Source organism: Haemaphysalis longicornis, unplaced genomic scaffold (genome assembly GCF_048455015.1).
Source record: "Haemaphysalis longicornis isolate Haplotype H1 unplaced genomic scaffold, Haemaphysalis longicornis Haplotype H1 scaffold_5, whole genome shotgun sequence".
Lineage (NCBI taxonomy): Eukaryota > Metazoa > Arthropoda > Arachnida > Ixodida > Ixodidae > Haemaphysalis > Haemaphysalis longicornis.
The window spans coordinates 41,149,104-41,220,107 of record NW_027526385.1 but is presented as its reverse complement, the minus strand read 5'-3'; the positions used below and the strand labels follow the sequence as shown (position 1 = coordinate 41,220,107).

The 71,004-nt window shown below is 46.4% G+C and overlaps 3 protein-coding genes across 4 annotated transcripts; 2 read left to right on the top strand and 1 right to left on the bottom strand.

Moving 5' to 3' along the window:
* Window positions 1-4,899: 4,899 nt before the first annotated feature.
* On the bottom strand, window positions 4,900-13,289 carry LOC144139186 (uncharacterized). The gene is made up of 3 exons (XM_077671616.1): window positions 12,949-13,289; window positions 12,206-12,444; window positions 4,900-5,281 (listed from the first exon to the last, which is right to left on the bottom strand). The coding sequence occupies exons 1-3, from the start codon at window positions 12,967-12,969 to the stop codon at window positions 5,002-5,004; spliced, it is 540 nt and encodes a 179-aa protein (XP_077527742.1). The 5' UTR covers window positions 12,970-13,289; the 3' UTR covers window positions 4,900-5,001.
* A 10,253-nt stretch (window positions 13,290-23,542) lies between these two features.
* LOC144139185 (lactosylceramide 4-alpha-galactosyltransferase-like) lies at window positions 23,543-26,744 on the top strand. The gene is made up of 2 exons (XM_077671615.1): window positions 23,543-23,840; window positions 25,440-26,744. Exons 1-2 carry the CDS (start codon window positions 23,726-23,728, stop codon window positions 26,333-26,335), a joined length of 1,011 nt encoding a protein of 336 aa, XP_077527741.1. The 5' UTR covers window positions 23,543-23,725; the 3' UTR covers window positions 26,336-26,744.
* Window positions 26,745-33,738: 6,994 nt separating this feature from the next.
* On the top strand, window positions 33,739-63,447 carry LOC144138094 (uncharacterized). Of its 2 annotated transcripts, XM_077670185.1 has the most exons (5): window positions 33,739-33,886; window positions 48,867-49,072; window positions 54,977-55,174; window positions 58,909-59,144; window positions 63,156-63,441. In XM_077670185.1, exons 1-5 carry the CDS (start codon window positions 33,790-33,792, stop codon window positions 63,373-63,375), a joined length of 957 nt encoding a protein of 318 aa, XP_077526311.1. In that variant the 5' UTR covers window positions 33,739-33,789; the 3' UTR covers window positions 63,376-63,441. The 2 variants fall into 2 exon arrangements, with proteins under 2 accessions (XP_077526311.1, XP_077526312.1); XM_077670186.1 differs by lacking the exon at window positions 48,867-49,072 and having other exon boundaries at window positions 33,743-33,886; window positions 63,156-63,447.
* Window positions 63,448-71,004: the final 7,557 nt, after the last annotated feature.

Here is a 71,004-nt window from a genome sequence, read left to right as displayed (position 1 = left end):
CCGCCTTGTGGCTCTATCGCGAGGCCTTAGCGTTTCGTCATGACAGTACTGACTGCCATCCCGATAACTCCGAATCGGATACACCCAGGTACCGCCCAGGTGTCGTGGTCCAATTTGCGCGTTCAAACAGTCGGTGTCGATTCCCAGTTTTCGTGCCAAAATCCTGCGCACTTCTTCCAATTGACTAAGCTGCGGGTGACATCACAAAATTCTTGTGCGGAGTATGGCCACATCATCAGCGTATGTGAGCGGCTTGACTACTTCGCATGCATGCAACAGGAAACGTCGTATATAGCTGCCATTTATAACTTTCTAGCAAAAGGGTCCTAGGAAAATAGAAAATAACGGTAAAGCAGGCACCATTTCCTCATGGTAGGCAACACTGGAATTTCTCTGTGACACTTTTGTTAATTATTACCTGCGGGAAGCAATCATGGTACGCCATCTCAAAGCCCTTTAAGATAACATCAACATTTATATGCTTCAAAACTGAAAAAAGAATCCCATTGCCGATATGAGCAAAGAAGGTCTACGAATCTACAGGTAGCATGGCTAGTTTACGAAAAATACATAATCACAGGACTGCAAGGCACATCGTGCTACGTGAATGTTTGTTACAATACTTCGACGTTTAATGCCACACGTTTGATGAGACCCGACGACCGTACTGGTTATGCCCTAAATCTCTCGGCAATAATCTACATTAATATATTACAATCTGCATTGGTCAACGTCATCGGTCGATATCCTGTTTCTGACTGCCCTTTGAAAGGCTCTTCAGATTTTGGAATAAAGATGGTGGGCGTGAGGGTGAACGATAGCTTCCACGAATAAAAGAATCAATAAAAATGGCCGCCATGGCGCCATTCCTCCATGCCGCCATGCTCGTTCACTGTTGATACAGGCGAGACAAAAGCGAGCGATTTCGGTCGATCTAATCAGCCGGCGCCGCCCAAGTAGCTCTGTAACGGTGATAAGAGCGCAGAAATTAGGGCTAGTGTAAACTTCCGAATGGGTAAAAGCAAGAAAAAAAAAATTGGCCTCGTATCCGCTCCTCTTGTTGCAAATGTCGGCGAAAGACAATAGTCGAGTGGCGCCCCGGCCAAGTAAATGCCTTCCTTCTCTTTCCCGCTCACCTCTCACACTGTTCGTCTCCCATCTCGCTCCCCACGATATAACACGCTAGAGGTTTGCTGAAGTCAATTTAAATTTACCGCGTTATACTGCTCGATGCCAGCGATGCCAGTGATGCCTCCATGCCAGCGTTGCCGTACGGCGGAGACACGGGTGAATCGGGGCAGTCTGCTTTTAACGTTTATTGAACCACGTTGCCCTACTCCACGAGCGTTCCAAGCGGAACGTGGAACCTATCCAGTGGAACCTTTCGTTATTGTTGCCATTTGATTTCTTAGAATGCCGCCAGCAGCTATAGTAGCGCGGGCAAGAGCAGGCGACGGAGGGAATTTATTTGTTGCAGTCGATGTAGTATTTTAGTTGCTATCGCAGAAAGCAAGCATTCACGAAATTTTAAATAAAGAAACACTGCAAAAATCCCTTATGAATTCATTTTCTGCCTGCGATTTGCTTAATGAATTGTTCTTTTTAAACAATATTGACAGGAACATTGCCACCGGACTTCGACGTTGCGCAGCTTTTGTTTCATTTGGCCGGGTGGCTGAATCGAGTCACAGACAGTGGGTGCTTTCCGCCAGACTTTGTAGCTATGCTCGAGCTGTTGTACTCGGACGTGAGCGTTCGAATCCCTGTCAAGGGGCTTTGAAGTAGTCCGTTCGCAGTCGTTCGTGGTATAGGCAGCGCTGTCCCCTGTCGCCTTTGCTTTTTGTCATTTGTCTCGACTCACTGCTCTGCCGTATTGATGCAAGCACTACCATCCGCGGCTTTCCGTTTCCAGGCATAGGCCCAGTTAAAGTATCCACGTATGCCGACGACGTGTCCCTATTCATTCGGGACGAGGACAGCTATCAAGCGTTTATGCGGCTATTTCATGAGTATACGGTCTGGAGCCCGACTGAACAGGTAAAAAAATTTTCCAGCATTTCCCCGAGGGGAAGAATGTGAAAATGCGAATGCACGAGTTGAATTTGCGCGGTTCGGTAATGTTCGCGAAAGAGAGATCACACACACACACACAACTACAAAGAAAGAAAGATGCATTTATTCACAGACACCTATTTGTGTTGTCGTTGTACTTGATTGCTAGAGCGGATCTCAGCTTTGAAATTTCGTGTCAGTACTCCTTTAAGCGGGTGCATTAGCCCTTCTCACGCCCGATTCTTGGCCAATCCCCCACGTGGGTATGTGCCATGTCAGCGGCCAGGCAGCGCGCGCCCATCTCCCCCCGTTGCCAAGGAAGACGAGGAGATTCCTGGCCAATCCCCACGTGGGTATGTGCCATGTCAGCGGCCAGGCAGCGCGCGCCCATCTCCCCCCGTTGCCAAGGAAGACGAGGAGCGCGCGCACCCGCAGCTGTTGCTATGCGGACGGCGGCGGACGCTTCAGGCTCGCTTAAGAAGTGCATTCGCACTTAAAAAGTATGGCGGCGCATTTAGCACATTTGCGTCTGGCTTCGCGGGTTACGTAGAATGGGTGATGGGTGTTCGAGTACTTGGTGTGGTCCATCCCTCGGGTGAAGTGGCGTCGTAGTACATGGAAGCGCCTCCTCGAGACTGCGGAGCAGCGCCTTGCAGTTGCATCAAAGTTCAGACTTCCCTTTGCAGAGCGAAGCTAGATAATTAAGCCATCCGTCTCCGCCGCGCTTTTTTATGTAGCACGTGTAGTGAAACCGCTGCGCCATTTCACCAGTCAGCTTGCCACGAAGTTTGGGTCGTTCTTTTGGGCGGGCAAGACAGAAAGGGTCGCGAGCGCTGCTGAGGCTGCTCAAGTCAATGGGGGCTTTCGGCCCCTCTTGCTTGCAAACCATGCGTAGCGCGCGGGCCGTACGCGCAGTGTTGGCCCTTGTACACTAAACCGAGTACACAGGGAGGGCGCTGCTGCAGTACTTTCTGGGAACTTCCCGCTCAATATGTTATGACGTACACATCGCCGGTCCTTCTGCTGAGCAGCCGCTACCATTTTATGCGTACGTTATAAAAAATTGCGAAGTCTAGTCTTCCTTGCCAAGCCTAACTTTCAGGGAAAGTACCGCAAGCGAAGTGTGCGCAGAATTGCAATGACCCAATTCGAGAATCAACAGATAGCAAGATCACGCGTCGTCCGTTGGCATCAGCTGACTTCTGCTGCACTTCCGGCTGATGTTCGGGATGTCGGCTGCTTACGTGGCTGGAAAGTTCTCCCGACCTGTGACCATCTGGCAAGATTCGGCGTTGTACGTTCCGCACGGTGTCCGCACTGCGGCCACACTGAAACATTAGAACATATGTATTGTTTAACTGACGTGTAGCGGCAATGTTTTGGACTGTATTAAGCAGGCTATTCGGACTCGCATTTCGAATGAACAGATGTTCGAATGATGTGTTCGTGAACTTTCCGATGTGTGCTGGTGCTTTTGTATGGTGGAGAAATCGTGGTGCCGCACGTCTTTGAGCCAGGCCGCAATGGGCGGTGTTCCCACTGCTGTAGGGTGTCCGGTTGATTCTCATAGTGATTTGGAGATGAGTTGGCCCCGCTAGAAGAAGCAGCCTTGCTTTTGCGCTGGTCTACGCGCTTTATAGTGGTCAGGAGCAACATCCCGAGCGTTTCTCTAATGCCGTATTGAGTGCAGTGTAGTTTATGAACGCTTTCTTTGAACGCTGGAGAACTTTGTTTGAATTGATTTGTAGTAGCTTGTTGCCAACTCCAAACAATTTTTGTGCAGTGTGTAGAATGATCATGTTACATTAAAATCGATTGGATAATTTTCGGTTCTTAGGGCAGCGCTGTTACCACTAGTCGCTGCGCCCTGATATGTGGGTTATAATAAATTCCCTTTACCCCCCCCCCCCTACACACACACACACACACACACATTGCCCCGCCTTTGTTGTTCGGTGCCAGCGAGGTGTAGCCGCCTTGCAAGCACGACCGCAGCGTATCATGCACCCCCTGTTGTGGCGCATTCGTAAAATGACCATAGAGCACCTGTAGCATGAGCTGGTGGCGCTGGGCGTAGAATCTTTCCTCCTGGCGTTGGTCGACTCGGTTCATCAAGTGAGGCAGGCAGGCAGGCAGGCAGGCAGGCAGGCAGGCAGGCAGGCGTTTACGTAGCCCAAGAAAGACTATAGTCGACAGACAGACAGACCAATATTTCGGCGTTTAAGTAGCCCAAGAAAGACTGTAGTCTTTAAAAATGGAGCAAAAGAAGAACACTTCTGGGACCCAGAATGTCGGCGTAGACGCCCAATTAAGGGCGCCAGCGCCCGTCCTGTGTAACTGTCTTTTCCTGTGTCTTGGGCTTGTCCTCCAGCAGCACGCTGGCCATGGTTACCTGCCACATTTCTTGAGAATGTGTGTCCTGTGTTTGACAAATGACGAAACAATTCCATATAGTGTGGAAAAGGTTGTCTTTCTCTTTGCATTCGTACAAATCTTCACGGTGTCAGGGAAAGTCAATAGAGAACGGTTTTAATACTTCAGCAAACATTTCTTTTAACATCTGCTGACACGTCCTACGGTTTGTCTTTTGTTATAAAGTAAGCTACCCGGTCAATCAAGGGTTATTTTTTATTGGTTAAATACATTAAGCGTTTCAAGAGCCCCAACGGTGCTGTATTCGTTCGTGCTATGTCGATAAACCCACAGATACGATTTTTTTTGTGTGTGTAGGTGTGCTGCACCTAAAGACTAACGGCACCGTGTAATGGCGCCAACTGAGCAGTTCACGAACAAGAAGGACGTCAAATAGATTTAATTGATCACAAACACCTCAGAGGAAGCCCTCGCGTAAAACTGCTTCGCCTCTAACGCTTAGATTTCGCATCGAGTCACGGAATAAATTAGTATAATTACGAATCACTTCCCGCGAAATACCAATTGCGTCGCTCTTCACGGCGGGCAGTCGTCGAGCCTGAAGCGGACGTCCCGCTCAGATTCGTCGTCCGGCTGCAACAAGGATGGAGACGGAGCGCAGGGCTGAGGTGGCGGTGGTGGCGGCCCGTGCGCGATCCAGGCGAAGTCGAGGTCCTTCATCATCTCGGGCGTCAGCGTGTCCGCTTTCATGGGCGGCACGTAGCGACGAGATAGTCGCCGTCTCAGGGCTTCGACCAGTGGCTTGGGCAGGGAGATCTGCTCCGCGTAGGTGAGGAGGTCATGTCTGCTCAGGTACCTGCGTATTCACGTGCGTGACCACGCCGTATGGACGATGGTCAAGTCACGTTTCTTCGAGGATAATAGCAGTGAAATGGTCGCGCGTGTTCGAAGGGTATCTTCAATCATCCAGTGTGAATGTAAATAATTGGTCGAACGAATTTTCGAAACATCAAAAAATAAAATAAATAGGAAATTGCAAAAATGAACCTATCAAACCAAAAATATGCGTCTTAATCATTTTGTTGAGGAAACGTGGCGTGAAAGAAAAAAATCCTAGAGGAAAAAAAAAACTACTTTGGAAACACGAATAAAAATAGCAAAAACGGGTCAACCATGTAACGCCCTGCCGCACAGGCCAGGAGACACAAAGCAGAATTGCAAAACAACAAAACAACCCAACGTATTTGGCTACTTATACAGAAATCCAGATATGAAAAAATCTAAATAAAGAGGAGCGGTTAAAATATGATGTGCATTAGTAGGGAATTCTCTGAATTTCTGCACTTTTTTGGCAAAACACTGTGTGTGGCTGCGATCAAAATCCGTCTGCTGTAAGCGCTCCGGCCTCCGCATCAGCATCAGAGCCGTCTTCAGATGCGCGTGGTAGCGCCGCGTTTCGCTGTGTTATTTCCACAGAAGAACTTCCACCAACGTTTGCCCATGATAATGGAGTCAGGTGCAATTCCGGCATCCCGTTGCTATCAGTCGAGATAAAGTAGACGACCCGACAGTAATTTTTTTCCCATCATTATAACTGCCGGAGTAGCACTTTTTGGCATTGGAAGTAAAAAAGCGGCCCGCGATTTACACAGCTACTTGCCCGTACCATTTCGAAAAGCAGCTTTCGTTATAGCCAACGCCTCGGCTATCACATCGCTCTCTTTGAAGGGAAAAAATATGGCCAATATTGGACGCGGACGTGCAGATGGTCAAGAATTTATAAAATATCTTTTCTATGTGTTTAATGCAATAGGAATGACAAATGTAAGGCAAGTGCTCGTTTCGCGCTATTTTTTTTCTTTGAGTAAAAATAATATTTTCATGTAAAAATAGTTTTACTAACTCCAAGACGCACGTGAATAGTCCAACTCCAGGACGCAAGCGCGTGAATAGTTTGTAGGCTTCTGATATTTTTTTTAATTAAAAAAATGGCGGATATTACTGCCTATGCGTTTAGTTTAAACATATTGTAACGTGGCGGCAGGACAGACGACATGAACGGCATAAACTGAAAAAGGCATAAACGTTCCCGGTTTCAACTGGGCCATCGGCTACAAAGGCCATACGCCAGTGAAACAACTACAGTTGAAGTCACTGCGCACTCTGAGCTACGCAAAACGTCGTGCCTGTGTCATCATGGAGAAACCCACACCGAAAGTCAGGAGAAAGGCGAAGTCTCGAAGGAAGAGAAGGCCGAAAATCAGAAAAAAGTATAAATTCACAGACCGGCTAGATACAAGCGACATACTGACCAAATATATTCGCCCCAGGACTCGGTTACTCAACATTAACGTTTGTTGACAGTAGCTGCAAGACTTTGCTTCATGTCGCTTACAGGGGCGGGAGAGTGTTGGAACTTTCGATGACGACGAGGACGTTCGCAAGCAGTGAGCGCAACAGACCCATAGCGATGACGAAGAAGACGACTAGGTGAGGCATCAAGATGGCTGCTCACAGTACCGTTCTATGTAAATACTGTAAATATATCTGCTTTTTATCGACGACGGCCTCCTCCCTCGCCTCCCTGGACGTCTTCCACATGGTCCCATCTGTGTCCTGCCGCCACGTAACAATATGATGGCGACTGCGGTACACCGCGCTGGTGTAGCATACAAACCCTGGGAGGACGCATCCTTGCGCCCAACGGAGCGCCCTTCAAGTCGCCGGAGAAGCGCGAGCTTCACGGGACAGGTACCCCAACCTCCGTCACAGGCCGCTCGGAACTTGTTTCGGCGACTCTCCGCCAGGCGCAAGCGTCGTCTGCTCGGAGGTACTTTGAACAGCGGTACCTAGCGCTCTCTGTGATTACGAAGCTAAGGATTTCGCCATGCTGATTTTAAGAGCATAGACTACTTATTTGGACAAAAAAAAATTGAGTGCAGTTGGCCTTTAAGCATCAGATCTTGGAGTGTTGTCATCTTACAACGTTTCTTAAAAGTATTCATAACCACGGACCATATCCCTCTCTCAACTGTGATAATGCGCCTGCAATGTTGAAACTGAATAATGTTTGCTGTTGTGCCGCTTCCGAATTCTGTCGACCATGTCCAGATCGACGTGCATCTTCGGTGAAAATATGAAGAACCGACGAGCCAAGTAATTGCCAGAAGTCAATCAAAGGGCTGTCTCACGACCAGCAATTTCGTTTTGTTTCACCAGTTGTCGCGCTAAATGCCTGAGTAGCTACGACTAGAATTATCTGCTTCGGTGCCTAGAAGACTGGATGGACGAATCAACTGGACGTCCTGCACTAATGAAGTTGCTCCGGGCTGATAAGGGTACGCGGATCAGTCTGCCGCACTTCCTGCGCCCGAATGGGCGCGGTGGAATTGGGTTTCCTGGGAAGAAGCCGCTTTTGTAGGGTAATGTGCGAGACAGTGATTTTCTAACACTTCACAGACAACAAATGCATCAGGTGGAATTTCTTTTCTGCTTCCAAAAAAATTACTGCACTATTGGGGCTAAAAGTTTGTACCACGTGTTTTTGAGCTATGGAAGTAGCTTTCTACATTGCCTATTTGCTATGTGCTCTAAGGCGAGGTAATGGTTTGAGATGTGAGGCATAAGGTTCGGACACAAACCAGTAATTCTGCCTGCGTTATATTGTCACGTACAACAGCCCGGTAGTACATGATATAGGCAAAACATTATGCTCTTATTTCGCCCATTACAGAGGTCTGGTGCAACGCACACAAAAATAATCTTCTTCTTAGCTAGTTCTGACTGACTGCCGTTGAGGAGGCGCAGTATTTAAAAACGCTGTGACCACTTAATGGCACGAAATTATTGGTGGACAATATCACCCACCTCGCCAATATGTTTTAGACATTCAGTGGCTATAACAAGGTTCCAAATGGTAATTTTCTGAAGCGGATTGCGTCAAGTCTTTTCGGTTTAAGTGCGAGTTAAACAACTGTGCGAAATGGCACAGGACGAGTCTACGCTGAAAAAAAGCGCTGTTACGAGCACCCGTTTATTCATTTTTTCGGCAAATGCAAAAGCACCAGTGTTGAAGAACCGAATTGAAAGTTTAAAAATATATATAAACAGTGAGGGTTGATACTAAGCATTTCTCGATTTCACTCCGTTTTTATTATTAAATAAATTAGTAAATGAATATCGATGTGACAATACCATAGGTGTAACATTAAGGACAAGAAGAGAGCGGAGTGGGTCAGGGAACAAAGGCGTGTTAAGGACATCTTAGTAGAAATTAAGAAGAAGAAATGGACGTGGGCAGGGCATGTAATGCGAAGGCAAGATAACCGTTGGTCATTAAGGGTAACAGAGTGGATCCCTAGAGAAGGCAAGCGTTGCAGGGGGCGGCAGAAAGTTAGATGGTCAGATGAGATCAAGAAGTTTGCGGGGATAAATTGGTCCCAGTTGGCACAGGACCGGGGTAATTGGCGATTAATGGAAGAGGCCTTTGCCCTGCAGTGGGCGTAGATAGGCTGATGATGACGATGATCGATGTAACATAAACACAAGCCAGTATAACAAACCAAATAGACAGTGCATTGTTTCGTACGCCGATGAATATTACACAAATATATGAAGTAAGACAGCCCATTTTTTGTGAACAACCACCACGAAATTAAGTGATCAAAGCGTATGATAAAGCATTTCTGAACTAAACTTCTGATGAGCACAAGCCGTTTGATAAATTTTCCGCGATGAAGACAAACTAGAGACTACCGCTAACGAAAGCACTTCTACTGCTGCGCGCCCCGCGAACGACAATAACGGGTACATACAAAAGAGCCCGATGAAACAGCTCCGGACAAGCTCTCAAAATTGTCGTAGCATTCAACATAGTCCAAGGATAGTTTCATAATGTGCTTCTAACCATAAGGAGGACTCATTACTACCACAAGCCTATGTTAAGTGCTGCGCGCATTCTGTGCTACTGAACCTTTCCTTACACTACAAATGATTTGGGCTGCTTTTACAGCGAGAGCTTTCTTAATGGGACCGATAACGTCCTGTCAAAAAACTAATGCGGACCCGCCGCGGTGGCTCAGTGTTTAAGGCATTGCGCTGCTGAGCACAAGGTCGCCGGTTCGATTCCCAGCCGCGGCGGCCGCTTTTCTGATGGAGGCGAAAAGCAAAAACGCCCATGTGTACGAGATTTAGGCGCACGTTAAAGATCCCCAGGTGGTCAAGATTAATCCGGAGCCCTCCACTACGGCGCGCCTCATCGCCTGCGCTGCGTCAGGCGTTAAACCCTACAATCAATCCTCATAGACCGGTTGGTCGGCACACGGAGCGTGCGTGACACAAGGCTTCCTTTGTGTCAGAAGGGTTACTTGAAAACTTCGAGAAAGGAACGGTTCTAGATAAGACAATACACGCATCGATCATGAAGGAGGAGTACAATAGCATACCTTCATCTCATAAACCATGCATCGGAATACATTGAGATCGTTCGTAGACGCGTTTACGTAGTGCGTGAAAAATCGTCGCATGGGTTCGTTAGTCGTTTGCGATTTGGGTCTGTGGAGGTTGGACGATCGATTGTACCCACTTTCACCGAAGGCTGGACGCACTTTCGACGCGGTTTTGATGTGACAAATGTTTCACACTTCTCTCAACTTTCTTCTCAATTTTTTTCTCGTGTGACCTCACAGCATCAAAACTGATAAAGCAGGCCACAAAACCACTATAAGCTGAGGCTCAATAAAAAAAAAAGTCGTTCCACTCAATGTGAAAGCTGTCGGAAGGGCAGAGCAGTGATTTGCAATAATGGGCTGCAGCACCGTTATCCACTCACTGCTACCACCCAATGCAATTCAAATTTCCCGCCTTCACAGTGCGAGCGCGCCACCTGCGTGAAACTGCGCCAGCGTGAGCTCCGTTCTTTTTGTGCTTAATTTTTCTCCTGGACGTGACGGTGTTGCAATGCCACATTTTTTCGCCTACTATCGTGCAAACCAGCCCAATGAGCGTTCCTAGCTAAATGAACCCGGGCGCTGCCGGTTAATTACGTATACTTTGGCTGAAATGTACCTGCAGTTTTCTTTGCGAAGCAACGGTGAGATGTATGATAAGCGCGAGCTGTTTACGAGTTCCGAAAGCTTATGACTGTATAAACCGCTTTGCTTTCGAAGCCTCTGGGTTACGCCTCGACGGCGGAACAACGTATGGCTCTACTTGCGTCCAGCGAGAGAGCTACAACGACAAGGCGAGCCCCTAAAGTGCTCTGCACTGAATATACGCAAGCGAACAAGTGCCACCGAAGACCGATGCGAGACCTCAACGAACAGTCGCTAGCGTTCCCTAAACGTGGGGCGAATCTTTTAACAGCGCTCAGCCAGAAACCTTGCACCGTTGCGGTGCCATCTGTAGCAAGTGACGGGCAATGGAAGTGTTGCACATCTGCGGTGTTCTACGCGACAGGGTGCAGCGTCGAAACAGCTTGCCCTGCGTAACAGCTGCCGGAGAGCTGCGTCGTCCACATGCAGGTGTTCCATGACCCGCCCTTTCGATTGCTTGCGCTTGTATACTTCGTATACTCTTGTTCGGTGTGCTATCTTGCAGAAGCGCTCGTCAGCATCAACTGTGCACAAAGCACCGTTAGGGAACTTCGTAAATTGTAGCACGCCGCGAGCTTGGTATTGAACCTGACGCGCTTTTTATCGAGCACCCGCACCATTTGCTCTGATGTTGGGGATTAAGAATTAACTTTAGTTCTAGGAATTTTGTTCTGATTGATGTTAAACATACTTGCCATGACAAGAACGCGGTAAGAATTTTGGGTCCCCAAGCAGCAGACGAAATAAGCTGTCCTAAACGGTATTTTGAAGAAATGAAATTCGATGCTAGATTTTGCATTAGGGAATCATGACCTAGCACTGAACAATGGGTGTGAGCAGGGATGGATAAAGCATGAAACGCGATTCTGTAAGCATTGGCATGGCGCAATGTTGCGTCCACAGTATTCGCTTTTTTCAGCCGTGTGATTGAGGGCTTTAAAAAATGGGCCGGAAATCTGCCTAGTTTAACAAGAAATGGTGTTGAGAGACTCTAGTCTTGAGCAGTCTCCCCCAGGTAACGTCCTTGCTCTCGTCACTTCCCACACTTCATACTCTTCCTCTCTTCCTTCCGCCTCCAATGACGACTTCAATGAATGGTCGTCGTCATCATCATCATCATCATCCTGTCTACACCCACTGCAGGTCAAAAGCCTCTCCTATCGATCTACAATGGATGGTAGCTCCATTAAATTCATTTTTCCCGTATTCCCATTGCTCGCGCGTGAACTAATGGGACAGCGTGCATATCTCGCCTCTTTTCTACTGCGCGCTTAGCGCGTTTTTTATACTCCCCATCGCAAAACCAACGCAACGTTCATTTTTTATGACAAAAACGCTGAAACTCTTGGTTAGGTACTCCACATTAGCATCAAATATGCTTGACATTCACTTTGCGCCAAATACTGTGAGCATGTATGCCCCATGGCAGCAGTTAATTGTTTGGTTGGGCTCCACGTAGTCCAGGCGTTATGACCTTGCAGGGCAAGGAAAGACATGACACGACAAGGCAGACCACGGCAGGGAAGGGCAGTGAGACAGACAGACCGACCAACAGATTAAGACGTCTCCGCGGCCCCCTTCCCTACCGGCCTTCTATCTGTGGCGATTACCGCTAACCCAGTGTAGTACCTACAGCAACACTTCCCACACTTCTTCTTACTAGGCTGTGAATCTGGAGGAGGGCCGACCTGTAGTGAAGCGAGTAGATGGCTTCGAAGGCGCAGAAGCGCCGCGCCATGCTGTCTCGCGTCAGGTCCCGCACCGTGAGGGCCACCAGGCGGTCGAGAACAGATAGCAGGATGTCCTGCGACGTGAGGACGTACGCGATCAGCTGCATGTATATCTCCACTGCCTGGCGGGGTTCGCAGTGGGCCATAATCTTCGAGAGCGCCGCTGACGTCAGTTCTGGCTCCGCTCGTACCATGTCCTGCGTAGAGGACCGAGACAAGTTGGAGAATGTGCCTGATTTTACACAAGATGTCCTCAGTCGACAACATCTTGGTTCGTTTTTCAACCATTAAACCATCAAGCAGCAGCACTCAAACGTGCTGCATAACAAAAGCACAGAAATCTAGCTGACAAACATTTAGCTAAAGATAGCACACAGTGGTGCTCCAATACCTATAGCTTTTGAAGCTGAATTTATAGCTTCTGAAAAAAAAACGAAGTATTATCCTCCGTTTTTGAAGGTCAATTTTAATATTGTTAGCTGTGCAAATGTATTATTATTGGCGGTAATATTCTTGGAAGTTTATTATCGATGCGACACATGTTCTTCTGCACTCGCCTGAACTGAATCGTAAGCACCTGCTACGATGTACCCTATACTAGCCTTCGTCTATGGGACCAGTACAAATGAATGTATTGTACGTCATTTATGAATAAACTTTTCAGACGTAATGAATGAACGAATGGTGGGGGAGACGTTCACCTGCACCGTGGTGCGCGCCATGAAGAAGACGGTGGGGGACGAGGCGGCCACCAGGGTGCGCAGGATGGAGGCGAGCAGGTGCTCCAGGTTGCAGGGCTTGAGGCGGCGGCAGCGGCGGGCCACGGCCGAGCGCACCACGTCGAGCGCCACGCGCACCACGTGCTCGTTGCTGCTGAACAGGTAGTTGTGCAGCACCAGCGCCAGCTCGTCCAGGAAGTCCTCCAGCTGGGCGAGCTTGGGCGCGTCGCACTTGAGCGACGCCAGCGCCACCACGCCGTCCACCTCGGTGAACCGGCGTAGGCTCTGCAGCACCTGCCAGGGGTGCGTGAGGGTGAAGAGCCTGTTGTATTAGGGCGAAAGCCTCATAAGTCTCGTTCGAAGGCAACATTGCATGAACCTGGCGCCGGCGCGAACGTACAAAAACCCCGAGGAAGGCCAGCAGCGAACCGAAGCATGCCAGCCGTGTGTAAGAGTAGATGCAAGATCACCAAAGTTAATTAATGATTGATAAGTGGATGATAGTAATCATTAGCAAAGTGGGAACAAGTGAATTAGATAGCGTTACGAACTAGGATAGATAAAGGTGGAACAGGGTGATTTGATAGGAATTAAGGTGAACGAATAACGTGGTTTCACATGAGTGACGGTGTATTGAGATATATTATAGGTAGATTAAGATGGATAAAAGACGGTAAAATAGCGTGTCTCTTGTGTCGATCGCTGCACGTATTTATAAAAGGTTCCTGGCACCGTAGTATGCCACACGTTTGCTTTCAAAGCAGCTAAGCAGACTTGACTGCCCCGAGAGATTTTTTTTTCACTGCATGTAAAACAGTCCTACATGAACAGGGTTCCGTAAAAAGTTGCTGTCGGCTTACAAAACTGAGCAAAGCAGACTTGATTGCACAGCCTTAAATGCCTACAAAATTCAATACCTGCGAGAGGACCTCTCTACCCCGTCTCCCGTAATGTTCAAGAAAGTATGCACCCCTTCCTTCATCGTTGGCCACTGAGCTGTGGTAACGTACCTTTCAACTCGCTTTATATCCAATCACGCCAAAAGCTACCTAAAAAAGTAGGCCCCACGACTGTGGAAAATGCTTATGGCAGTGCCTATTCTCACAGCAACCGTGAGAATAACGTTGCCGAAATTGTCGCGGCAGTGTCGCTTGCAATTGGATAAGCACTCCACCCAAAGCAACATTAGGTCAAATATTTCAAGAAAACACTCCCTGCGGACTGCTTCCGTAGCGTAGCGGTATAGTACCCTCTTTGAGAGGGGAAGACTTGAGTTCGAATCCAAAATATAGCAACTTTTGTCACGGTTTCCAAAATTTGACAACTGTTTGTAAATCAAGGTTATGTTATCGAATGTTTCGCGGTGGGGTTATTCTTACAATTATCGCGTTGCCACAGCAGAGGGCTTCTAGTGGGTTGGGTTGAAGATGTGTGGTTTTCGGTGTAGTTGGCCTGGGTTAAAGTAGGTTACGTTGAGTTTGGTTAGCTTAGTTTAGGTTAGGTTAAGCTAGGCTAGGTTAGGCTAAGTCATGCCAGATTAGCCTAGGTTCCCACAAAAACCTGCCATGTTTTGTGGAAACAGCTATGAGTATTGGCGTCGGTAATACTCTTCGCTGCAATGAGAATATACGCTACTTTATTTTAAGGCAGCGTCTACACTGCTGGCGCCTGCCGAAAAATGTTTCCCAAATTTTACCGGTGGTATCCCTGCATTCGCTGTTTCACTTTCCGGTGGGTTTGGCAACTGTTCTGTGCCTGAACACAAAGTTAGCTGAACTTGAGATTCGTTGGATTAGGTTAAGTAAAAAAAAAAAGCATTGCGTGCGCTTTATCACCACTGACGCCGTTGTGACCTCGCGGGAAATGCGTGCAGTTGTCTTTGTCGTAACCAGTTTGGTTGCCCGTGGCGCGTCCGTGAGACGTGTCATAATGCTCTAAAATAATGTCCGCGCTGTGTTCAGTACTTCTGTCCACTCTGTGCCCATTTGTTCTAAAGGGCGCAGTGAAAATGTTAGGTCAGATACGATATGGACCTATAAACAGTTCGAAAAATCGAAGGAAAGCAAGAATGTGGAAAAAATCAGTCGCCTGGAGCTGGTGGAATAACAATTTCCTTATTTTACCCTCAGGTGTCAGGTCACTTTGGGCATCCAATGGGAAATGACCGCCGGTAGAATTGTGGGCAAAATTATTAGACACTGCATCTAGTTTGGATCCAGCGTAGCGCACCTTGGAAGCTTGCCTGACCTGTGCTGCTCGTCGGCGCCGTCTCAGACGACGGAGGACCACAGAGTCCAAAAGGCGCTCGTAGCGGCGGCTGTATTGTTCCATCTACCCGCGTTTGGCCGGGTCTTGTCGCTTGTCAGACGACGGGACGAGAAACCGCCGAGCCCGCTGCTTTCGAAAGAAGCGGCTGCGGGCGCCGATTTTGAGAGAGGATCAGCTTCTTCTTTGTCCTTTTTGTGGTTATCATGTTTTGCGTCCTCTTCTTCTCCTCGTTCATTTCGTTTCCTTATTTCCCTTCTTACAACAACTGTATTTTTATGCATCCGGTGGTATTTTTCTATTTACACTAGTTACCGATGACTAATTCTAAATGTACAGTCATCAAAAGTATTAACAACAACAAAAAACGAGGTGTCAGCGTATGCCTAGAGTGGCAGCTTGCTACAGCGCCCAGGATAATCAGCGATGTTGTGCCGCATGCGCAGGAGCTGCCAAGAACAGAAAGCCAGCATCGGAAGCACCCATTATCAGGCACCGAAGATGCGCCGGTGGGTATCGTAATCTGCCGCTCCGTGCATAGGCTGGCACCCGCTTCTTCGTTATTGTTAACACTTTTGAGGACTGTACACCAGCATAAAACACAGCTGGATACAGTAAACAACTACAACGTCCAAATTTTGTCGCAGTCTGAATGTTCAGATAGTGCACATTGTCCTCGAATAAAGTTTAAAATGGAGCTGTCTCGGACGAACCGGCTCTTTGCACTTTGTATTACAAAAATTTGAAACTGCCGTTTGCATACCCTCCTACCATGAGAAGGAAAACGACGAGGAGGTTCACGCGCTCTGGGAAGCCTAAGTAAAGGGATCGAGAAGTGGAGAAAAAATGGACGTTTTTCGAAGAGCTTAATGCTGGAATTAATCAGAAACGGTGGCTGGGATAGAGATGTTAAAAGGCCTGAAGTCGTTGGAGACCTTGAAGATCCCTCTGTCATAGGGATCGGAAAAGCACGAAAGAGAAATGTTCAGCAAAATCTTCAGCGAAAGGACCATATTTACGGGATGGCGGCTGTCTTGTCGGTGTGCTTGGCGGGCGACGTCCTGCTAGCGGGTCGCTTCAGGAAAAGTGGACCACTTTGGTCCTGCCCCGTGGCGTGTACGGCAGACGATTGTGTTGCGACGAGGTCACCTTGTGGAACACGAGAGGTAGAATTGGTAGCTTGAACCGCGAACGGGCGAACGTGTTTCGCTTCCCGCTGGCGCCTCTCTTCGCATCAGATCAGTCGGCATTCGCGCCATTTGACCGTCAGCGTCGCTACGACGCAGCTTACGCTAACTGTCGGCGCTGGTTGCGTCATGATGATGATGCACTACTTCGCTTCACCTCTCCTAGACGGCAGCACCAACGGCGTTTCTCCTGTGTTCGTTGTCCTGGCGTCATTTCCGGGACGGATATGACGTCATCGAAATCTTGATGTATCCGGGAATACAACACTTTCTTGTTAAAAGGCCGCGTCTTTTGTGCCACCCGACAGTACCATGAGCTCTCCGCTAAAGCGACGAGTGACGTCAAGCGACGCTTCGCAAAAAAAAAAGCCTCAGTTGGAACTTCCTTTCTCTGCCCAACGTAGCGTAGCGTAATCAAACACCTAACATGAAGGAACCTTTAAAAACAAAGCAAACTAACCAAGGCATTGGACTGGGTTAGTTGGTACATGTTAAAATGGAGAAAAACCACCGGAAAACACAGGACAGTTACAAGAAAACAACAGGACAAGCTGGCACTAACAACTGAACGTCCAAGGCACTTGAGCGCCTGGAAATACCTTCCGGCAACAGCATTGCGCATGCGTGAATAGTCATGCGTCGCATGAACGAAACCTTATGAAGCAACCACAGCGTCTAGAAAGCTCATCTCTTTGCCAGACAGGAGCAATGACGTATCACGGACGCAATTGTTTCCCCCTTTCATTATAAAGGAAGCCTCAAAAATTTACCTTTGGGTTTTTTATTTCGCCGACCTAATATGCAGCGTATAGGCGTTTTCTAGGTAGCACAGCCAAGCGACGCAAGGCGCCATCTAGGGGCATGTTTGAAGCTATGTCCGCTTGCATATGGCCCTGATTTAACTGCTCAGAACCGCTTCGTCTACGCACCAGCACTGCCTACAATGCCTCGACATTGTGAGCAGTGTCCCGTCGTTTCCTTCTAACTGTGTCCTGTGTTTACCGATGGTTTTTCATCCATTTAAACAGCGAAATAACCTTACCATAGATATTACAATTGAAACTCGACACGTAAAAAATATAAAGATTAATAAGGCAAGAGCCGGACTCGAACCACCGTGATCGGCATCAGGAAGCTAGACGCCCCCCTCTAACCGACAACGTCAGACCTTCTGGAGTGTGTCAGTCTAGTCTTAAAAATTCGAATGTCATCGGAGGAAACTCCAGCCAAGGCTGCCCCGTTGAGCTGGAGCGTCGTTGAAGAGAAATGTGTTTTTTTTTTATTTATTGCGGAAGTTTGCTAATCAGCATAAGGGGAAACTAAATGTATAGATACACGCCGGATTCCCGAAGGAATCGGAGCAGGGGGCCATGATGTGGTCCTTGTATCCACGCCATGAAGTCTGGCGGACGTCCGGGGCGCGGGCCGCAGGTGGCGATGTGCACAGCGCGTAGGCTTCGCAGAGCAGGGCAACTCCACACCAGGTACTCTGCTGTAGCCTGGTCAACTGGAGCGGGGCAAAAGGGGCAGGTGCAGTTGAACGGGGCATGGTATTGAGGAGGCCAGGACCTCGTCACAGCTGGCGTGAGGGCGACTCCCAGGCGAAGACGTCTGAGCAGGACCTCATCTTGGCGAGACAACCCGCCAGGGAGATCTGTACCGCACGGGGGTATGAGAGCGCGCGCGGTGCGCTGTAGACGTTCTTTTGCACTGGCAAGGCGAACACCGTTTGACGAAGGTGCAAGAGGAGCTGGATAGTGCACACGCACGGGGTGTGTTCCGGCATCTGCAGCCTGCATTGCGGGGTGGCTATTCCGTTGGCGCCATGACACGCGCACACGACATGGATAAGTGTCCATTATGTCCTGGATTTCTAGAAGAAGTTCGTTTAACGTGAGATTTTTACGAAGCTCTCGAACAGCTGCCGACGAATCAGTGTAAATTGTACACTGTGGTGAAGCGTGGTTGATTAGCAACGATGTGTGTAGCAGAGCATCCCGCACTGCAAGGAGTTCTGCCTGCGTTGACGGCCACTTCTTCGTTGTTATGTAAGTGCAGGTCATTGGATCGGGAGCCACAGTCGGGCAGAGTAGAGCCGTATGAAGTAAGGTATCGGAAGCACTGGCGTCGACAAACATCAGCGTAGACGAGGGGCTACCAATCTCCATAGAAGGCGGAATCGGAGCACCAACTGTCCGGGGATGAATACGGGCAACAGGTCGTGTATCCGTTAATTGGTGGAACTTCCATGGGGGCCGTATATTGGTGTTCGATAGTGGTGGGGCTGGTGAACCGGTCATGTACGCTGCAAGAGCGGCGGAATCAGGGTCAAGGGCTTGTTTTTGGAGGCGGGCTTGTCGACGCTGATGCACTAGCTCATCAAACGTGTTGAGCTGCGCTTCCTGTTGCAGAATAGGGACGGGGGTGAGGGCTGGAAGAGCAGTTATAGCTCGCATAGCCGAATTGTTTATTGATTCGAGTAGTGCCCAGTCTGACTTTGTAAGAAAGTGGAATTGTGCTTGATAAACTATGCGAGGCTGAAGAATGGCTCGGACAAGCATGCGGGCCATCTTGGAGGCCGCACCGCCGGCTTTTTGAGACATGCGACGAAATAGATGCAGCGATTGTGAAGCTTGATGCTTTGCAGAACGAATCCAAGGTTTTGCAGAACCGGTGGCCGTAATATCCAAGCCCAACACCCGCAGGGTAGATGCTGTTGGTATAGGCGTGCCTTGAACCGAAAGACGGATCGGGGAGGTCGCCAACCGCCGACGGCCCCATGCGTTGGCCACGGTGAGAAGGGCTGTTTTGTTAGGCGAAAGCGTGAGGCCAAGATACCTGCACCAAGAATTGGTTTCATCTAGAGCTTGTTGCAGGCGGACACTTTGGACGTGAAGGTCCTGGTGAACAGACCATACCGTGATGTCGTCTGCATAGATGATACTTAGATGTGTGGAACAGCACCAAGTCGCCAGGCAAGAGGTATCATGGCCATGTTAAAAAGCAAGGGGGCCAAGACAGATCCCTGAGGCACACCACGGCGGGGCTGGAAGGAACCTATGGGAGATCCGTTGAGACGTATGGAGAAGGTGCGGTTTCGTAGGTAGTAGGAAATGAAATCACATAGGCGGGATGGCAGGTGAAGGAGATGAAGTACCGCAATGACGGCAGCGTGGCCAAGGTGGTCGTACGCTTTGTGAACGTCCATGCCCAGCACAGAGCGAACACGGTGGGAGAGAAATCTGTTGCTTCGTGTTAAGGCGCAATCACGCCGCCAACCAGACTGGAACACGCCACAACTTCCCTGGAATCATACTTACGCGTGACTGGAGCGCATCTGTTCACGTGCCATCACGTTCAGGTGTCATGCGGCGCTCACTATTTAACAAAATTTGAGTTTGAAACTCATAGATCGGTAATTTCGTGAAGTGAGCACATTAGCCTCCCGTAGCTCCCAACTTCAGGCCAATCCTCTAGGTGGGTATGTTCCACAAAGAAATAATTGGCCGTGTATCAGCTCGCTTCGATGCAGATGTCGTCGAAAGACGATAGTCTTCAGCCGCTCCTGCCGCGTAAATGCCTGTATTTTCTCCCCGCCCATTTGTCACGCCCTTTCCCTCTCGCTTCGTTCCCCCCACGATAAGCACGGAGTAGATGTGCTAAAGACAATTCAATGTTTGCGCGTACCACTGCCTGCACACCATCTTTCGGAAACTTTCGCTTCTGCTGAACTTGGGACGCCACCACGTGGTGCAGACTCGTCGCGCTCTTTATTTGTATTTTGGGTCAAAATATTGTTTTCAACGCGTACTTCTTTATTTTATACCGCGAAACAGAAGTAGCCATGTATATTTAATTAGGGGAGCACTGTAAATACAACCTATGTACTGGTGTCTTGCCTCAAATATGCCTCATGTTTTCCTTTTCTTTTCCGTCGGTTCTTCTGTCCCTTGGTTCAGCCCACCCGGACAAAGTTAAAGAAATGGTGAACAAGACGTTTATTTACCCACAACAATTTCTAGACATCTAATGGTGGTGTCAGTATCCATAGTTGTCAACTTTGTTAAGTATAAACAAAACATTGCAAATATCTGAGGCAAAACATCAATACATAGGTGATACTTGCAGCGTTCCTTTACGAAAAATGACATCGATGCTTAATTTTTGCCATAGCAAATAAAATACAAGTTGTGCACCGAGAGAAGTGTCCTACTGCTAGTTGGTTTTAAAAAATCCCGGTCTATCTCCGCTAACGTGAAACCTGGGGAGGGGCGAAGCCTGCAGTGTATAAGTGCATTCCAATATTGTAAGTCTCTCTCTTGCCGCATGGCGCGCGCTGATTGGGCGCCGGGAAAGCCCCGGAGGGTAGAGCAATTTCGCGCTTCCTGAGGCAGTGGCGCCCTCTCTTGCGTTGAACCTGATTTAAGCAATTTAATGAGACAAACTGGCGGTAAGTTGTCGTCGTGTAATACGCCGCAGCATGCTAAGAATTATGCTTTACTGGAAATATTGTGGCTTTTTAAACCAATTTTGAGATAAAATTTAACAAATTTCTGTTATTAATGCAACTGAATCCTAACTCTTCCTTATTTTAAATGAGTTTAAATCATCTTTGTTTATTTTGAATGTTATTTATTAATAGACACTTGTTTCTTGACCATCGTTTGACAACTTTATTTACCTAGGCGGCCGGAGACGACGACGGCTGGAGACGCCGACAGCCCAAGCCCCTAACGTGCTTCGCCCTTAAAAACATAAAGTGCGGTGACAGCGCAGTGGTAGTGCTCTGGTCTGCTGCTGGGGAGGCTTGGGTTCAAATGCAATGGCATCACACATCTATTTTCTGTCTACTCTCTACAGCGGTGACCATTTTCCTCTCCGTACAAAACCGACGACGACGATGGCTTTTCGAAGAAGGGGGTAAGGCTTTCGCCTTAAATATATATAGGCCTTATATATATATAAATTATATATTAATTATATTATATATATATTTATATTATATTATATATATATATTATATTTTATATATATAAATTATATATATATATAAATATATATATGCGGATCCCCACCTGCCTGCAATCTCTTCAACTTTGAAACATTTGATGTTTTACGGCTGCCTCGGGGACAAAAAGGAGGCTGACAGTTTTTAACATAGTTGATAACAAATCCACTTGGCGCAATAAAAACGTATAACAATGGAGCTGGCGGTGTAGCGGGAGTTGAAGGAGGATGACGGAATCGCTGCGGACCAGACACCACATTGCCAGCTTTGCTTTCGGCGGTCAAATGAAGCGGTTTAATGTTTGGTAAATTTTAAGACACTATGAAGGCATTTTTTGAGCTAGTACAGCTGGCGACATGTTGCTCGAATAGACACAATTTTTAGTATAGCGTGTGAGCTCAGCGAATGCGTCCGTAATGCTCCTCCGAGAATTTGAAAGTAGAAATAGCCACTTCACTGGGAATTTCTGTCACTGAATGTCGTTTCTGTTGTAACCATTGCACGTCTAAGGCCTCCCGAAATACAACCACTGCATGTATATATGTCCGCTTTACTAACTACCTTTTTATTGAAAATTTCTATCAATAAGAGTAAGAGGAGCTTGAACCGGCTTATTCGCACTTGCGAACACCATGTGACGTTAATGCGCATACATGGTCAAGGCCCCAGCTACTGAGTGATTTTGCTACCATGCATGCACCTCCTTTAACCTTTGATCTCATACTGTTGTCTGTATAAATAGTCAACTTTGATATTTATTTCGACCGAAACATTATATGGATGACATATTTTTATTTACCCGCCGCGGTGGTCGAGTGGCTAAGGCGTTGTGCTGCTGAGCCCGAGGACGCGTGCTCGATTCCCGGCAACTGCCGCCGCTTTCCTGATGGAGGCGAAAAGTGAAAACGGCCGTGTGTTCGAAATGTCGGCGCACGTGAAAAACACCCAGGGGGCCAAAATTAATGCGGATCCGGATCCGTCGTAGTGGAGGATCCGGATCCTCCACTACTGCTTGCCTCGTCGCCTGTGTAGCGTCGGCGCGTTCAACGCCACAATCAAACACCTATTTATTTCTCAGCTAGTACGGTCCCTACGATGCAAAATGCAACGCGATTAGATACAATGTTCTTGTCTTTTGGGAATCCAGCAACCAAAACAACAAAAACCTTTCAACTTCCAATATCGATCAATACATGCAGTACGCCTTCAAGAACTACTGCTACTTTCCAACAACCCTGTAGCAAAACCGAAAGTTTTCATTCAGCCATATTTATTAAGCGAGATATTTCTTAGGGGTACCGATGGCGTCCTGTCTAAAGACAAATACATTTCCCCATAGGCCGATAGGTCGACCGAAAAGATCTAATAAGATCTCCGGACACACGACGCCTGTGTGAAAACGGGCTTGCATTGTGTCAGAACAGTTACCTAAATATCGTAAAAAAGGAGCCCTTCTAGACAAGAAAATATACACTCATAGATCATGAACCAAGAGTTCAATAGTATGCCCCATTCTTCACAACCCGCGTATCGGTATACATTTAGATCAGATGAGTTTGCTTTGTACGTGAAGCATCGTCGCATGGGTTTGAAAGTTCTGTGTTTGGAGGTTTAACGATTGATTGGACGCACTTTCAGCGAAGGTTTTGACGCAATTTTGACGCAGTTTTGATATCAGAAAAATTTCGGACTTCTCTCAACTTTTTTACGAAGGAATGGTAAAGTTTTTTTTTCCCTGCATAGCTGTAGCCCACCACCCGTGGTTAGTTCCGAGAATCAAACTTTCATGGTCAAATAACAACAGTCGGATACAGGTAGCTTTTTCGTTCTGCAGTTTTTGAACAGTTCGCTTTGTTGTACTCTCACCGCTATGCCCCAAGTGCGTGCAAAACAACTGCGCCGCGGAAAAGCTGTGTCGCGCGCTTCCGACAGTGCTCGTTAATTATGCAACGACAAGAATCCGTTCATCTTTGCTCGGTTATGCGGGTCGGACTCGCGTGACTGATTCCAGCCACGGTTGAATGCCTCTGACTGTGAGAGTGAGGGCGAAGCTTCAGGCACAATGAACACTACATGCGAGGAGGAAATTTTGCGTGCTTTAGTTTTGTGTTCAGGTAGTGTGGGCTGCGATGACGTCGACGCCGAGCCCGCAGGACAGAGCTTGAGCCGCAGACATCCCGCCCGAGTAAGTAGGCCGAAAAATAGGGATGTCAGTAAGCGAGCCACTCGAGTGGCGTTCAGAATCCCGGTCCAGAAAACCGGCTGGTTGAATCAAACGGGGCGGGTTTCCGCTTCTACAATGCGGCGTTGCGAGAACAATGCGACGGTGTATAGGGCCATCGCAATTGCCTGCTGTGTGATCCTGCTGGTGGGTTTGGCCTGGCTCTACGAAAGTTGTCTGCAGTACTCTAATGGTAAGCCCATATACGTTTTTTTTCCTTCTTGCCCAATTACATTTTGGCTAATTATGGAACAAAAATGCTCACCCATGCCAATTTTTTGCTGAATTAGTGTGCTTATGCAAGGACACCTTACTTTATCCTTCTGGTGCTTCATTCGTTAAAAACCCCTTTAACGACCGCGATATCAGCGGCACGTAAGACGTCACCCTTGTACTTGACGTCTTTGTTTCGAGCACTGAAGTGGATACCTGGGTCGCTGCGATAAGCCGTGGCGTTACTCCAAGAGTGCTTACAAGAGCAAAAAATGAACCCCTATAGACACGCGGTCTTCTCCCTCCTGTAGGCGTTGCCCTAGCCTTTTCTGATTGTTAGCCCTACCGCAATTGTTTATTCTAGCGGTATGCAAACACACTAGGCATTCAAATATAGCTCTTCCCCATAAATATCTTGGGAATTAGGGGCTTCGTAAGAAGGGACAAGAAAAGCAATTCGAAAACCACAAATGTTTGTGAACATAATACATCAAGCGACTATCAACTTATCAAACGACTATTAACTTCGTGCCTTTCCACTAAATCTTTATCAAGCATCACGGGATTCCAGAGTGTAGGTAGGATGAAAACAATCAATGTAGAAACTTAAGAGAAACCCAAGACGGAACGGAACTGATGATTTCTAAATACTGTCGCAATATTTCAAAAAAGAGTTGCAGTCTCTTTTCAAGGTCTTACGGCCGAGAACATGGAACAGCACAGGAAATTCTCAATTCTCAAAGCTACAGCCAATGGTAACGGCCTCTGTTTAAAGACAAAAGTGTTTTAATCTGGCATACACAAAAGTTTTAGTGACGTCATATCCGTCACGGAAGTGGCACCAGTAGAACGAAACATCGGCCTAAAAAGGTTGTACCCCTGCACACAGGGTCTTCTTGCGGGAAAGCAACCTTTAGAACCAAAGACAACGTTATACTTCGGGTTGTTCGTTTTCGAGTTTGATATTTTAACACGAAAGTGTTTTATGTCGAAAGTGTTTCACTGACGTCATGTTCGTCACGGACATGACGCCAGTACACCTTTGCCGAAGCGACCCGCCAGCAGGACGTCGCTCGCCAAACAAACCCACAAGACAGTCGCCGACCCGCAAATCATGCTCAGCTATAGATTTCGCTGCACATTTCACTTTCGTGTTTTACCTATTCGTATGAGCGAGGAATCAACCACAATTTTATAGTTCCATAACCGGGTCGTTTAGAAGTAACACTGTACAGTTTACAGAAACGTGTTACAAAAAACAACAGCCGTGTTCTTGTTTGGTTTTACTGTTCTTGCGAAAATAGAACAAGTGAGATGACGAGAGAAGAAAGGCTAAAATGTTAGCATCTCAGCGTTTCTTTCGCAGGCAAAAGTGCGCGTGTAGCAAAAAGAAGTCTGTTTTTACTTCTTGAGCGGCTGAAAGCCACTTTAACATAGAGGCTATTTTCCGTCAGTTTTTATGCAAAGTAGAGTCGGCCCATTAAACTCACGCGCAAATTCCACGGGTTTCATTATCTACACGCTATAATAATCCTCTTGTCCCGAAGCTCAGATCTGAATATCTCTATTTTATTTTCAGGAAGGCACACATTTGGCCAGCTGATCTCGAGGCAGCGATTTTTTCTAAGAAGATGGCGAGCTTTCGACAACACGTTGCCTGACGAAAGCAACGCCATATGGTTCATCGAAAGCTCCAACGAGACGTATCTCAAAGGACGTCAGGCCTGCGCCGTCGAGTCGGCTTCTCTGCACAACCCTTCTTTACCTGTGGTTCTTCTAACGACCGGTCAACTTTCACCGGACGGTGGTTACTACGAAGCGCTCCAATCGCTACAGAACTTTCGCGCCTTGACGGTGAACCTCACAGATGTGTTCAATGACACCCCGCTAGATCTGTGGTACCAGTCCCGTAACTGGACAAGCGGGCCGTACAGAATCGAAGACTTGAGCGATGGCGTAAGGTTAGCTGTCTTGTGGAAACGTGGTGGAACCTACCTGGACCTCGACATCATCGTTATGAAGTCCTTGGGCGGTTTGAGCAACAGCGTCATGTTCGAGGTGACTGGCCAACTCACCAACAGCGTACTTTTCTTCGACAGGGAGCACCCATTCATCGAAAAAGCTCTGAGGAGGTGCGCTCTGGAGTACAACTCGACCCGTTGGGGAAGTTGCGGGCCGTCACTGCTAGGACGCTTATATTACTCTTGGAACAATATGCCGTCTGGAGGCCTGGTGAAGTTCCGGGATCGTGACAGTTTTTTTGCGGTTGGTTACACCGCGTGGATGTCGTTCTTCGAGCCCAGCAAGACCGGATGGGTGTTTGAGACGGTGGCCCCTAGCTACGGCGTCCACTTGTGGAACAAGCTTAGCCACGGTGTGCGGGCGGTGGTAGGTTCGGGGTCTGCGCTCGATGTGCTTGCTCGGTTCAACTGCCCGAGGGTCTATGAAGTAATGGTGTCACAGACGTTCTTTTGACGGTCGTTGAAACCTGAAGCTGGACCTGAACAGAGGCGGTAAAAGCTTGATTAACACTGCGCCTTGTCGTAGAGAGTAGTCTTGCGCTACAGTCTTTTGTGCAATTCCGTCGTTTTGAGGAAACACAGGAGCGCTTTTGTCTCCTTGTCCGCAGACGACGGAAAAGGCCAGGGGCCCAGGATTGTCTCCTCAGAGAACGGGCGCCGAGAGTCTAACTTTCGTAGAGTCGCAGAGAGCTGGCTGCGTTCGGATGCTCTACGAACTGTCTGAACTTTTTGTCTATAGTGTCCTACCGCTGGGCACACCACTCCACGCTCTGTCCGTACCTTTCCCCTTCTTTTTCTATTTTCCTCTTTTTCCTCATTGTTCCCCTTTCCCCGTGCAGGATAGCATACTAGGCCGTAGCCTGGTTAACATTCCTGCCTTTCCTTTATTTCTCTCTCTCTCTCTCTCTGCGCCTTGTCTGGAGGTGTGACGAACAAGTTTTATTTGCTTTAATCTACTTGTTTTGACTGAGTAGGTTTAAGTTTATATTAATAAAGCTTTAATAATGACACTTTACACTGTGGAAGAAAGTGTGTGTATGGCAGACAAAAAAAGATTATTCTGGTGACCGCCTGTTCGGGGAATGAGATCGCCATGTGTGGTGCGGATGTGCAGAGGACCGCTTACAGCCCGATGGCTGGGCTGTTACTAGTTTTGTATCTCAAAGACACTTGAACCCTCCCTATATATAGACACTTTTACTCTTTCGTTCGCGCCTAGAAGGATTATGAAACATTGTTTTCTTCAGCACACAGCAAAATTTCGCGATTTACTCGTTGCGGCAGATAGTTCTCCTAGCTTCTGCTTTGCTTTTGTTAAGATATCTGCTAAAGTGCGTACGAAATGCGTTCAATGCTGCAACTGAAAGAAAGCCGGCCAATACCCACTACATAGTATGAATGGCGTCATTCAAGCGCGCGTTCCGTGCCGACACCGTGAAAGAGAGCACCAACCTTTGAGCAATTAAGTTATAAAGTTATAAAACGTGCGTAGAGCAGTGGCTAGGGAAATTTGCATACCCCTTGTATCAAGTACTGGACGTGCGTATTGACTACGCTCTGAAAGAACTCCAGCTTATTAAAAAAAAACATCGTGATTAAAGTGCAGAGGTGCGCTGCCTGACACGAAAACGTGCGACGAACAGGAAGAAAAGATGAACAGACCAGGTGAGGCTGAAAAAAGTTGAATAAAGCGTTGTGGGGCCCTTTTAAAGCATGCTAACGCCATCCAGGAACTCATTGTGCTCCTTGATCAATGCCGTGTGTTCCAAAGTAAACTGCGGATGCTTCAGTCAGCAGGGCATTTCCAAAGGCGCTGTTGGGACGCCATTGTTCTGACCGAAATGTGGGCAGGTGATACGCATCGCTAGTTTATTATAGGGCACTTTTCTTTAAGCTCTGTATGTTGAGCGTCAATACGCAGCCGTGTGTCTTTCACCGGGTGTGCATAGTTCGGTGTGAATTGATGCTATCATTGACCACGGGCAACCAAGGACTGACCTTGAGAATAAAGCCCTGCGGCCAGCTTTGAAGCTTTGCAATTCGAACTCACAATACACCTCGCCTTCCAAAAAGGAATCATAACCACCAGGACATGAACATTTTCGTACGCGAGTACATAGTGTTGGGTTTATATAGCACGTTATGCAGAAGGGTGTTTAAAGTAATAAAGTGAACCTTCATTGAAATGTCAAGGCCAAGTCATCAAAGGTGGAAGAAAAAATCATTGTTCGAAGGCTTGACACCTGTGGAAAACTGCAACGGCAACAGACACGCCGTTTCTTCTGCAGATAGATGGCGACATTTTGTTCTAAAGGGGTACAGAGTTGACTTTCCCCTCATATGTGTACCATTATCTACTGGTTACTTTGAACACTACCGCTCTTCTTTTGAGGAAATGCTAAGAAGACTAACCATAAAGCTACCCAGAATATGACGTAACTCTTTATAAGCAGAAATGTGTGCTCATTTACACAGTGTTGTGTTTCTGGCGCCGCGAAAGCGAAGGCCTAGAGAGATGACTTAATAGGTAAACACACAAGGAATAGGAACATAGCTTACAGGTCAATTCAAAAGTCACCCTTTCTGTGTACCGCGGTCTTTGTACTCGTTGCGTTAATTAACCCTACTCCTGCAATCGTTAACCAAAACGCCGAATATGACGTTTTCGCTGACTCTGATCACGTTCACAAACGATATATGTTCGGGTATGGCTTATTGCAAGAAACCTGTAGCATAATTTTGTGTACTTTACAACTCCTAAACCTACGCGCTGAATTTACATCTCCCGATTCTAACACATCACTCATGTAATATCCAATGTTCCTTAGACTGCGGGAGTTTCATGGTTACGTTTCAAGATGAATGTAAACGACTAATTATTAGAAACTGAACTAACATTGACGTTTCTTAGCAACGCCTGTAGTATCTACGAAGCCATGAACAGCGCATATTATGTAGTCTGAAGAACAAATTTACCCAAGGGTTTCTTACGGTGTGGTAACGGACCCATGTAATTTCTCTTGACGAGACGTCAAGAGAGTGGCAATTTCTTGGTAAAATTGAGAGGATCAGCTTTGTTCTGATCCACATCAGCTTTGTTCTGGTGTGGTCGCACCTGTTATCAAAGCACATCCGAGTGCAAATGACCTCATCGCTAATATCAGCGAGTGATATCAGCTGTGCCGGTAACTTGCAGGCTAGGTTGTCTTCGGTGGATTCCAAATCGGCCATTCGTAATTGTGGTGTAAAGGTCACCAAACCTTCGTATGACGCAAACTAAAATACTGTTCGTCTACGCCGCATTGCCATTTCAGTGAAACTTTTTTTCGCCTACCAACATGGGGATTCTGCCACCTTGTTATAAATCCCCCCCAAAAAAACGCACAAAACACCAGAAACAACAAACACATAAAAAAAATGCCATCATTTTTACTACCATGCCAAATTTCCAATTTCTGCCGCTCCACAAAATCGAAGCATGCAATACTATGAACCCACAATACCAAAAAAATTCCCCGCATTTACCCGAGGGGAAGAATGTGAAAGTGCGAATGCAGGAGTTGAATTTGCGCGGTTCGGTAATGTTCGCGAAAGAGAGATCACACACACACACACAACTACAAAGAAAGAAAGATGCATTTATTCACAGACACCTATTTGTGTTGTCGTTGTACTTGATTGCTAGAGCGTATCTCAGCTTTGAAATTTCGTGTCAGTACTCCTTTAAGCGGGTGCATTAGCCCTTCTCACGCCCGATTCCTGGCCAATCCCCCACGTGGGTATGTGCCATGCACAGACACCTATTTGTGTTGTCGTTGTACTTCATTGCTAGAGCGGATCTCAGCCTTGAAATTTCGTGTCAGTACTCCTTTAAGCGGGTGCATTAGCCCTTCTCACGCCCGATTCCTGGCCAATCCCCAACGTGGGTATGTGCCATGTCAGCGGCCAGGCAGCGCGCGCCCATGTCCCCCCGTTGCCAAGGAAGACGAGGAGATTCCTGGCCAATCCCCCACGCGGGTATGTGCGATGTCAGCGGCCAGGCAGCGCGCGCCCATCTCCCCCCGTTGCCAAGGAAGACGAGGAGCGCGCGCACCCGCAGCTGTTGCTATGCGGACGGCGGCGGACGCTTCAGGCTCGCTTAAGAAGTGCATTCGCACTTAAAAACTGTCACCACAACACTAAAAAAATGCAACAATTTTAAGGTGTCATGCAGACAAAATAAATGTTTGGCTTGTTCAACATATCGCTACGCCAGAATAACTATGATGCTTGTTTAACGTGAACTTCAGACAACTAATATAAATAATGGAAAATCGGATGACGCAGTGGTGACATTTCGGCCGCTTATTTACCCAGCCATGGTGACGTCACAAGGCCTTCTTTGTGCAGTTGTCGGCCGCCTACCAAAGTCGCAGCCAAGAAACATGATTGTGCGTTTGTAGAGATGCCTGTCGCTCCATTTAATTATACCAATATGGTGTTACCACTCTAATATATCTGTCTTTAATATTTACCCTACTAGGTCACTGCTGACGTGATGTAGCGAGGTATTTTAAAGTTGAACATTGATCTTTTTTTTTTTCCAAAAACGTTTTTCGGGGGCCCGAATGGAGATGAGTCGGTTAAGAAAACCTAGTTTTTTCAAATAAAGCAAAATTGCCTATGTGGCTCTTTTAATCCTCAGTCAACCAATTGACCACGCAAGAACCAATTGCCATTATTCCACACGCTTTCATTTCAGCCCCGCGACTCTTTGCAACGCTTTTCACTGTGACATCGCCATGCCCACAGGAAGTAAATCTTTTCAGGCGGAACTGTAAAACGCCCTACCGGGATTTAAAATGGCGCGAATAAACAGGAGATGGTACCAAAACACAGGGCACTTTTCCTTGTCCTGTTTATTTGCCCGGTTTTGATTGCGGCAGTGTAAACCAACTTGCCCAATTCACCGTCTTAACTCAGCTTATACAAGGTACAGGTGCCCCAAAAAGTAGACGGAGCACGGGTCGGAGATTTTGAGGTGATTTCTCCGTCACGTTCCTAGCCAGCAACCCCGAAGTGAGTTTTGAAAAACAGTCATTCTTAAATGAAATCAAGCCACACATTCTATTTATGCTGGCAACCGCGTAACATGGAAAATATTTTAATTATACGAAGCCGTGCTCGGTTTACTTTTTGGGGCACCTGTACATGCAGAAGACATTGCCGTCATATAACTCGTGATGTTGCCTAAAGTTATTGTTTAAACAGGGAAGCTGTTTAGCAAATCATTAGAGTTTGGTGTCAGCAGTTAAAAATATCATGAAAATGCCGAGCGCTCATGTTGCGTGCCTCGCGCAGACCGCCCAGCGTCCCCGACGTACGTTTGTCAAGCCAAGCATACCCACTGAGGGAGATTGGCCAAGATTGGCCAAAAATGGCGCTCGCCGTAATCGTAGCCACACTTGTTTTAAATGCAGAGCATTTCAGTAACTCACGATGTCACCCGCTATGACGTCCGTAGTCGTAGTCCGCACTCGTCCCCCTACACTATATACAAAAAAAATACTATCCGGCGCCTGGTTTCGATCCCTCGACCCTGCGGGCGGAACGCAATGTACATGGCGCTCTACCCACTGCGCCACAAAGCCGACACAGAATGGGAGGCTACGAACGCGCCTTATATCCTTGACTCATTCAAACTACGTCAAGAAGCTGCTGATACAACGCATTCACTACCACCAACTCCCCAAACACTAAACGTTAACGCAATACATCCACCCCCTATGCGACGCATTTACTCGAGTCCCCCTCGCGGGGAGATGGGCCCAATTTTTTGGAACGAGAAAGACAGGTCATAGAGTACGCCCCTCTAAGGAGATTTCCAATGGTTATCAGTTCCAAAAAAATCAAGGAAACTGACACTTATAGCAAGAATGACGGAGTAAAGGCCGCTGCAGCAGTGAAGAAGCAAATCGGCTGCAATCGGAGAACTAAACCGTCGTGATGGTCGTGAAGGTTGCATACAGCTTCGCTACCTTCAAGTCTCACACGTTAGTGTGGGCTTCCTTCATTTTTTGCGTGCTGAGCCCAAAGATGCGGGTTTGATCCCCGGCCGCGGCGGCCCCTTTTCGGACGGAGGCGAAAAGGGGTGTTTGAGGTTTGAGGTTCCTTGTGTGTTTGAGGTTTCTTTGCAAGTTAAAAATCTCCAGGTGGTCAGAGGTCAAAATTAATCCGGAGCCCTCCACTACGGCGTGCCTCATCGCCTGTGTAGCATCGGCACGTTAACCCCCATGATCAGTCCTTTTTTGCGCATCGCGCATTGTGCGATTGAGATTTGCTGTTGTATCTTACAATTTTTACAAAGTGTGTTCTTCATTATTGGTTGAACCTTTTGTTTAATTTGTAATTCCTGATTATAAATTTGTGTTGTAGCGTTCATGCATTTGTATTCTTCTTGTTGAGCCGACTAATAGTTTTTTTCGCGCTTCTTGCGTAAATATATTTGCGGCAAAAAAATGTAGCTTGATAAACGAACCTGACAAATCAACAGAAATCACTCCATATTTCGTACGTATGTGTCTCGCATTCTAAAGGCGACAGAAGAGTTGAAGCGGCGCTAACGTAAACGTATTTCTGCAGGCCTTGCAGTAACGCAAAACAATTTTTTTTTTTTCTGGGGTTTCTTTTTCTCGGAAGTTCGCTCCGGTTATACTTCGGTGGTACCGGCTGGCAATCACGCCACTTTACTCAATGTCTTGGTTAAAAATGAACGCACTTTTGAATCGTCAGAAGTGACTCAACTCTCAAGAACGACCAGTAATTCATTATTCTATTTCGTGCTGTAAGTGTTCATAGCGTTATTTTTAAATTTTCGAATGCGTAAATTTTAAGCCGACGTTGCCGCACTTATTTGAGTACTAGGACCATTAATGCTTCATCTGCGTTTTTCATGAAAGCTAGGAATAGTGGCTCACTATTGGCAGGAACGAAATAGGTTGTGTGACTCGCCACGGCGGCTCAGTGGCTAAGGCGTTGCGCTGCTGAGCACGAGGTCGCCGGTACGATTCCCGGCCGCGGCGGCCGCTTCTCTGATGGAAAAGAAAAGCAAAAACGCCCGTGTGTACGACATTTCGGCGCACGTTAAAGATCCCCAGGTGGTCAAAATTAATCCGGAACCCTCCACTACGGCGCGCCTCATCGCCTGCGCTGCGTCGGCGCGTTAAACCCTACCATCAAATCAAATCAAATAGGTTGTGAGATTATGATAACAAGAAGATAAAGAAGCACCCACTAGTGACGGAGATATTAATGTGATACTTTACTCAGCCCAGGGGAGGGAAGATGAGGAGGGTGGCTAGGGATACGCAAGTGATAAGATGGATGATCGAGTAAAGTGGGACGCCCTGATTGCACAGCAAGCTTCGAGGTCAATGGATTACTTAATCGGAGAAGTAGTCCGTGTCGCGAGCTATTATCTGTGCATGGAAAGGGACCCTAGCATAATTGCTGTGCGCGTCTAGATTTCATATTAGTTCGTCGGCGCATCGATAGCTGCCTCCACGGTCGTTCAAAGTTGGAACACCTGTTGTTCCCCGCTCTTGCGGAGTCTCTGCTCCCGCCACAGAGGAGACAAAGCGGGGATTCCCCTCCCGGAGGGATTTCGAAACTTGGGGCGGCTTCGTTCCGAGTGTCTCTCGCCGGCAAGGCGCGCAAGAAGCTAGCGCCCCAGTTCGGTGAAGAGGGCAGTTGCACACCCTCGCTCGGTTCGCAACGGTCGTCCGCTGTGTCAGAAGGCTGCCGGCGGCTGCTTTCAAGGTTGTCTGACGACACAGCACCACGTGGGATCTAACGTTGGTGCCAGGTTGTTCCGCTGCCAGATTCTGTTTGCTGCGAAGCGCCGAACTGCACGAAGCAAGATACAAAGTTATGGCCTCTGTCACTCCTCCAGAAGATGCCCGCAATGAGAGCGCCCGGACCGTGTCCCGATCGCATTTTTCCGACCACGAAGATAAAAGCACACATGGTAAGAAATGTTTTCTTCATTCAGTTATCTCTCTAAGTAACAACTAAGAGGGCCATTCTTATTTTTTATTTTTGTGTTTAGAGGGAATGCTAGTCGGGTTAGCTGGTGAATGAAAAAGTTATTCTGCTCGTATGCTTTGCCTTTTTGTTTCCCGTAGGGTGTAATTTGCTTGGAAAAAATTAAGGATGACAAAAAACTGCCGCGCTTTCAAGTGATAACATTCAACAGTCTGTTATCATCCTGCCCGCATTGTCTGTATTAGGGGTTTCAATTTCAACCACAAATTAAAGACCCTCTGCATCTTGGCGCTTTGACCGAAAAGCCGACGTGCTGACCATAAAAGATTATCGACATTATTTATGAACACGCTCAAACCGCATTCAGGACACGCCTTTAAAATTTTCATCTCTTCCATTAGTTGCATCCTTTTAGGCTTGCTTCACAACGCGGTATCTCCTCGCATATCTACTGAAGAGCGCGTAAGAATAGCCATACAAATCTAATTTTTTTCCTTTGTAGTATTACGTGTCACACAAAAATGGGCATTTGTATGTAAGTTAACATCACGATGCGCTACACAAGCGTAGATATGTTTCATGTGACAGTCAAAAGATGTCACATTGAACTGAACCCACCTGTGGCTTGCTTTTGTGGCCTGAGTCGAATAATTAGTGCAACTAAGCTGCATCCCTGGCCAGTCCCAAAACTAGCTACAGATGAGGAGCTGTGGCGTCGGAGACGGCTTCCGGCCATAAGACCCATGTGAAGCAATATGTATTTGCGCCCCATAATTGCGCCCCACATATATACAAGTCCGCCCGGTCCAGGAATAGCAACACCACTGAAAGTCAGTTAGGTTAAATTGGGTAGGTTCCGCCCCACTAGACCGTTTTTCTGGTACAAAAACAGCACTCGCTCACCAGAAAAAGCTGTGCCCACCCGAGTGTTGCATTCGTCCCAAACTTCCCACTGATCGGAAGTGGCCTACATTCTGCCGCGAACACAAGTAGACTGAAAAACAAATGGATTTGAAAATAAATTCGGCTCGTAATGAGCCTTTTTTATGGTATCTTGTCGGTGATTTTCCGAAGAAAGGCGGAAGAGAAAAATCCCTGGCCATCTCCACTAACGTGAAGCCTTGGGAAGGGGAGAAGCATGCAGCGTACAAGTGTATTCTTGGCACCTCGGAGTGTTTGCCAACGGAGATGAAACCGTCGGGACGTAGAGGTATACACCTTTGCTGTAAAAGTCTCTTGTCTTCGAAGCACGAAGCTCTCTAGCGCGAGGCGTAAACGAGTGTCCCGGTGTTTTTCTTACACGCGTTACGTTCTAGCACGAGGCATAAACGAGTTGACTGGTGTTTTAGCGCCGTGACTACACGAGACGAAGGACGATTACGACGACGACGACAGGAGACGCCAAAAGCTCCAGCCCCTACGGAGCTGCACCCCTAAAAAGTGACAAGGAATGGGGCTAACGGAGTCTTACTTTTGATAAGGACGAAAAAGAGGGCTGAATGTCTCTTAATAACATCTTCCGCGGTAAGATAACTTGCGTACTGAAGACATCGCTGTATTCTGAAACTCCATTCTATTTGTGAGCAATGCCGGTACATGGTGGTTCAACAGAAAAGCGTATATGCTGCGATGCACAGCGAGTGAACTACGGATTGTTATGTTCTACAAAGCGAACACAAGTATACCAGCTGAAACTCTTAATCGAAAAATTACCACTCGTGTCCCCAGAAAACAACAAACTCGGACAGAATATAAAAAAAAGAACGATTTCCCTTGATTTTATTTTGAGCCAAGGACGCTTCTCGGGAACATATGTAACTTATTTTGGGTAGGATTTGTGTAAGGCATCGATTAAATGCTAGCCGTAATTCATTGTCCGCGTCAGCCTATTGCTGGAACTTGGGGTGAGTCAACATTTCAAACATTGTAAGTGAATATGGAGCTGCTCTTAAATTTAATAGGGATTTATGCACATTAAAGTAAACTTAACACAGAAACAGCTTTGTAGCGAAATGAATTGGCTGATCTTTAAGGAGTTCGTCAAACTGTATCGCCTCCCCTCTCACTTCGCATGATTGATCGTGCGTTTGTTAATCTATAACTCCGTTGGAACGCTCGAATTTCTATATATTTTGACATTTCTGAAAATTAAGTTCATTTTAATGAAGTGTACGGGCTATCAACGAAGCTTCTGAATTTTAGTTTACGGATTGTTTACTATGCATTGACGCCGCTTTTAGAGGGTGGGGAAATTCGCGACACTAACAAATCTACAAAGTTATCTATAAACCTTTGCTTTAATTTGAATTGTGCCTACGTAGTTTGAGAAAATAGTTCGTTCCATTGCACGTACAAAAGCAGAAAATCATGACTAAGTTACTATTCTTTTTATGCCTTGTTGCATTATTCTATTGCATAATTCAGAAATTGGCAAAGCAAAAGAGAATTCCTTCGAGTACTTCGAACAGAAATACGGTGAGCTTAGCGTTCTTTCGGTCTAGTGTTCTAACGCTGCTTGATTCTTCAGCGAGACTGCAGTTAACAAAAGAACGACTCTTCAACCCGAGGGGATAAATAATTGTGTGCTCCCTGCAGCAAACCCTTCCCTGCTAGATGTACCGCCCTGATGGCACGAAACCACAGAAACGAAGCATTAGTTTGGGGTAGTTGTGTTTTCCTTTATTGTATTTCAATTAAGGTTAGTTTGTGTGGCTGCGCCTTCAAAGTACAACTCTACTGAGGCAAATTATCACTGCACTACCTTTTCCAACCTTTCTACATGTGGTAAAGAAAAGAGGATATCAACCTAGGTAGCTGACATATTGCTACTGTCTGTGACTTCGTTCATTGTACATTTATATTTTTCTTTATTGTGACACTTTTGCAATAGCTTTTCGTTTTACATGCCGGAGTACAAACTTAACTGTTCGAGAGTGCTTTGTGTGCATTGGTCTTTATCGGTGGGGCGATGAAGGACCTTCATACTTGTATGTACCTTACTGTCGAAAATGTCTTCACCTTTCCACTCTGGTTCTTAAAATCGGCAGAACCTGAATTGGAGCATTGTTCTTGCCTACCATCAATGCCAAAAGAGCAAAAACACAGGCAACGGGCTCTGTCATCGACTCATTGCTTGGCGGGATACAATGCCTGCTTGGCAATCTAGCGACTGTTAGACACCGATAAGATTGAAGTTGATTGTTTCTGAAAACAATGCCAGGCAACACGAGTTCGGCCTTATCTGTATTGAGGGATGCACCCCACACTCCACCCATATCTGTATTTAGCGACGTATCAGAAGCACTGTTGACACACCAGCGCGTCACAACCTCCTGGAAAGCAGACAACACGTGATGCAGCAGTGGGTGCTCAAATATTTGCTCTAGTTTACGGAGGTGAGGACAGGAAAAAAATAATCATTTGCTCATCCCCGGAAAAGCTGTTGTCTAAAAAAACCGGGAAGATTCGAGCAACCTTTTGCGGTTGTTAAAGGAGCCATGAAGACAAAATACAAGTTGGCTTTATTAGAAAGACTGCTTAGTCCCGATAACAATGATACCAATATCATCGCAATCTTCGAACAAATAATGGAGATATTAAAGAAAACGTGTGAAGCCGTGGCGACACCCTAGGCAATTTCCCGCAACTTTTCTATGACGTCACGGAACCTTGTTTGTGCGATTGGCGGCCGCCTAACTGACCTGTCGCGACGACACATGACTGGACGTCTGTAATGGGGCCTCTAGTTCCATTTGACCGCATCACTTGAATGCTAACGTGCAGTTAACGCACTAAAAATTATATTTTATTGTTGGCCCGTATGACGTCATTCTTGCTCATAACACGTCACTGTGGCGCAAAATTTGAAAGTTTTTAAATACTTCTTGCTTTTTTTTTTGTTAAAAAACACCTTTTGTGGCTCTAATGGAGCTGAGTGAGATACTGAGTCCTAGTGCTTTCAAATTAAACGAACTTGTATTTTCTCTTCATGGCTCCTTTGAAGCACAGCTCCGCCAGTTTCACCACCTATGCCCGAAAGTTGTCGATACTAAGGCGACATCTGTAGCGCTTCGTTGTTGCGTAGCATTGTGTGGGCGGTTGGTCGAGTTGACCGATTGTATTGCTCTACGGGACCCGTGAATTGAGTTTTGCCACACCGCTAGAAGCAGGCTCGTGCAAGAACGCCCGTGAGAACAATAGCCGCTGGCATGTACAATTTTCGCTGGATGAAAATCAAACATGCACGACAAGCATTCCTCTATGAAAAAAAAAATTATTTCACGGTGATTGAAACCATTAGATAAGTGTTTGCCAATCTCTGCGATCGAAGATTTTGAAATCTTAGATGTTTCTCAACCATGTTAACTTGCATTATCGCATTTCTGAACACTTTCGATGCGGATGATGCCGATATTCCAGCGTTGTCAGAAAAGCAAATTGTAACAGTGCCATGGCTACTGCAGCGGGCGTGTGTAAAGTACCGAGTGAGTTCGAATATGTTGCGAAAAGTGCCAGAAAATTGTCTCCCTGTTTCAAATGCTACATCAGGTGATTGTATATGTGTAGAGTTCTTATTGTACTGAGAAATAGGTAAAATGAACAAACGTGCCCAGTCGCCGCATTTCACTTCCACCGTTTACTTAAAGGACAAACTGTAACTATAGAAGGCTAATGCATCATCTATCACCGGCGATCATGCACCAGTTACAAGAATAACCAAGCAGGCAGTCGTAAGCAACTGAGTAGTCCCCGTTCTCCCTGCCTCTATGTTTTAATGGTATATTAAGTGGAGGTCAGCTGCTGCAAAGTGAAAACCAGCATGAAAAATTACTTTCATTTGAAGCAACCCAGAACGTGTCACCCAGTAAGAGTAGAGTTTATGACATCTGAATACGCGAGCTTGATCCATTGGGAATAAATATATAAATCAAATAGCGAAATGTGTAGCAATTAATAGCGCTTTAAAGTTAATATTGAACATCATTGTTCCAATAGTTCAACTAAAAGCTTCGACCATGGGTCTAACTTGGAGTTAAGGGCCTTCGAAATTTTGAATACTAATGTTACAGTTTTGTTATTTGAATGACATGTTATTCGAGAAACTGATTTTTCCAATTCTCAAATATTCGATTAAATTCTAATGTTCTCTACTTCTATTGCTGAGTATAGCTTTACTGAGTAATAATATGTGCAATCCAACTACATGTTTAATTCTGATTGTCCCCAAATTTTGGGCCAGTTGATGTTGGTTCATTAATTACAGCAGCGGCTATACCTCATACCGTATTCTAGCTAAGTCACTGTTTTGTAAAATGAATGAAAGGGGTGATTTTTTTTATTTGCAATTCTTACAGTACTCTAGGGCAGATTAGGTATATAATTCCAGTAAAATGGTCAGGAATGTAGAATATATAATGAATATACATTGGAGACAGAGCAATTGCTTTCCTAACACCTGCTGAACTTAAGCATTTAAGGTACTCCTAGATATCTTCTATGTGTTCAAAAAGCAAAATGGTTATTTTGGCGCGAAACAGGATCCAAGAAAAAATAAGGTGGTAGAGTCACCTAACTTATTTCGCCGAGAGTCAGGCATTTGGCGTATAGGTATTGGCACAATTACTCTATTGCGAGCACCAAAAGATGTGTAAAGGCTTTTATTAGTCCTGCACATCTTACTTACGGTTTACATCATGTATGAATTCTTGTTTCATAGCTATACCTATTTGCACTGTAAAGCCGCTATAACTTAGGTGAGCACCATCGAAAGCATTTCCATCGAGTTACTTCACAACGTTATGCTATTGCCTTCTTATGATCCACACAAATATAAAATGTCCATACACTTAGATTTCTTTACTGCTCTCCGATAAGTATGAATTAAAAATGGCCAGATTAAGGAAGTGACTAATATTTAAAACAAAGAAAGGGACTGGCGTTGTAATCTATGGGTGTGTGCGCTACTGCTGTGTGTTTCTTGAAGATTACCCAAACGGGAAATTTCCCCCTGAAATGCGAAAGAAAAACCTGGAAAAATCGGCGAATGTACAATGGGAATTTGATAAATAACCTGGACAGCAATAAAAAAACCTGTCTCTCGCAAGAGGCGTCAGTTCATGTGACACTGTTCTCCCAAGTGAACGCCACAGCCATGATCAATTCGACTGAATGAAAAGGCCACACGGCAGTACGACAAACGCCACACGGTTGATTGCACGGTTTCATTGCGACGTTGTAGGACATGGTAGCAATCTTAGACGGCGTCCTACACAAGCCCAGTTCCTGCTTTCTAGCGTGACGTTGGTCGTTCGGAGAAAGGAAACATTCAGGCCTTTTTTTCTTTTTTTCCGGGAAAAAGGATTGACACATATGCCTTGCAGCAATGAGTTATCGCTCTCTGCGACATTACAGTATTTCCGGCCTTCTGACGAGGCGACAGTAGCTAACGTAGATGCAATATCGCTTATAAGCGAAAGAAACTGGAAAGACTTGGGGCATATTTGCAGGTAGCAGAGCATATAATTACATTCCTGCCGACTACTGAAGAGTTGGTTTAGAAAGCACAAAGTGCCAATTCGTGGCAAAGCCGGTGTGCAGCCGTTCATTGTGGAACACAGTAACTGGTGACGTGCGAGGAGGTATCGGCGAGCCTTTTTAAGTGGTATCATAAAAGCATCATAAGGACGTGTAAGGGGCATTGGACGTATCGCTCAGTACGTCTGACGTAATAATTTTGAAAAGACATGAACTTCCGCGTGTAAGCGTTGCATACAAGGAACCTGAATATAATAGGGGAAACTGGAATTTAAGTTTAATCAAGACTAATGTTATGATTTAGTGAACAACGCCAATAAAAATTAGTATATGTACTGCAAGAACAGCCGTCCCGTTTTATTCATCATCAACAACAACAGCCCACTAGATCCACTGCAGGACGAAGGCCTCTCCCATGGCGACCTCCAACCGAGTCCTGTCCCGCGCCACTCGAGTTTTGCTGATGATTGTAGGGTTTAACGCGCCGACGCAACGCAGGCGATGAGGCGCGCCGTAGTGGAGGGCTCCGGATTAATTTTGACCACCTGGGGATCTTTATCGTGCGCCGAAATCTCGTACACACGGGCGTTTTTGCTTTTCACCTCCATCAGAAAAGCGGCCGCCGCGGCCGGGAATCAAACCCGCGACCTCGTGCCGCTCGAGTCCATTCTTTGCCTCCGGAATTACTTATTCCATCTCTTCATCGAATAATCGGCATTCCCCTTCTTCTGGACACGTCTCTCAATATCCAGCCTATCACCCTGGTAGTCCACCGGTTTTCATTTCGCCTAACTACGTGTCCAGCCTAAGTCCATTTCCATTTCTTTATTTTAACTGCGATATCTCCTACTCGAGTTTTATTGATAGCATTCTATATACAAATATATTGCAATAATATACATATATGTGTGTATGTCTGTGTGTTTGTGGGTGTGCTGATATGCAACTGTGGTGCGGTACTTTGTACGCCTTCTGTTAGCAGCAGGCACACGCGGGTTTTTCCTTTTCGTTTTATCGTCTCGTGAAAGCCCTTTTATATGCCAAATGTTGAAACGAAACCATCTTAAATACGCCAGCTCAAGTCTTTTGTTTCTAGTCGGCTAAATTGCCGCCTTCAAACAAATACGAGGAACTACGATATGCATGCAGTTCTGTGCAAAAAAAAAAAAAAAAAAAAAGCAGAGGTTCCCCTCAAGCGTGGCCCAACCGAAGGACCAGCTTACACCTGCTGTTAAGAACGGGAATCGATTCACTCGCTTCGAACTCCCCTCCGAGTCAACGGCTAAGCTGCCCTGACAAAGTATCCAATTCTGCCATAGAGCAGTTGTTTTTGCCTTGGCGCGTATCTTCGTGTCTCCTGCCGGGCGACTGATGCGTAGCCTTGGGACGACGGAAGGTGCCAGCCAGTCTCTCAGAGGAACGCCACACCGAGTGCGGGGGCGTGAGATTACCCGTAGCGCTCGTACGTATCACGATGTAATACACTAGAAGCAGGATGCAAGCGTCCACCCACGTCAGCCGAGCCGGAAGACTTCTCGTGACGACGATGTCGAGAGAGCACACGCTTCAAGATACACATGACAGGCGCGAGGGCGGATGCGAAAGATATCGTTCTCTATTGCGAATGTTTGCGGCGTACAGGGGGAGGGGGATGTATTTTGTGCAAAAGGCACTTTAATCATCGTGATAGGTGGGCGACGTCCACTCAGTGATGTTCCGTGCTGGGAATTACCGCATTTACTCGCGTAATGATCGCCCTTTTCTTTAAAAAAAATGATGCAGATTCAAAGGTGCGTTCATTACGCGGGGTAAAGTTTCGTGAAAAATTTTTGCGCACAGAAATTCAAGCAAGTAATGGGTCAAAATATTACGAAAGGTCTTATGAAGATGATAAAAATAACGCATGAAAACAATAAAAACTACGCACACCACCGACAGCCGCTTTGCAAAGTGACGCAAAATGCGGTGTTTTTATTAATTACGGAACGCGTCGGAACGAGTTTGCTGCGGCGTGACAACAGTTCGATCAATAAGTGACAGCCACTGTCACAGTTCGGGTCATCAAAATAGGTTGGTTGGTTGGTTGGTTGGTTCCTTATGTCATGGCGGATACCCACGCGGGGGATTGGCCAAGAAGCTGCCGGTAATAATTAGGCTGTGACTAGGTTTATTTTAGAGAAAAAGAAAAAAAAAAGAAGTACGAGAAAAAACATTGAGAGTAGAAAAAGAAATCTTTGGATAGAACAGGATTGTCAGGAAAAAAACTTGCGAATGAAGGCATAGCTATCTAGCAGGGCATCTGGCCTGTCGCCGCAACAAAGGAATGAAAGGCGATCACGACATCTCTGTGGCAATATCCTATGACGGAAGCACCCAGCGAAAGAATAACAGGTATGTCTGCCGAAGCAGCAACCTGGGCGCGTCTTTTTCTTTGTCTTGCGAGCACATTATGTGCCGTTTGTGAGAGTTTCTTCCTCATCGATATTGAACGCATGCTTGCCGATATCGCTACTATGGGCAAGTCTGCCGCAATACCGTACCCATGTCCCCTTTGAAAGGGAAGGAAACGCAGGCACGCACGACCATCATCAGCTTGACTTGGCACACATACGGCATATTGCTGCGGCTAGTTCAGAGTACGTTCATTTCGCGGGAAATAATAAAAAAAATCTAACTTTGACGACAAACTTTAGGGGTGCGATCATTACGCGAGTGCCATCATTATGCGAGTAAATACAGTATCCTTTTTTAGGATAATTTCCGGCTGTAATTTCAGCAAAAAGGGGAAAAGGGGAATCTTTCACTGATGCAGGGAATTTTAGGGGTCGTGGAGACAAAAAAAAATAACCTCTGTAAACCTGATCTCGCACATTTATTACTTTGGTTTTTTTGAAAGGATCCCTTAACAATTATTCGGATCCATGTTAAAATATCTGCAGTCGTGTTCCGGCAAGCCACAAGCATCAAAGACTTCTTCCATGCCAGTTAATAAAACAGGAGAGAGCACAGAGAAGCGACTACCCCATGACAATGAACTAGTAATGCATGAAGCGGTGGCGGCTGAAGGGCTGAAGCTTGTTTGGTGTATTCCTGTGCAATATACGAAAAAGCATTGCGGGTGCTCCTTAGTCCACGCGCTGTCAACGAGAGATGATGCCAGCAGTACCGGCGCTGAGCTAAAATTATCTCAATTTCCTAACATGTTTTCTTCTTTTACGTAGGGGCAGTCTTAACTTGGAACTTTAGCATGCAAACTGATCTTTTTTTATTTTTTTGGTACAAAACGTGAAATGCATAGTCAAATGCTGATGCGCGCAAGGTGTAGAATTTCGTTCACGTGCAACCCTGATTTTCTGAACGGCGTGTGCCCCCGGAATGCTACGTAAACTGGAGACAGGTGGCGCTGGCTGACGTCCAAAACCGAACAGGAAACAACGTAAGACCTATCAGCTGCCGAAAGAAAACGAAGGGAATTTTGCACAAAATTTTTGAAAAACCTGAGGGGGAAAATTCTGAAAATAGGGAATTTCCCAACCTCCAAATTGGGATCTTTCTCCTCAAGACGGAAAATCATTGCGTCCACTTGTATGACTATTTCTCGAGCCTGTCTAAGGGAAGAGTTGCTACCAAGAAATGCGGTGATTTGCGTGACTGAATAATTGAGACTGTACTGGCGTTCTTAACTTCTCATTTGTTATCGAACTCTGCTTTGTAAGTATGTGTAGAATCAAGAGTTGTGTGTACGAGATTTCGGCGCACGTTAAAGATCCCCAGGTGGTCAAAATTAATCCGGAGCCCACCACTACAGCGCGCCTCATCACCTGCGTTGCGTCGGTGCGTTAGACCCTACAATCAATCAATCAATCAATCAATCAATCAATCAATCAATCAATCAATCAATCAATCAATCAATCAATCAATCAATCAATCAATCAATCAAGCAATAAATAAATAAATAAATAAATAAATAAATAAATAAATAAATCAGAATCAAGGGTTCGATTAAGCTTCACCAGACGTGCTTCCCCATTTCTACAAACTAATTAAACGGGAACTCTTCAATCTTGACCCCTACGTCGTCTTGGCGACTAAAGCCAGTACTACATGGAGCGATTTCGACTGCGAATTCGCTGATGCGGCGCCGCTCGTGCGGCAAAACCACCTTTTTTCGTTGCTGCGGCAAAGTGCCAAACATTTGAAGCGGTCGAGCAAACGCCGCTCGTGCGGCGTGTGCGGCGTAGAGGGGCCGGACCTGCGGCCAATAGGAGCACAGCTCGGCACCACTTGCACGCTTGGAAACCAGATGGCGTTGCTTGTATGAGCGCGACAATAGCGCGGTCACACCAAAACGTTTGTCTTTTCTGCTGTGTGCGCATATATTGTTGAAGAATTGGCGATTCTTATGTAAAACCGCAAATAAACTTCTATTTACCTTAAACCAGGCAGAAACAACTTGCCAAGAAAGTAAATAAAACCACCCTTGTTTTTTTTTTTGTTTTTTTTAATGCGAAAGTTTGCTCTGCAGCATAAAACGGTGAAAATCACAACAACCTTTGCTGGTGGCAAACTTAATTCAGTCTGCAAACAAGGCGTATCTGAATTGCGAAAATCGCGGCGTTCGCAGGCCCCATGTAGACGACAATCCCAGGCAGAACTTCGCAGGTGCGAATGTTCCTTCCAGCGGATTCGCAGGCGAAATTCGCTCCATGTAGAACGGGCTTAACGCCTCAGCGAGGGGACGCCGAACTCCACCTCAAGCACGGCTCAATCAGCCGAAAACATTTCGCCTGGAGGGATCGTTAATTTGCTTCGTGACAAAAATGATAGTCTCTGCGTTATGACTGTTACAAGAATGCTTTTACTTGCACTAGAGGCATTTGTAAAGCTGCAATCTTACATGACGAGCTATTCGGGCGGCCAGCCACGATACAGTACGTTTTAGAGTTTTAACAACTTCGAGCGATTCCCGATGGCTTAAGAGCTATATAATATACAGGGTTATTTATGCACCAAGATTTAAAAAAAGAGCAATGGTGTTACTCGAAGAAAACCCGGTGCGTAATCTTCGAAGTACTGTGGAGAACCGTACAGTATTTTTTTCATTAATGAGACCTAATTTCTTAATTGTAATGAATTATCTAACTCGAGAAGTACTCTCCTAATCATAACGAGAGGTACCTAACTGCGTTATTTTCAGCGACGAACTAATTGCGTACGCATCTATTCTGACTGATAAAGAAACTCCACGAAATATGAAAAATACCACGTGACGGGGCTGCCGCCTGCCTGGTATAGCAGTGTCGTCAAGCAGGTTGCATAGAGTTTCTTAGTAAGTATACTAGAGAGGAAACTGCGCCTCGTAAGCCATGTCGTCATGGGGGTTCGCGGGAATACATCCTTTTTGGCTTGGGCTTGGCATGACAACTGGATTCTTAAGCGGTTTTTGGGATTTGCTTTCTTCACTATGCATTCACACGTTTACGAGCTACAAGGAAGCCGAAATCCTCCTGTTTCTGTGGTAGCCGTGTTCAGGGAAACAGCAGGCAATGCGTGATCGCACCTGACGTTGCCCATGCCGCAGTCGAAGGACGTATGACTGAGCGGGTAATATGCCGCCGCGAAATTTGTAGCCGACGAAAAGAAGAAACAAAACGTACTTCGACGAAGACAAAATACGGCAGATACGGGCGCTTGTATGCGCCCTATCTTGTAATCGTCCACGACTGTTTAACGCCACGTTTTCATTTTTCTTGTTAAACTAGCTTGCGGTCGCGGTGCACCGGTTAACCACTAAGGCAACGTTTTCATAGGCACGCTCAAAAAACTTTTGAAACTCTTCAAACGTATTTTTTGAAATAATGGTAAAATTAATAAAATCACAGTCTCCAATGAGTTACCCCCCAAATAATAACATTGTTCGTAACTAATTGGCCTGCGGAATAGCAGGCACAACCGCTCCGGCAAAAATACCCTTTACCTCTTTTTTTCTTAGTTTTAAAACAGCCTGTTTTTAGTTTCAATCCAAGCCAATGATGAAACTAAGGCGAGCGCGATGTATAATGGCGGTCCATGACGACACAGACGACCTTGATGTGAGCCGCATAGACGCTAGCGCCAGATTCCTCTCTAGTGTATACTGTAAGAAACTCTATGGCAGGTTGCCTCTGAGTTAGCCAGAATGAAATTAACAAAAGAAAGAAAGAAAGAAGTAATCGCTACCGAGTTTCTGCCTTATCTGCCACACGCGGCCCTTGCTGCTGCTACTCCTTCCTGGCATGCCATTATCAACGTGATGCGCTGTCTTCGGACGGGCGACAGGCGAAGCACTTGCTTTAAATTAGCTTGTTTGAGGGCGCTGCTTTATGCTGTGGACGGGAGCGCGGTCCCGTGGTATTTTTGATATTGTGCGGTTTTTCTTTATCAGTCAGAATAAATGAGAACGCAATCAGTTCGTCACTGAAAATACCGCAGTTAGATGCCTCTCGTCGTTACCTACAAGTACCGCATTGACACTTTCGTGATTTGGATAGTACCTCTCGAGTTAGATAATTAATTTAAATAAATAATTGGTTCTCGTTAACGTAAAAAATTACGGTCCGCTTCTCCAGAGTAGTGAGAACATTATGCACTAGGTTTTCTTCGGGTAACTCTCTTGCTCTTTTTTAATATCGTGGTGCATGATAGCTGGGACACCCTGTATAGTGCATGTTCATATTTACAAGTTTCGAACATTCACCAAGTTTTCAACATTTACAACATTGGGGTGCAATTTTGAAACATCCTGCCTGGTGTGGGCCTCAAGTTACGGAAAGAATGCACTCCCCTAATTTCAGGTGTTCGTTTGCAGTAACCAGGCGCTAAGCAAATATTGAGGTATTTTAGGGCGGACTTATAAACTCCCCTTGGAGTGCTGAAACAAAAAGTGCGAAATTCAGAGTATGCGGGATGTTCCTAAACACAATATAATTCCGAATGTCAATGAGAGAGAACAATATCGAAAAATATATCCTGAGGGTATGTTTAGGCTACCGAAGCAAAAGCCATATCGTTATCCATGAACGTAAAAAAAAAACGGTATGCCACTCAGTTGGGTTGGCTGAGACGTGAAATGACGTCAATTTAACACGAAAGTGCTTTATTCCCTGATACACAAGGATTTCGATGACGTCACATCCGTTACGGAAATGACACCAGTACAACGGAGAGAGCGGCCTGTAATGGGGGCACCCCTGCCGGCAGGCTCTTCTTGCGGGGAAGCAACCTTTAGTACAGAAGAGAACGTTGTAATTAGGGTTGTTCATTTTCTGGGGTTATGTTTTAACACGCCAGTGTTTTATGCCGGTATACACGACGATCTCGCTGGCGTCGTATCCGTCACGGAAATGACGCCAGTGCACTTTTGCTGAAGTGACCCGCAAGCAGGACGTCACTCGCCAAGCACACCCACAAGACAGCCGCCGACCCGCCAATCATGCTCAGCTGCAGATTGAGCTGCACTTTTCACTTTCGTGTTTTACCGGTTCCTATTACAGGGGAATCAACCAAGGTTTTTTTTTTTTTTAAGTTATTACGACAGTTGCGGCAAAAGTCTGAACCCGGGCTTACATATGGGCGTGCATATGAAAATACTTTTTTGCTAAAGCATTCGGTTGTATTAGTGACGTAGTTCGCGAACCGCAAAAGGAAAGGGAACATTCTCGCGACGGATCGCGCGCTGCCACAAGGGACGACGGCGCAAACAGGCGCGCTCTCGTTCTCTCACCGTCCCTAAACCGGCAGTGAGAGAACGAGAGCGCGCCCGTGCCGCCGAGTGCAGCCGGTTAATTGGCCGATCTGGCAACCCGGGAAGCAGAACGATGCTGCCAGGCGGTATTCTCGTAACTGTCCCTTTTGAAAACGTCCCTTTTGCGTCCCTTTCATCGTGACGTAACGTCCGGTTAAGAGGTGGACGTTGGCAGCATGGAGGAAGGTTGGCAGTAGGTTTGCCGCGCTTGCGTTACGTCACTTCCGGTTGTTGGCTTTTAGCCAATCAGGACTCGCCAAAAGGGACACTTTTGAAAGGGACGCAAAAGGGACAAAACTCGAGAATACCGCCTTGAGCGAAAGCGTCAACGTTGCGCCGATCCGGCGGTGCGGGAGGAACAGTGGCCCGCGACGCCGAGCGCTAGAGTCGGCGTCCAGACGGCGATGGTGCTGCGGCCCGAAAAAAATTCATCTGAAATATGATGTAAATGTAGTCGTGCAGTCGTGCTGTCGTCTCGCCAATACAGCTTAGCTAGTCAACCACATTCGGAGAGTGGAATTGCTTGCTTAGACTGAATATTGTTGCAAAATCACATTATAGTGCTGCCAATTTACTCAGAAGCGAAACTTTATTTACCAAAGTTACGCTCTAAATGGACATATCCCTGTTCGATTTCTATATTTAGGTGCATCGTTCCATAATGTTGGTACTTCGTGCCACCAACAACCCGCGCTTCCTAGACTTCTGACGGAGCCTGCACTGTCGGATTTCTGGACTACACTGGAACACGACATTATTCACCAGAATGCTTGGAGGGTGGAGGCTTTTGATGAAAGTAGCGCGGCTTCTCTGGACGAATATTCTGATGACGTGCGCCACTACCCCACTCCGGTAAGCCCGCCTTTAGAGTTCTCTCTGATATTGCCTGTTTACATGTACTGAATGGCGTTTTGGTCGCCAAGGTGCATGATGGTCTCCTGCGAAATAATAACTTATTCTGATAACTGTCATATTTTTTGGTTATCTTACCGCTTTAACATAACATCTAGCGCCTGAACTAATGTAAGCATCACGAGCTTGTACCTCTTTTTCACTCTCCTCGGAGGGTTTTTCTCTCACCCTTTTTCCCCCCTTAAAGGGGCCGTATAGGGTTCGAAGGCCGTAAGGCCTGGAGTTGTCGCTCTTTCCTTGGGCATCAAAGCGCTGCGGATGCTACGAGCCGATCAGCTTGGCGCGAGACAACCTAGAGAAATTTGTCAAGGCCGTTGCTCTCCCACATCGGCTGAGCCATTGACTCCGCTCGGCGATACGTCACGCTTTTTTTAGCAGCCGACACGCATGCTCCGCCTACTACGGGTTGCGCGGCAGTGCTTTTCGCGTTGCCCGTGATAGCTTCGCCAGGTCAGTTTTAAAATAGGGCAAAGGAGCTTTTGAAGGCCAGATAGGAGCGCTCCAAAAACAACATGCGGGCCCCCGACAATAATGATGATTTCCATCAAAGTTTAGCGATCCGCTCTCGTTTCTTCCATGCGGCGCTGTCGCAGAAAACAGGTCCCTGCGAGGCCGGGTCGCGTACAAAAGGCTCAGCATCGCAGCAGTTATTCCGTCACCGCTTTATGAAGCCGCGCCGACGACAACCCCAGCGCATTCTGTCACCGCACTATCACCCCCTTTAACGCACTTGTGAACATTTTCAGTAATAGTCCTGCTCTGGCGGGCGGCGGCAAGTTTTAGCTGCTGCGATGTGAGCCGATTCGTGCGCGCTTCTTGTCGCACTGTGCAGACAGGTACTTCAGCATTTCGGCCTGCAGAAGACGCTCCGCGCTTTTTAGCGTTAATAAACGACGCGCTATATCAACAAACTCAGCTAAGCTCGTGTGACGGATGGCGACGATAGCATTCGTCCGTGCAAACACACGCCGTGCCGGAGGGTCGCTGACATAAACGCCGCCCGAACAGCCGAAACCGCCGGTGGCTTCCCTCAGAGCCGGTAACGCTGATTGGTTGCAGCAATTCAAGAATCCCACCAGTAGGGGAGACGTATACTTAAGCGCCAGCTGCGCCATGAGGCAACGTCTCACGCGAAAAGAAATCGTTAATGCTCTCTTGAATAACGACGAGAATTTGCATTGAAAGGAAAGAAAAGAACACGTAATCTGGCAACAGCACGCTTGAAATCGTGACCTATTTAAGGCTTCTGAGAGAGTATCATGAAAGTGATTTTCTACTTCTGTTTAACGGTGTTTTTTTTCTAAGAGCTTCTCTCTCTCTCTCTCTCTCTCTCTCTCTCTCTCTCTCTCTCTAGAATAGTCGGTAACTTCTGCTACCAAGTTGCTGTCAATGGATTAGCCCCTCTTATTTTTTAGCGAAGCGGTCTATCACTAGGATCTAGCAGGTCGTCTCTGGCGACGGACATAGCGGCACAACAATTTTCGGCGTACGGAAAATATTCATTAGGAATAAATCTGTTCCTAGTGCCCCCAAGTTTTGATGTAACACGGTTAAATTGCCCCTTGAAACATGTCTTCCCAGCGAAGAACTTGTGCTTAGAGGTGAAGCCAACTTCAGAGGGACCCAAATGAGCTACGTTTTTGCAAGGTGGCTTTCCCACAATCTGGGTTCCGCAGTGAAGCATCGCCATCTACGGAGGGAGTAGGGTTACCGCCCACTTTATAGCCCTCTCCACCGCCACCGCCACCACTTCTTTCCCGAGTAGTGTATACTCTTTGCCACGCGTGGCGTGACTGTCCCCCTCGGCATTGCACAATGGTGTGCGCTATTCGGCGGCCACGCCGTGATTGGCGCAGCCGCGCTATGTGTGCGACCCTTGTTGACATACTTGAGCGTGTTCAAACAAAAGCCGTTCGGCTTATACCGTATTTACTGTCGTAATGAACGCACTTTTTTTTTCCATAAAAGAGAAGTACTGTTAGGGGTGCGTTTATTATGCAGTGTAATTTTCCTGAAAATTTTTAGGAGCCACGAAAGAAGGCCGCCACGAAACAAAATATTGCAGTAGATAACCCATATTTCGCAGTAAACATACGCGTACACAATGGGCAAACACGCGGCGTTTTTATTCAACTACAATCGTGTTCGTTTGTCAAGGCTTCACCTCGTCAATTCCGAAATGTCTAGCGGCAGCACGGTTCCTATGCTCAACTGCGCACTCCACAACCTTTAAGGTAAAACTGTCCGCGTAACTGACATTTCAGCCCATCGCCGACTGAAAAGTGGAAGCGGAGCGGAAAGGCAAGCAAGTAACAAAGCTTTCGCGAAAAAAAGGTAGAGCTGAGACGCTCATCAGAATGAGCCGACTGGGCGTCGTTGTGATTGGCTGTCCAACGACGCCGCGCCGGAGTGTTTGTTCGTTTTTACCCCGAGAGATGGCTTTAGGTTACATGCGCGATCATCATCAGCAGGAGAGAGTGAAGTGGGAAAGCTACAGTATGGCCATTCATGGGACTGCAGGGTTTTAAAGTTGGGGGTGCGTTTATTAAGGGGGGGGGGGGAAACAATTTTGACTACTAAAGGTGCGGGTGCGTTAATTACGCGAGTAAATACGGTATATTCCAAATACTTACCGTTGGATTTACCTTCCGCGTTGATGTATGCTAATGACACTCAGACCCTGCAGTCCCGCAGACGCAAACGGCTGGATTTCCTTCAATTATTGCTTAATGGTAAACTGGCCATCAATTCATCAGCGTACTTATCTTTTCTATCAACAAGGAACACACGACATCAACATCCCCATTTGCTAACCCCATTTTTCGCGAAAACAGATGCCTTTACATATTATTTTCTTCGACGGACAGTCTCTGACTGGAACAAGTTATGCGAAAGTCATTTATTGAAAATTATGTAGAATGAAGTGTACCTTTTTGTTTTGCGTAGGTTGCTACTTGTGTTGTAGAACAAAGTGTAATGTAGTGTTGTAGAGAACCAAGTACAGTGTTGCAATGCATAACGAAGTGTATTGTAGTGTATAGAACGAAGTGTAATTTTGTGCTACATAACGAAGTGTATTGTAGTGTGAGAAAGATGTGCGTCATTTTTGTAGGATGCACGTCATTACTTTTGTGGTATACGTGATGTACCCTTTGTGCTAGGACCACTTAGGTTCCGCAGAATGTACTACATAAAAATAAAAATGTGATTGTGTGTGCCGCCATATTGCGCGTGTTTGAAGAGGGAAGCTGTTTAGCAAATCGTAATTTTGCGTGTCCGCAGTTGAAAATACCACGAAATTGCCGCGCGCGCGCATGTGAGCGCGGGCCTTGCGGTGACCTCCCGGTAGTTAAAAAAAAAAAAAAAAAAACAAGGAAATGGCGAGCGCTCCGGTGTGCTTGCTTCGTGACGACCGCCCAGAGTCACCTGCGCACGTTTGTCAAACCAAGCATACCGAGATTCGCCAAGATTGCAGCGACCTCCGGGCAGTTTAAAAAACCAAGAAAATGCCGTGCGCTCGTGTGTGGGTGCCTCGCGGCGACCACCCAGGGTCATCAGCTCAGATTTGCAAGGCAAGCATACCCACTGTAAAATTGACTAGGATTGCCCCCCCCCCCCCCCCCGCAACCCCCGAGAAAAAAAAAAAAAAAAAACTGGCACCGTAATCGCGGCAACACTTGCTCGGAACGAGAAAGAAACGACACAGCGTACGCCCCGGCAATGTGATGTCCAAAGGTTATCACTTCCAAAAGCAGTGAAATACGCTCACACACTTATAGCAACAATGACGGAGAAAAGGTCGTTGCGACAGCGAAAAAAAACCCAGATCGGCTGCAATCATGAACTTACCATTGTGACGGTCGTGAAGGTTGCACAGAGCTCCGCTAACTTCAAGCCTTACGCGTTACTGTGAGCTTCCTTCATTTCTTTAATATGTGACGTAGCAGTCACGCACTTTCCTTATAATATAGCTTAGAAAATCCACAAAATAGCTAAACCTAACCATATAAAACCCAACCAGGGCGCCCGTTACGCTAGACAATGTTTCTTTTTTTCTTTAAAGAATATTTTTTATGTATATAATTGACTCCATGATAATAACCATCCAGTTGAAAGTCCGCGCTGCGATCTTGGTTTATTTTTCTTTTTTTTTCTGCGGTGCAGTCGTAATTGTGAGAATTCCGCCAGTTACCTCCCTCCTGACCGTTCAAAGAGCACAATTTCAAGGAATTAAGGACGGAAAGTTAGGCTCATTGGTTTGACAATACTGGGTACATTGTACTAGCGCAAGGATGAAATACACGGGGAAAAACAACCTAACGTTCCTTCTGAGGTTTTTTCTTCTTCTTGGTTCCGTCGTTGCGCTAATATAATGCACCCAGTATTTAAAGGATTCTGGGACACCTTTTCAACTTTTTTCTAAATTTTATATGTGTTGAAAGCGTAATCAACAAAAGCCATCCACTACTAAGAATAGGGGGTCACGAAGTACGCAGGCCACAAATTACTGAACGAAGCCCATCAGTTGAAAATTTGCTCAAAAGATTTTAACACGGAAGCGTTTTATGCCGGGGTCCCCCAAGATCTCATGGCGTCATATCCGATATAGAGTGACATCGCCAGAAAGACTTCGATTGACGTGGCTGCGCCTGGATTCGAGCCACTAACTCTTTCGCCGCAACCGGAGGTACGAAACGCGCTCAGACTGCGCGATGAACAGACGCGTGAATGGGACGACAAACGCACCTTATATCGTTCCTTTCAGATGGTGCTGCCATCTAGGAGAGGCGAAGCGAAGTAGTGCAGCATGATGCTTATGAGCGCCGACAATTGACGCCTCGATGCCAGCGACTACGTGCACGGGGGCGCGCAGCATGAGCTGCGGAGAAGCCGACTTGCGGATGTCACGCTAGTGGCACGGTCCGCTACTCTTTTTGCTGCAGCGGACCATGCGTTCAACAAACGATTCGCTGCCAATCCGTTTGGTTTCGTTCGCACGGACGGTTTGCGAGCGCCTGTGGCTTTAGTCAGATTTACGCAATGCTCCGGCCCGTGCAATACAGGGTATCACGTTGATGCGTATAATGGTGTCATACCGACGAAATATAAATAGCGACGTGCAAGTTCATATCGATGCACAACAAACATTCAACTGCTTCTGTGAAGGCACATTTCACTTTCGGGTTTTACCGGTTCCTATGGAAGAAGGAACAACCACATTTGTTTTCTAGTTCCCGATTCTTAGCGTCTTTTGAGCGCTAGATTTACGTCATTACAGCATTGTAGCGGCCATTTACCTCTTCCTTTTTGTTGAAGCAATAAACGTATTCGATAGCCTCTTTAGAAAAAAGCTACAAAGCAAGTAGAAACGGAAATCGGATAGTTCTGCGACGAGTATCCGCTCCGCGCTGTTATTAGCTATAGCCCTGAAAATGCTTCGAAACGCGAATGGAGGGGTGAAAGCGTTTATCTGAAGTGGTGCAGAGTGCCTTTAAATTTCTTGAATATTTGTAAAATTATTCCGGTAATCTTGAAGGTAACATACTTAAACACGGACACTAGGGAAAGAAACAACAAACCACAGCGCTATCCCTGTCGTTTCTTTCCCTAGTGTCCGTGTTTAAGTGCGCTACCTTCAAGATGTCCCATTTGCATTACCAACTAGCCCAGTTGTCACTTCTTATTCCGGTAAGAACAGCGTACTTCGATGCGGGAATAGGGTTGCGGGCGTAACCAAGGGCTAGTGTTATTTGTGCTTGGTCCTAACGGTTCCTTTAAGAACTAATGTCGATAATTAGCGTTCAAGGTGCTTCTTTGACGGCTGGTCGTAATTGTATTTTTCAGGAAGGAAGAATCCACATGAAGCACCGCAGAAAGGCCGCGGTGAGGTTAAGACGCAACCCGGAGCGATGGTCTCGGCTCGTCTTGGCTGGCCTAAGAGAGTTGGCTACAAATTCACCAGGGCCCGCGACTGCAACACTGAAGCACGCTGGCCTCTTCAACGCATTCCAGGACTTCGCTGTCCACACTCACTACTTCCAGGTAAGAGTATGTTTGCTAAATTTATTAGGATTGCAGTGACACCCACAAGACCGGAAAAACTGATGTATACTAACTTTTTTTTTGAAGTGGTGCCTCATTAAAGATACCACTTTGGTATCGCTATACTAAACACACAGGCGTTATTCATTGAAATTTCTGAGAGGTTTATAACGGTTAGGTTATTAAATATAACAAAGACCTTTTACTGCAATGCACCAGGACAAAGTGCCCTATAGTACCGAGGGTTTTAAAAGAATAAGGTTTTACCAAAGTATTGGATTACTGTTATTCTTAGAAAGTATGGTGTATGTTCATTACTTTGATTTTTTTAGTTAGCACAATGAAGGGACTTGGTATTGGTTGCTTTACTTGTGAGGTGCGCTAATTTAAATATGCGAGAACCACTTTGAACCATATAGCCATTGTGCTGCTGAGCACGAGGACGCGGGTGCGATTCCCGGCCGCGGCGGCCGCTCTTCTGATGGAGGCGAAAAGCAAAAACGCCCGTGTGTACGAGATTTCGGCGCACGTTAAAAATTCCAGGTGGTCGAAATTAATTCGGTGCCCTCAACTGCGGCGCGCCTCATCGCCTGCGTTGCGTCGGCGCGTTAAAGGCACACTGAAGTGAATTTGTCAAGCTCCCGTTTTTGCTTGCACTGCGTAGACTAACTCAAATTAGCACACTTTTCATCGTTTATCCGGTTGATAAGTCTGTAAATATTTTATAAAGCCTGAAACAAGAAAAACTACCTTGCGCGGTCTGCGGCGGCCGCACCAACTAAAGGCTGTGTTGTCGGGAGGAGGTGCACCGTGATTCGACGATGTCCAAAATTAGCATTCAAACAAGTTTCGGCTTCGGTTCAGTAAAATAACATGCTTGACATCCGACGTTATCGTCGGCTGTCAAATGCCTTTGATAAGCCACGCAGGACGGCTTGGCATCGTAGCGATGACTAGCCGAGGCCTACGCAGTGGATGAACGCCCTCCGAATCACCGCAAAAGCTCAAATTCCATGCGCTTTTCCACCTATTTGGACCTAGCCTTTATCGAACCTGTATGGTAAAAAGTGTATTCGCACCAGGCCAAGGGTCTGTGGATTCCTGCCTGTGCCCACTGCCCGCAAGCAGTCGGTGCTTATGGCAACAGCACGCCAACGAGAACTCGCTAGCGCGTCAGTGTCAGTCTGCGCGCGCTCTGCGAACTCGCTCGTGGAGCACTGAACGTTATGGTGAAGGCAGTATAGAAAACATCTGCCGAAAACGAAAAAATCAACTTACAAAAGAAAAAGAATGTACCGTCTGGGATTCCAGCTTGCGACTCGTAAAATAACATACCTAGCGCTCCAGACCAATCGGCCACGGGCCAGCACTGCCGGTGTTGGAAATATAAGGTATATAATGTATAACCACTTTAAACTTTTATTTAGTTTTAACATTTGAAGCAGCTAGGTGACCAGTTGTTGTATAGCGCTCGTGCAGTAAGCATCCCCCAGATATCCACAATATGTCACGTCTAGCAATTGCATTTTTTAGGTGTAAAAGCGTTCGCAGATGCGTAGTCGTGCTGCTGACCGCTGTGCTTCTTCACCCAGCGCGAAACAGTGCTTCCTGCTTCCTAGTTTTACGCTGTACGGTAAACGTTTCAGTTGATTTTATTTCCTTAGTACCTATATTAACTTCGCTGACTTTTCTCCCGCCTTCAAGTGGCCTTAGATTTTCCTAATAGCGTACCAGTCAGCGAAGCGTCGCATGTGCGCTTGTGCAGCGCTTGTGTTGAGCGACCTGAACTTGGAGCTTGATACAGTGTACAAACTAACGAAGTAAAGAAAGGCACATCCTTACATTCACAAACGTCTTGGCTTAGTTTCATCTGAGCGAGCGAATGGCGACGACTCGTCGGCGGCCGGCGGACTAAACGCTGGGCCGACTGACTCTGTCGGAAGGTAGGTGAAAGCGCAGTCAAGCCAAGTCATCTCCTCCTGACGTCACACGAAAACGCCACAGAAAATTGGCGAGGATGCAGAGAGGAGGACAGCATTTCTGAATAGATTTTTCTACTAAATAAATCCGCATAAACGCACTCAGAGTGGTCGAAATATGGCCTATGTACTCCGGACAACAATTTGCGCTAGTATTCCCGCAATGTTTACAAATCACTTCAGTGTCCCTTTAAACCTTACAATCAATCAAATCAAATCGAAGCTACCGATTTTTCATGCACTACTTGCGTCACGCTTCCATTATTGAAGTCGGGTCGGGGGTACGGCTAACCTAGAAAATATAAATTCAATTCATCGCTTACACAAAATAGCAGTTCGTTGCGAAGTGTTGAAACGCAGCCTCGTCTAGTGCTGCGCTTCGACACTTAGCTATGAACAAACTCGTCCAAACCAGTACCCTGCAGTTCGTTGCATCGCCAACCTACCGTGCTTCAACACAACGCAAGGCTTCTTTCTTAAATATGGTATAATAATTGCGAGGAACTTGTACGAATTTCAACGGCTTCATTCTTGGTTATTTAATCGCAAACTACTGCGTTTCATCAAAACATTTTCGCAACTAATAGTACGACACACTGATTCCCGCACCGGCAGCTCTGACAAGTTGCTTATTCTTCGGCACCGGATTCTAACTACATTTTTCAATCACTAGCATACCGCTCGCCTACTCTGCTCAACCTGATGGAAGACTAGACTATAAACATTAACACACTTTCTTCGCGCCAAAACCTTTGACAGAAAAAACCCATTGACAGAAACGTTAAGGAATGTTCAGTGTGGTTTGCGTTTGTTTTGATGCGTGAGTTCGCCAAGATGTCATGGTGCCCTCGTTTGTCAAAAAGATTTGCTACAAAAACTTGGAATACTAATATTACAAGGTCACTTACTATTGTATGAAGAGATTTTGTTATGAAATAACGGTGTTTTACGCGACACCAAAATGACCTGAACAAGATCTTACACTTTACGGTTTGTTTTATATCTTCACTCTGTATGGTAGTAATTTACCATTTCCTTTGTACCTGTGAAGCCCTGCGGCAATGTACGGGCCCCCCGGTACCCTCAAGCGGTGAGAGAGCCGCTTTTTGCCTGGGTGGCCCCAGCACACATGTTGGAAATAAAATTCTGACTGAAAAAAAAAAAAAACAGAACACTGACAAAGGTAGCGAAATATTTCGAGTTTATTACTTTCATAGGCACCGAACAACATATAGTTTTACGCAGAAAATGTCAGCACAAAATAATTAGGTTTTTACGTTTATGATTACATTTATTTATTTTCTTGTCCACTTCTACAAAAAATGTCGGTTCATTTGGCACGCCTTGTCCCCTTTTACGCCGCATAGCAGCTTTAAATACCGTAGAACAAAGATTTAAAAAAATGCTTGGACACTGTATATCATATATGCCAGCACAAAGGTATCAGAACCATTTTCAGTGCCTGGGCTGTGGTCAAGGTGTTTTCGCAGCCTTGTCCAACTTTTACGCTTGCAACATGCACACGCCGCAGTATAAGATGACGCAACACAATTTCGCTGCTGACACTGGTGATTGTGGTCAGTTTTTGTCATGATAGTTACGGTAAACCCAATGCGTCCGGACGTGTATTCGTTCGGGTGGTAGAAATTCCCTTTTTCAGCCAGGAAAATATTGCCGCTTTGAGTAAAAAAACAAATGACGTTCAAAGCGTTCATGTTATAAAACGTCCGTTTCATGGTGGATTTCCCTTTACAGGTAACGAAAAAAATAATGGAGTCTGCGGGCGTGGTGGTGTCCGTATCAGCCAACGGTTTGTCGTCTGTGCATGACGTGGATAAGCTGGACCCCATCATGCTTGTCGGCTATTGCGAGCGCTGGGAGGACATTCGCGACACCGCCCTATGGCGTGCCTGCCTGGAGTCGCATTACGCCCTCAACACGCACCACCAGCAAAACGAACTCTGGCAATATAAAGACGGCGAGAAAGAAAAGTAAGTAGGCAGGAAGAGAATTGGGAAAAAAACTGTGGTTGATTCCTCTGTCATAGGAATCGGTAAAACACGAAAGTGAAATGTACAGCGATATCTGCAGCTGAGCATGATTTGCGGGTCGGTGGCTGTCTTGTGGGTGTGCTTGGCGAGCGGCGTCCTGCTGGCGGGTCACTTCAGCAAAGGTGTAATGGCGTCATTTCCGTGACGGATTCACGTAAGGGAAAGTCTGGGGCATCGCGGCACGAAACCTTTTTGTGTTAAAATATAAAACACGAAAACGAACAACCCCAAGTATATCGAACTCTTCAGTACTAAAGGTTGCTTCTCCGCAAGAACACGCTGTGTGCACGGGTGCACCCTTTACAGGCCGCTTGCTTCGTTGTACTGGTATTACTTCCATGACGGATATGACGTCAGCGAAATCTTGGCGCATCCGGAAATAGAACACTTTTGTGTCAAAAGTGGCCACATATCTGCTTGCTTTAGTGCAAGTGTCCTCGAAAGATGATAGTCATCTGCAACCCCTGCTAGGTAACTCTTTCTCCGCTCTCACTTCTTACGCGCTTTCCTCTAATAACAAATTGAAAGGAGGTTTCGTCAATTCAATTGAATTTCCCCGCCTTTTCCCTCTTCTGCGCGCTAGTTCTGTCCTTTTTGTGCTTGCTTTTATTGCCTACGTGGTGGAGCCTTTTTGCGCCATTTTAAGTGCGCCCTTTCTCGCTTCCTAGCGCAAAAACCAAGCCAGCGAGTATTCTTAACTAGACGAACGACGGGACTGCGTGTAAAGTGCTTATACTATACTGTGTGGTAAATAATGGAGAAAGCTATGACTTACGCCAGAAGATTCAGTTGTTTGGGACGGTTCAGCTTATATGTACTTCTAGTTGACGAACTGTTTCTACTTTTGAGAGACAAATAGACAGACCAAACTGTTGGGCGTTTAAGCAGTCCAGTAAAGGCTTCTATTCAGTTCTGGATTAGGAGCAGCTGAAGGGCGAATAGTCTAGGTAGCCGCGTGCTTTTGGCGCTGAAGTGGTACGCTGGACCAGGCTTTTTGGTTGTACTGATCTGAGCTGGTGAACACGTTTTTTTCTTTTCAGTTTCTGGGAGTAGGTCATTGGAATGAGAGTGGTGTGTGCGTAGTAAAATATGAGGTGACGGAAAGTGGCTAGAGTGGCGCTGTCAAGTCAGTTACAGGTGAATAAAGAGAAACCCGTGGGTCGTAATGTAACATTCAAAATACAGGTTTATGCTGCAAAACGTACCTTACTTAAATTATTAAAAGGTGCGCTTATTAAAAGTAGAACGCTTTGTATTTAGACCACCTAGGTGTGGTGATGTAGGGGGTATTGATATTAGACCTCATGGGGTTATTCTACTTAATATAAGACCTTGTACACCTATTCGAAATTCGACAACGTGACAGTGCGCTAGCGCAGCTTAACACGTTCGGACGGAACTTCACCCACCTAATAGGTTCAAAATGTCAAAAAGACGTCTGATGCAGGATTCTAAGCTACCCGCAACGGTGGCTCAGTGGCTAAGGCGTTGCGCTGCTGAGCACGAGGTCGCGGGTTCGATTCCCGGCCGCGGCGGCCGCTTTTCTGATGGAGGCGAAAAGCAAAAACGCCCGTGTGTACGAGATTTCGGCGCACGTTAAAGATCCCCAGGTGGTCAAAATTAATCCGGAGCCCTCCACTACGGCGCGCCTCATCGCCTGTGTTGCGTCGGCGCGTTAAACCCTACAATCAATCAATCAAGGATTCTAAGCTGGCGGATTGTAGGAAATCACGTTAAAACGAAAATTTGGTTTCTGTGAATTTAGATAAAACACTACTGAAGGTGGTCGAATGAAGGTCATGTCCTTTAAATCTTAGGCATAATTCACACGTCATATCCTTTGCCTAAACACCACTCTACATGAACTCAGGCTTAGAAGAATACATGCGCTGTAAGTATAAGGAGAGTGGGTTCGTTCAACCAGGTAGCAGTAGTTGAATTACAATTAGGTTTAATTACAAAGTGATTCGGTTACCTACGACGGCGAGTCATTCAGTTCAAGAAAAAGGAAAGGTAGTAACAGTACTGGGTAAAAATACGGTACTAGAAAACATGATTACGTGTAAATGTAAGTGCAAGAAGCATCACTGCGAGCCGGCCTAGTTGGAACTGATTTATTTTGAAGGTAATAGCGCACAGAAACGGCGCTTGTCCGATAGAAGGCGCTTGTCCGTGTGTTCCTTTCTTTGTCCCCGTTTCTGTGCGCTATTACCTTCAAAATGAATAAGTGCAAGAGAAACACGCGAGTCAGGTAACTTTTTGTTGAAGTTTATTGCACGAAGCATGCGGTCAGCCAGAGCATGTGCTCACGAGTGCAACCTTCTGTATAGGACACGCCTTTAAAAAACCAGGGATGGCGGACAAGTCACTAAACTTGAGATACACGGGTGGCGGCAAGGATACATTATATACTGTAATGCTGGAGTTTCAGGCAGGAGTGAAATGGGTGGTCGTAGCACCAGCTTAGAAAATTATTTTTAGGGGACAGTTCTATACAGTTCTACTCAACGGGAACGCTGTCGAAGTGTGGAGCAGTGATTCGCCAGAGAAGCTGCGGCGCCCCCATTGGCTAGTTTCTGTATCAGCCAGGCGTTGATACCGAAAATAGGTAAGAGAGGGCACCGCAGCCCCTGATATGGCCTATTAAGAGAGACAGAATTGCGTTTTCATAAATATGGGGTAAGTAATGCGATAATTCATGATTTCTTCATCATCTAATATTATTGTGTACTTACTTGTGGCCTATAGCAACGGAAGCCTCCGTGGCAACAGCACAGGGAAAAATTAGCAGTGGCTTAGCTCGGTTATGCCAGGATATACGTAGCGGGAGCTAAGGTTCAGCAATCCAATCCAATTCAATCCAGTCCAGTCCAGCCCAGTCCAATCCAACCCAACCCAACCCAATCCAATTCAGTCCAATCCAATCCAATACAATCCAACCCAATGCAATCCAATGCAATCCAATCCAATCCAATCCAATCTAATCCAAACCAAAATCCAATCCAATCAAATTCAATGCTTCCCGCGCTTGTGCAGCACGACCCTTCAAGGTCCACGCGAAACTGCTCAACCTCGGCCAGTGTAGCTTACGCTACAAATGGTCACCCCCAACACATAGCTTATGAGTATCGTGTGCCTCTGGGGCGCAAGGGGAACGGAAATCAGCTTCGTAACGCAAGGGACCCAGTTTCGATCCCAACCAGGGGAAGCGGTTCGCTTTTCGAAGCGTCTGTTTGGATGCGTGACGCCGCGTGGCTGCGGTGGCTAGATACCGTGACTCCGGACGATCTACGACGACAAGCGGGGCCCCTAAAGTGCTTCGAACTTGAAATGTAACTCTTGACCTAGAGAAAGTCTCTAAGTACTGTTTTTCCTACTGCCGCAATGAATCGTAATCTCTAAACCATGTATAAGGTGTATCGTAATCTCTAAACCATGTATAAGGTGTATACTTATGGGCCTTGCTTCCAGTAATAAATCTAAGAGAATTGTTCGAAGTATTGTCATGGAATTGCTCGAATAAATGGGTTAGAAAGAGTATGACGTAGCTTGGCCATATAGTCTACACTTATCAATCACGCAATGAACAACGGTTAAATATTGCTCAAAAGCTTTTGCGTGGTAAATGATTGCCGCAGTTTACTGTTCCGGCCATACTTGTGCACAGAATAATTTAAAAAGAAACGTTTTTTGTGACTGGCATAAAATTACACCCCTCTCCTGATAAATTCCTGCTGAGCGAGAGCGACAATGAATAGTTATTTTGATATGTATAGTTAGGTATTTGGAAAACACAACTGTTAACTCAAGACGTTTCGTGCTGGAAAAATCTGAACCTTCAATAGTTTGCATTGTCGCGTCCAGGTTTGTATTTTCCTGTTTCCGTTTTATTGGTTCTGGTATCCAGCCGCCAAACCTTTCTGTGTTTCTTTTTTTCCTTATCTGACTTAGACAGCAGGAGTGCCATAAAGCCCTGCCAGAGCTGCTGTGTGACAAGACGTCCCGGTGCTTGCAGAAGGAGCTCAACGGCATCGTCTCATCGAAGATGTGGTCGGTGGAGCCGCAGTTCTACTTGGGAATGCCCGAAGAATGGTTCGACCGCGCAAGATGCATGGCGGCCACGATGGCAGATGCAACGACCAGACTGGACTTACGAAGCCAAGTTACATAGCTTGGTTAATATACTGTAAAACAGCCAACTCCACGAAAAGCATAAATTAAAATTTAGAAAAAAATGCCGGGCGATATTTTGTGTCAATGGTAATAAGCACCAGGGGCCGGAAACCTTCGGACATGCAGCCCGCAGCATGTAGTCAGGACCCCCCTCCCTCTAAAGTCACTGTTATCCCTATTTTACATTATCCTTCGGTGTCATAAAGTGTATTCAACCTTCCAAATATGTAGAAGTGTACTTAACAAGGCATTTTGCCATCCATAAATACTGCTTTCTTGCACAATTCAACAGGTTTCTGCGTCTTAACAAGTACCGCGTTGATTCCTGATTCACTCAAATTTGTGCTGACAGCGCTAACCAAATACATCGACCGAGCGGCAGCCCTTTCCGGGGGAATTAACATCTTTTAATACATCTTCACAATAGTATAAGCGTGGCAGAATAGTAAAATAGTAGATATTCCGCCACGACGAAATAATCCTTGTTGTTGCTAACCAGCGCTCTGTCCTGTCCATCTTCTGTCCCGTTTAAGCGCTGCGGTTCAAATGCAAAGTATGTACCAACAACCGCAATACCACGATTTTTCAGTATAAGCCCACTATTAGCCCTATATTGCGGATACCCTGAGCAGCTGGCACCGAACGTTTGAGTATATTCCCGCAAATGTTTTTTTTTAAGTGGAAGTTTCTGAGTGGGACCGATGGTGCCGTGTAAAACAACTAGACTGGTTGGTCGACCGAAAACCTGAGATAGGATCTCCGGACGCATGGCGCGTGCGGGGTTCCCGGGTTTCATTGTGTCAAAAGGGTTACTTGAAATGCGCAAAAAAGGAACGGTTCTAAATAAGATAATACACGCGTCGATTATAAAGAAAGAGCGCAATAGTATACCTTTATCTCATACATCACGTATCGGTGTACATTTAGATCATGCGTAGACGCGTTTACTTAGTGCGCGAAAAATCTTCACATGGTTTCGTTCTTCTTTTGCGATTTGGTTCGTTGAAAATTTCACGATTTTGATGGTTTCACACACTTTCAGCGAATGTTGAACGTACTTGTAGCGAAGGTTTTGACTCATTTTTGACGGATTTTGGATGTTAGAAAGCTTTCTATCAACTTTTTTTAGGAAACAATTGCATTTTTTACTGCTCACTGAAGCCTTCCGCGTCTCCTGCTCTGCGCACAATTAAGTACTGTAAACTTGCTTGATAAGGATGGCCCACACTTAAGACTGCGAATATTGTCATGGGAAAACAACCAGTAACTAATGCATGTTCATGTTCACATCAGAGCACTCTGAAGTACGCTCCACTTCAATCCAATAGGACGTCGGGCTCTTTACAGATCAGAAAATTTCGGAAGATTAGCTTCGCCGTTCAGAGCAAGCTATTTATTCAAAGTACGTACGGTTTTTTTTGGCGAAGGCGACTGACAGAAAACTTCCGTAATTTTAACGCTTTGGTCACGCAAGCGTACACCAGCACATGTACTTCTCCAGCTTTCAGTTACATTCGCTTCGTTCCTGTTCTCCAGTGCAGGGCAGCCACACAGAATCATGTTACGGGTATTCCTTAACTTCCTTTAAGGTGTCTGTCATCCAATGCACTATGTTTAATTTGTAAAGCTGCTGTTGCTTTGCGTTATATCACCATGCACCGGATTAGCTTTTTCCAGATTTTTCTATGTAAATGTCTAGCCGCTGTTTCGCACTTTTCTAACATCAAACTTGAATACAGAGCCAACACCTTCGGAAGTTTTATTTCGCTTAATCTCTGAAGCAACCAGCTCTTGCAAATCGGCTGCGGTGTGGACTCTTGGGTACATATTGCACACTTATATACACATGGATGTCTAAACTAATTTCTAAAGATCAAAAAGAGAAATTGTCGTGTCAGTTTTTATACGTATGTTCTATGGGGAGAGCTCCACAATCGAAGTGTCACTTAAGGCTGGGTGACTTTTATTCAATTGGATGATCACATTATTCAAAGCTATTCCGGATTTACAATGAAAAGCCTAGTACACAAATAATTAAGGCTCGCATTGGCTTCTCCTATTTTGCTTTGTTTTGAGTTTACCCGAAAGGTCACTTGAGAGATTAAGAATAGGCACCGTCTACAAAGTCGTTCAAGGCATTTAAGGCTAAACAGGGGCTGCCGGCTAGAAGAAACAGCAGAAGCTTAGAGAGGATAAATAACAAACGAAATCACCAACAATAAATATGCACTTCAATAGCCTAGGCAGCATAACCGAAGACAAGCTTGTTTATTTAATTTCAAATCTTTATGCAAATATTACAACCCACAGTTCATAAACGTTTACAAATAAATACTTTTATCAAAAAACCACGCGGGAAGGCAGTCGTACCTCGTACAACGGTCACAAAGCAAGCACTCGGCGGGAATGCTTCAATAAATTTTTCAATATTCCAAAGCAGTGACCAAAGTACACTTTCACACCACGCAACGTTGATATGCAACAGTACTTGGTTATTAAGCAAACGACCGGTGCTATATACCAATATAGCTAGACAGAAGACAGCTCAGGTGAACGGCAACGCACATTGCGGCAGCCAACTATGCTTCAATTTCCGTAACGTAAGGTACAGTTAGTTGTTCAAGCGAAGCTTTTATTGACGGACTTCCACCGTCGGTAATGGCGTGCGGCGAAATGCCTTGCGCAAAGGGAATGTTCTCCATTTGCTCTGATGACGACGGCAATGATGATAAGGATGCCTGTCACGCCAAGTCACCAAGTGGATTGGAGACACAGAAAAAAAACGTTTAATTGACGAGGACGGTATTTTACTGCACATAAAATAGTCAAAAAGGTGTTCACGTGGATGAAGTTCACGTAAACGTCTTTAAATATCATGTCGCCTCACGTTAAAGTCGATGTCTTCCGATTTGATGCAGGGATCAAGCGCCCGTCGTGTTTCGTAGTGCTGCTGGTAGGTAGTGAGCTTGGCCGTCACCATCAATACCCAGGGAAGCGTAGCCCTAGGTGCGTTCTTGAACCGATGCGGTGCGGAACCCGAGCGTCGCTGCCTGTAGCCCAGCAGGTTCTCGTGCCCGTAGCCGCCGACGATGCGTTTCCGCGGGGTCTCCCTCCAGGATTGTAGCCTGGAACTCCTGTCAGAAGGCCTGAGGCGTTATCAGCCTGGTCTTGGTTGGTTGGTGCCAAAAGAATGGCTCATACCCACTCAGGGGGATTTGCCGGGAAATGGGTGCTAACTGAGAGAAACAGAAAAGCTGGACGTCACGCGGTTCTGACGAGCACTGGAGGCAGACGGCTAAGTAACTCCTTTTTCCTCTCATGGAGTGATGTCACGCTGATGTCCATTTGCTGAGCACCGCTCCGCGTGCTGTTCCGTCGGTGCGATAAATCAGATCAAATTGAAGTATGTTCCACGCGTCGCATGCCTCTCATATTTCTGCTAGGGTATTCTGTTGTGTAAAGGAAGCGAACTGTGTAATAATATTAACACCAAAAGTTCGTGCCAGTACTCCTTTAATGTTACACCTATCATCTCCGTTCCATTGCCCGCTGAGTCGTCCTCAATATAAGTTGAACCCTTTTACTGAGCCTCTAAGTTTCTGCCCCGTAGGTGAGTACCGCTAAGATGCGGCTCTCATGCACTTTTTTATTCAGGGATAATGGTAGGCTGCTATTCATTTTTTGAGAATAAATAGAAGACATCCTATATAAAGATATGGAGGACTTTTTTAGTTTTTATAAATTTTAATACGCTACACCTAAGTCTCGGAGTTTTCGTTCCACACGTGCGCGCTACAACTGGGGGAATGAGACATACACAGCTTCGCCGTCAAATAGGTTCGCCCAAGTTAAACCATACGCTCTTCGACAGCCAATTTGAAAATACGGTATGCCTGCAAAGCTAACATCTCCACCTTATTAAAGCCAAAGTCAAAACCCTGGGCTTCATTTCACATCGGGAAAATGTATATACTCGACGATGATAGACATGCAAGGTCATGTTTCATTAAATATGTACACTAGCACCGGTGATTTTAGTCTTGGCTCCTTTAGCGGAATCTTCATCGTCACAAATGGCGAGGGCACAGGTCTTTCAGGCAAGATCACCAGGCTTCGCACGTAATTCTTCTGCAATTTATCTTGTTATGGTGAAATGAGTGAGCATTAGTATATTTAAACGTTCAGAAATTAGAATTAGCTATTTCAATTACAAGTACTAATGCAACAACCTTGCGTATTTTGTACAAAGTTATCTGCCATGCGCAAAGCTAATTTATTTAAAGCGATGTATCTAATCATTTTTCTCAATTCCCTAAAAAAAGTTTCGCGCCACCCAGTGTCAGCAAAAATGTTAGTTTCTGCGAACCGAATTTTTTTATTGTGAAAAGCTTTTGTGAATTTGAAAAAGGAAAGAGGCGGGCTTGCTAATTTATGAATTTCAAACAGTGTTGCGAGAAAAAGCGCCAGCAGTAAGCAAATGCATTGTATTAGTCCGCTTCATTTTCCTCGTAATTTGTTGTTAGTAAAAGTGCTGCGGATTAGCATTCCTAGTTTCTGCACAAAGTAGTATTGTCGGTGTTTGTAAACTTGACAATTACAATAAATAAAGCAGCACAGCGTTCCCTTTACACGAAGCTATTTTTCCAAATTTTGGTCTATCCAAGTTTATAGGCTAAAATTTTCAGTGACTAACCCTTGTAATTTTTGCATGCGCGTGCCAGGTCACTTTTGAGAACGTTTCAAAATAATTTAGACTTGTGAGTAATTCTGAACCCATCGAACCTACACATAATAGGTTCAGAAGCATAATTCGTGGACTCGGCCCCAACTCCATTTCTGATGCAACAAAATTAAAGGTTTCTACACAAAAACTACCATGCGCGGTTTGCGGCGGCTGCACCAACTAAGGCTGTGATGTTGGGAGGAGGGGGCACCGTGATTGGACGATGCCCAAGGTTAGCAATCAAACAAGTTTTGGTTTCGGTTTCGGTTCTGTAAAACACAACCAATGGCGATGTTGGATGGGCATTCTCAATATCTCAGTAATCATAGTACCGCGCTTCTGCCATGTTGTCGGCTGTAAAATGCATAAGATAAGCCTCCCAGGACGGCTTGGAATCGTAGCATTCACTAGCCGAGGCCTACGCAGTGCATGAACGCCCTCCGCGTCCCCGCAGACGCTCAAATGCCATGCGCTTTTCCCCTATATTTTGAGCTTGCCTCACTCATGCCTGTATCGTAAAAAGCGTGTTCGCACCAGGCCAAGGTTCTGTTGATTCTGGCCTGTGCCCACTGCCCGCAAGCAGTCGGCGCTTATGGCAACAGCACGCCAACGAGAACTCGCTAGCGCGTCAGTGTCAGTCTACGCGCGTTCTGCGAACTCGCGCGGGGAGCAATGAACGTGGAAGCCAAAAAAAAGGTGAACTCAGTATAGAAAACATCGGCGGAAAACAAAAAAGTTAACTTATAAAAAAAAAAAAAAGCACGTACCCGCGGGGATCCGAACTTGTGACTTGCAAAACACTTCCGCTGTTATACCTAGCGCTCCAAGCCACTCGGCCACGGGCGACACGTCTAGCAATTGCATTTCTTACACGGAAAAGCGTTCGCAGATGCGTAGTCGTGCTGCTGGCCGCTGTGCTTGTTCGCCCAGCGCAAAAAAGTGCTTCCCGCACCCTAGTTTTACGCGGTACGGTAAAAATATGAGTTGATTTTATTTCCTTAGTACCTATATTGACTTCGCTGACTTTTCTCCCGCCTTCAAGAGGCCTTATATTTTCCTACTGGCGTACAAGTCAGCGAAGCGTCGCATGTGCGCTTGTGCAGCGCTTGTGTGAAGCGACCTTGACTTGGAGCTAGATACAGTGTACAAACTAACCAAGTAAAGAAAGGCACATTCTTCCATTCACAAACGTGTCCTGGCTTCGTTTCAACTGAGCGAACGAATTGCGACGACCCGTCGGCGGCCGGCGGACCAAACGCTGGGCCGACTGACTCTGTCTGAAGGCCGGGGAGTCGTGCAGTAGCGCAGCCAATTGCGAGCTCGGCTCCTCCCGACGTCACACGAAAACGCCACAGAAAATGGGCGAGCGTAAAGAGAGGAGGACAGCATTTTCAAATTAATTTTTCTACTAAATAAAATCGCGTAAACGCGCCCAGAGTGGTCGAAACATGGCCTGGGGACTCCGGACTACAATTTGCCCTAGTAATCCCGCAATGTTTACATATCACTTCAGTGTCCCTTTAAATAAACAAATTCATGGGTGCTTGGTTTTTCGATAGGAAATGATATTCTACATCTACTGCAAAAACCCAACCGCCGCCTGCTGTTGCTCGCGTCATCTACTGGCGGCATATGAAAAAATCACGCGGCAACAGCAACGAAAGGTTCCACTAGCTAGGTTCCACGTTCTGCTTGGAACGGACGTGAAGCACGGCCACGCGGTTCTATAAACCTTCAAGTTGGCCGCCTCGATTCAGGCGCGTCTCCACTGTACTGCAGCGTTGGGATCGAGGAACCCGGCGTGTAGCACTGAAACGCGGTAAATTCAAATCGAGTTGACAAACCTTTAGTGTGTTTACCTTGGAATGAGCGCGACGGAACAGGAACAGCATGAGTGGTGAGCGGCAAAGCAGAGGGAGGCATTTCCTTGGTAAATGTCTACAAAGACTATCGTCTTTTGACATTTGCAACGTTAGGAGCAGATACGAGGCCAATGTTTCAGAATGCAACACCGCGCGTTATATCTGGGATGAGGTACAGTGTTTTCTGGTCGTCCAGTGGGACATTGAGTGGGCGGGTCTCCGCTACTTGGACGTTCTGACAGAGCACCCGGAGCTGTGCGAATGCTTCATTACACTGCCCCTACACCCGCTATGGCATGTGCGAGTGGATGTGGTGGAGTGTGCTCCCACCCCGAAGCCAGCGTGGAGGCATTTCGTCCACAAGATGGAGTGGACGGTCAGTGCGCTCGGGGCACCCGACTCGGACACGGAACTGGGCCAGGCGCTTGCGCGCTGTGGCCGTGCGACGGTAGCCTTTAAAACAAAGGAGCTGGAACGCTTTAAGTGGCTATGAAGCCAGCAACCGGCCAGGTTGCAATGGAACACTACCCCTTTTTAGATGCGACGCATCTCTTGCTCTGAGGCATGTCCCTCCTGCGTCGGCGTCGGCGGCGTCCGCACGCCACCTGCGCATGCGCGACTCTCCTCCGCTCTTCTCTCCGACAGCTGCGCGCAACACTCCCACTCCGTCTCATTATCATAAACAACAGCTGCGTGCGCGCGCTTCGCTCGCTTCGCTCCGCTCTTGTCGCGCAAGAGCGCGCATGCGCGACTCTCCTCCGCTATCTCCTCTCCTTCAGGCGCTGTGAATATAAAGCGGGTAGCGTGCTGCGGCGGTTCAGTCAGCGCTCGCTCTCGTTCGACTCCGCGTGACTTGCTTGACGACTTCCTGCTTGGCTTGATTCTTCCGATGAAGACGTGATGAAAGCGACGGTCCCTTCAGCGAGTGGGCTGATACAATCGAATAGCAGCGTCAGCGCAAGAGAATCAACCCAATGGAAACGCCAATTGAACGTCCCGATGCGTCGCATCACATCAGGGTTCCCTCGCGGGAAGATGGGCG

What these genes read in the sequence shown, in the direction of transcription:
- LOC144139186 (XM_077671616.1), bottom strand. Translation starts at nt 12,969, where the DNA reads ATGGCGCGCACCACGGTGCAG. An exon ending in TGGCGCGCACCACGGTGCAG is followed by an intron (nt 12,445 to 12,948) that starts GTGAACGTCTCC and finishes TCCTCTACGCAG; the next exon opens with GACATGGTACGAGCGGAGCC. An exon ending in ATCTACTCGCTTCACTACAG is followed by an intron (nt 5,282 to 12,205) that starts GTCGGCCCTCCT and finishes GTGAATACGCAG; the next exon opens with GTACCTGAGCAGACATGACC.
- LOC144139185 (XM_077671615.1), top strand. Translation starts at nt 23,726, where the DNA reads ATGCGGCGTTGCGAGAACAATGCGACGGTGTATAGGGCCATCGCAATT. An exon ending in TTGTCTGCAGTACTCTAATG is followed by an intron (nt 23,841 to 25,439) that starts GTAAGCCCATAT and finishes TTTTATTTTCAG; the next exon opens with GAAGGCACACATTTGGCCAG.
- LOC144138094 (XM_077670185.1), top strand. Translation starts at nt 33,790, where the DNA reads ATGGCCTCTGTCACTCCTCCAGAAGATGCCCGCAATGAGAGCGCCCGG. An exon ending in TGCGCCACTACCCCACTCCG is followed by an intron (nt 49,073 to 54,976) that starts GTAAGCCCGCCT and finishes TGTATTTTTCAG; the next exon opens with GAAGGAAGAATCCACATGAA. An exon ending in TCCACACTCACTACTTCCAG is followed by an intron (nt 55,175 to 58,908) that starts GTAAGAGTATGT and finishes TTCCCTTTACAG; the next exon opens with GTAACGAAAAAAATAATGGA.